The sequence below is a fragment of the Cryptomeria japonica genome, chromosome 9, assembly GCF_030272615.1.
Source record: "Cryptomeria japonica chromosome 9, Sugi_1.0, whole genome shotgun sequence".
Taxonomy (NCBI): domain Eukaryota; kingdom Viridiplantae; phylum Streptophyta; class Pinopsida; order Cupressales; family Cupressaceae; genus Cryptomeria; species Cryptomeria japonica.
In genome coordinates this window covers 552,174,388-552,246,476 of record NC_081413.1, presented here as the reverse complement: position 1 = coordinate 552,246,476, position 72,089 = coordinate 552,174,388, and the positions used below count along the sequence as shown (strand labels likewise).

At 32.3% G+C, this 72,089-nt stretch overlaps 3 protein-coding genes across 3 annotated transcripts; 2 read left to right on the top strand and 1 right to left on the bottom strand.

The window, feature by feature from the left end:
- Window positions 1–17,326: 17,326 nt before the first annotated feature.
- On the bottom strand, window positions 17,327–23,698 carry LOC131070358 (disease resistance protein TAO1). Its single transcript, XM_058005864.2, has 7 exons — window positions 22,923–23,698; window positions 22,656–22,766; window positions 22,178–22,491; window positions 19,641–19,822; window positions 18,554–19,551; window positions 18,182–18,460; window positions 17,327–18,075 (listed from the first exon to the last, which is right to left on the bottom strand). The coding sequence occupies exons 1-7, from the start codon at window positions 23,220–23,222 to the stop codon at window positions 17,452–17,454; spliced, it is 2,808 nt and encodes a 935-aa protein (XP_057861847.2). The 5' UTR covers window positions 23,223–23,698; the 3' UTR covers window positions 17,327–17,451.
- A 7,471-nt stretch (window positions 23,699–31,169) lies between these two features.
- On the top strand, window positions 31,170–32,048 carry LOC131858499 (uncharacterized). Its single transcript, XM_059211749.1, has one exon. The coding sequence runs from the start codon at window positions 31,170–31,172 to the stop codon at window positions 32,046–32,048; it is 879 nt and encodes a 292-aa protein (XP_059067732.1).
- A 78-nt stretch (window positions 32,049–32,126) lies between these two features.
- On the top strand, window positions 32,127–34,232 carry LOC131070920 (uncharacterized). Its single transcript, XM_058006610.2, has 6 exons — window positions 32,127–32,192; window positions 32,421–32,627; window positions 32,829–32,904; window positions 33,064–33,620; window positions 33,705–33,812; window positions 34,149–34,232. Exons 1-6 carry the CDS (start codon window positions 32,127–32,129, stop codon window positions 34,230–34,232), a joined length of 1,098 nt encoding a protein of 365 aa, XP_057862593.2.
- The last annotated feature ends 37,857 nt before the right edge of the window (window positions 34,233–72,089 follow it).

Sequence of the window (72,089 nt, the reverse complement as noted above, 5' to 3'; positions counted from 1 at the left end):
ATGCCGGTAGGGTATGACCACGAGCGTTTGACCAAGTGGGGGGGGGGGAATAGGAGAATTAATAGGGTAATAATGCCTAATTGGACATGTTGGAGCCGACAGTTCGTTATCACGATGAGCAGAACGAAAAATTGGCCACGCAACAACATTCGATTGAATGAGACTGACGATTTTTTTGCCAATCGAAAAAATGTTGCCTTAATAAAACCGTAGGGAAACTTGAAAAACCAAAATAGGATTTTGCATGTATCCCTCTCATGGCCCCATAGGTTCAAATAGATCGTTTGCAAGCACCATGGATTCTGAGTCAGGGCCCGTCAAAATATGATAATTTTTAGCACTTAGGGTGCTCAAGGGATGACATCGGTAGGGTATGACCCCGAGCGTTCGACCAAGTGGGGGAGAAATAAGAGCATGCATAGGGTAATAATTCCCAACTAGACATTTTGGATCTAACAGTTTGTTATCATGATGAGCAGAATGAGAAATTGGCCATGCGACAACATTCGATTGAATGAGATTGACGAATTTTTCGCCAACCAAAAAAATGCTGCCCTAATAAGACTATAGGGAAACTTGAAAAACCGAGATAGGATTTTGTAGGGACCCCTCTCATGGACCCATAGGTTCAAATGAATCATTCACAGAGACTTGGGCCTTATCTCCTGAGAAATGGGTGGGGAGGTGCCACGGAATTCGAGTTAGGGCTCGTCAAAGTTTGACAATTTTTAGCACTTAGGGTGCTAAAGGGACGACACTGGTAGGGTATGATCAGGAGCGTTCTACCGAGTGGGGAGGGAAAATAAGAGTATGCATAGGGTAATAATGCCTAGTTGGACATGTCAGAGCTGATGGTTTGTTATCACGACGAGAAGAATGAGAAATTGGCCACGCGACAACATTCAATTGAATGAGACTGACAATTTTTTGCCAACTGAAAAAATGTTGCCCTAATAAAACTATAGGGAAACTTAAAAACCCGAGATAGGCTTTTGTAGGGACACCTCTCATGGCTCCATAGGTTCAAACGGATCATTCGTAGGTGCCACAGATTCTAAGTTAGGGCCCGTCAAAGTTTGACAATGTTTAGCACTTAGGGTGCTCAAGGGATGACGTCGGTAGGGTATGACCCCGAGCGTTCAACCGAGTGGGGGTGAAAATAGGAGCATACATAGGGTAATAATGTGTAACTGCACATGTCAGAGCCAATGGTTTGTTATCATGATGAGCAGAACAAGAAATTGGCCACGCAATAACATTCTATTGAATGAGACTGATGATTTTTTTGCCAACCGAAAAAATGCTTCCCTAATAAAACCGTAGGGAAACATGAAAAATTGAGATAGGCTTTTGTAGGGACCCCTCTCGTGACCCCATAGGTTCAAATGGATAATTCATAGGTGCCACAGATTCTGAGTTAGGGCCCGTCAAAGTTTAACAATTTTTAGCACTTAGGGTGCTCAAGGAACAACACCGTTAGGGTATGACCCCGAGCATTCGACTGAGTGGCGGGGAAAAATAGGAGCATGCATAGGGTAATAATGCCTAATTGAACATGTCGAAGCTGACAGTTCGTTATCACGATGAGAAGAACAAGAAATTGGCCACGCGACAACATTCGATTGAATGAGTGATGATTTTTTTGTTAATTTAACCTATTAGGTTTTCTTGCATCTCGAAATGATGTAAAGGAATTCATGGAGGATTTTGTTGAGGGTTTGGTTATCCATATTATTCACTAGGGTTTCCATGAATTGGTGAAGGATTTTTAGTTTCTAAAAATTAAAGAATTTTGAATCAAAATAGTTATTATTATTTTTAATTCTTACATTAGAAAACTATACAAATCTACCACCTCAACCTTGTAGATATCATGGACAACTTTCTATGGTGGCTTAATCAATCTAAGAATGGGGTGCCTACAAGAAGTTGTGTCCACTTTTTGGCCAAAAAGTGGAAGTTTTTTCCCTTTTTTTTTGATTTCGTCCGGTTTGACCTAAATATTTGAGGCACTTAAAGAATGATTCTTGAAAAAATTCAGGAATAGAAAATGTAGTGCTCGAAGTCTATTTTCCAAATGTGTAATTTATTTTAATACCCGGATCTTCAAAATGAAGTTTGAATAGGCATTTGTAAAACCTATAGTTTAAAAGTCACTTTTTAGGACCATACCATGCCCGTGTACGACAAGCATAATTTGACCTAAATGAAAGTATTTTTCTTTATCCTTTTGGGAAAAGATCTATAACCCACTCACCTTTATATTTTTTTGTAATTTTTTTCCTTATATATATATATTTTGTTATTTTTTAATTGGGCATAATCACTATTTTGAAAAATGCACATGTACGGCAAGCATAATTTGACCTAAACTTAACATTTTTTAAACTGTATAGATTTGTCTATAGTTTGATGCCATATAAAAAAAATTTCAAAAAACTTAAAGACAAAAAAGTTATTAAAATTTTAAAAAACCATGTTATTTCAAGTGTATGGATCTCTTTCATTAGAAATTATTTTAAAATTAAAAATATTGATCCATTCTCTTAAAAAAATATATATTTAGAATCTAGACAGTGTGTACTATAATGGGTTTTTGTTGTTTAAAAAAATTCTGAAAATTAGGTTTTCAGATATATTTTTAAGTCTTTTTTTTGTATGAAGCTTGATTTGGGCTTGAAGTTGCAAGTCAAACCAATTCCAAGCCTTAGGTTCAGCTTTCCGAACCATTTTCCAAGCCTAATTCCGAACCTACAAGCGGGACCCAAAAACTCTTTTTTACAAACGAGATCCTATATCTAAAACGGGATCCCGTTCTAAATTGCAAATTATTTAAAAATAAAAAAACAACACGGGATCTTGTTTTGAATTAAAATAGGATCCCATTTTGTTTTTTCATTAATTCTTCTTTTTCAAAATTGTATAAATAAGTGATCATTTAACATAATAAAATATGTCTTCAAATGTGCAAGTTTTTACATGATATATTATGATTTAGTTGTCCTTTGGATGTTCTTTTGTTGCAATTTTAGATCCATTTTTTGAAGGTGGCATTTATTGCATGGTTTTAGTCATGGGGTCTAAACAATGTCAGAAGAAGAAACAAAGGAGGGAATTGACCGTTGAGGAAATTCAAGAAGAAAGAGAGAAGGAGGCCAAACGTCAAAGGGATAGAAGAACGAGGATTCAACAAATGAATAATCCTGATGCTTCTGGATCCACAACAATGGAAGAGACAAACATTCAATAAGATGCCTTGGGGGATTAGATGGACATAGATGATGCAATTATGGATGATGTTGATGTGAATTAAAAAATTATGAAGAATATTCCAAGTACAACATCCTCAAATCCAGGTCCATCTTCAAATTATTGAGGTACATCTTCAAATCCTTCTCTGGAAGACATGGATAATGTGATTATAGGTGATATTCATATTGATGATTTAGTAGAAGTTGGATATACCAATGTTGAGATTGATAGAATTGTCCATGAAAATGAAAACCTTCATGTTGGTAAAGATGAAATTATTTTGAATGTTGAAAGTGAAAATCCTTTTGAACATGGTGAAAATGAAAATCCTCCAATTGTTGAAGATTAGGGAAACTTTTTTATAAAAATTGAAAAAAAGGTTCTAGATAATCTTCCTGGTAATATTTCTTGGAGACAGATAAGAACATATGCCAATACAATATACAAAGAATTTTTTTATCAAAAAAAACTTGCAATTCAATGTCAACTTGTGATGCAATTGATGAGAATGTGGAAAATGAGAAAAGTGATGAAAAAAATAGGCATCTATGTGAAACCATAAAAAAAAGATGAATCCGTTAAGCATGCTATGTGTACTGTTCCAAGTTCTATTGAATCTATTGGTACAATGAGTCTATCTAAAGATAAGAATGTGGCGCAACGAGATATATAACAACTATCATAGTCAATAAAGCAAACTTGAATAAAAGGATGGTAAGCAACATTAGTGGAATTTTAAAGATGCATCCTAAAACACTGGTTAGAGCAGCTAAAACAAGAGAAAGTATTGAAAGTGATCCAATCAACCAAAGTTAGAGTTTTAGTGGTAGACTTCACAGGTCAGATATGAAATTGAATATTGAAGTGAAATATTTGGTTGAAATTTTTTGGCATGATAATACAAGGGTATCATCTAATACTAGAGATGTTCTAAAGTTGAGAGTGGGGTGTAAAATTCATGACCCTCATCCAAAACACCTATTAGACACAACTCAAACTTAATTTTATAGAAAATTTCTGGATGAAGTTTTGTTACCTGGAAATATTACTATAAGTCAAAGATCATTTGAAAAATCCAAGCCCTGTTATGTGAAAATTAATAAGAAAAGAGTCTCTTGTTGTTGTAAAATGCACGTGCAATTTCATTACTATTATGATGTTTTTCGATACATATGTTGTGTTTTGCATAGTAATATGCTTATCCAGGAATGTGATATTGATATGCCACCTAAATCAATCAAGGAATTTGTAGCAAGTTTATTTTGTCAAAGAACTGATGGGCAATTCTTTTATTTACATTCATGTATCTTTGGACAATGTTCTAGTTGTGGCAATTTTTCATCACTAGTAGAATGTATGCATGAGAGTAGTGAAACTGATTTTGGACAACAACTAGTGGATGTTAGAAGATTTAAGAATGTTGAGTATCCCTTAAAGGATGGGAAAACTAGAAAGCGTGTCGATTTAATCACAAAGAAGGTTAGTGTATGTCAGAATTTAAAAGTAAGATTGTACCAAAATATGTGACACACTCTCAACATGCTAGATGACTTGATTCTCAATTTCGTAAATGTAGAAATACATTTCCAATTGGAAGTATACTATTAGTGGTGGAATTTGCAGAAAACTATACTCTTAAGCCACAAGAAGAAATTCAATCTCAATATTACAATTCCACTCAAGTTGCTATTTTTGTTCATATTGTTTATAGACACGCAGATGATAGCACAAAGGATGATAGAAAAATCCTAAGGGAGTATCATTTCTATGTGAGTGATAATAGGATGCACTCGTCAGAGTTTGTTCAATATTGTTTCAAAATATTTTATAGAAATATAAGAGAAAGAGGAATCCAGATGACAAAACATCTTATATGGTCAGATAATTGTATTGGACAATTCAAGAATGCTCGAATGTTTTATTGGTTAAGCAGGCCTCACAAGGAATACAATATCCAACATATATGGAGTTTTTTTGAAGCTAGACATGGTAAAGGAGAACATGATGGAGCTGGTGCATGTGTTAAAATAATTCTTGCTAGAGAGCAATTAAAATTTTAAGATAATGTAAAATTTAAAGATGCACGTGCAATTGTAGATTGGTGCAACACAACCTTATCTACTGAATCAAATGTGAACCCTACAATTCAATGATTCTTTTGGTTAGTTGAAGAGGAATACATTGTGCCGAAACTTGATTGTGAGACAATTCGAAAATCGACAAAATGGCATTCATTTAAGAGTTCAAATGCAAGCACATGGACTATATGGATAAGGGAACTTGCATGTTTTTGTCAGTTTTGTATTTCAGGTGATTCTGATGTATGTGAGAATACTGAATGGGTTGAAGATTGGAAGCAAAGATCGTTGACTCCTACTCAAGCACAAGATCAGATTAACACAATTGAAGATAATGATGAACTATTTGCATCAGATGATTATGATCGTGTTTCAGACCTTGTATAGAAAGGTAGTCATTTTTTATTATTTTGTTGGCCATTTAATAAAATTAGTTTCAAACTTTTTTATATTTAGTGTAAATTAAAAATGGTATTTCTTTAATTCTAAATTTTGATAATTTATTAATTTTTTGTTTGTCTAGGACATGTGTATGCCGTTGTTGCATCTGAAGACAATGAAGAGGAAACATAATATTCGTTGGCTCGATGTGTTGAGACTAAACACAAACTAGTTAATCCTCGAGAAGATGATGATGGTTTTCATTATCCGACTAGTTCAATGGTAGTTGTTGGAACTTGGCTAAGGAAATATTTGACAAGAATGGTTTACCTGCTTTTGAAGATTATGAAACACATAAGAAGATAATACACTACTCACATTTGATTGTTGCAACAAATATACAACTAGTGAGATATCATAGCAGACCTAGTAATAAAATGTTGTGGACAATTTCTATGGAAGATCACGAGACAATTATAGATGCTTTGGAAAAAAGAGAGGATGCAGATGGTACAATGGAATAAGTATTTAAATAAAGAGGTATGTATACATTAAATGTATATATATAATTTCTTTTTATTACATACCATTTGATCATGTAGATGGTTTAAATATTATTGTTTGATATATATAGGTCTATCCCCTTATTGAGAGATCTTACACAATTGTGGTACATGTAATGGAATAAGTATTTAATATATAGAGGTACGTATACTTGTTTTTAAAATTACATGTCTTTTGAAATGATTTAAATTGATATAAATTGCTTTTAAAATATATATAGGTTTTCATAATTCATTTAAAATGTGAACTTGACTATTTTGCACTTCCATCTAGATTCTAATTTTTTTTTCCCCCTTAAGCCATGTCCTTATTATTTTGAACCCCTTAAGCCACATGTCCCAATTGTACACCCATCCCCTTATGCCGAATCATGCCCTAATCAATTAATTTCCCCTTAAGCCATGTCCTATAATTTAGTTCAAATGATCCTCTTTTAAGCCACGTGTCCTATTTCTGTTTTGATCCCCTTAAGCCACATGTCCCAATTGTACACCCATCTCCTTAAGCCGAGTCATGTCCTAATTAATTAATTTCCCCTTAAGTCATGTCCTATAATTTAGTTCAAATGATCCTCTTTTAAGCCACATGTCCTATTTCTAGTTTGATCCCCTTAAGCCACATGTCCCAATTGTACACCCATCCCCTTAAGCCGAGTCATGTACTAATCAATTAATTTCCCCTTAAGCCATGTCCTATAATTTAGTTCAAATGATCCTCTTTTAAGCCACATGTCCTATTTCTAGTTTGATCCCCTTAAGCCACATGCCCCAATTATACACCCATCCCCTTAAGCTGAGTCATGTCCTAATCAATTAATTTCCCCTTAAGCCATGTCCTATAATTCAGTTCAAATGACCCTCTTTTAAACCACGTGTCCTATTTATAGTTTGATCCCCTTAAGCCACATGTACCAATTGTACACCCATCCCCTTAAGCCAAGTCATGTCCTAATCAATTAATTTCCCCTTAAGCCATGTCCTATAATTTAGTTCAAATGATCCTCTTTTAAGCCACATGTCCTATTTCTACTTTGATCCCCTTAAGCCGCATCCCAACTATGCCCATCAACTTTAGTTTACCTCATGCACATCCTAATTAGTTAATTTCCCCTTAAGCCACATGTCCTAGTTTTAACTTAAATCCCACCCCCCTAGATTTAAATCCTATATATAATATATATCTAACTATTTTTTGTTGTTGTAGGTTTATCTTAAAGTAGTTATTTTGTTGTTGGTGGCATGTGAAACGAGTTCATGAATCTTTAGAATTAAATCAAGATTTCCAATGAATTGGTAAGCATCATTTTTTTGTTAAATGTTTAGTTTTAATTTCTATATTTGATGTTTTTCAATGATAAATTGTTCAATTGCTTAAATAATTTCCCCTTTTAAGCCATGTCCTAATTGGTATGTATGCATCATTTTTTTGGTTAAATTTGACTTAGTTAATTGATTTTTGTATTTTTAATTAAATTTGACTTAGTTTTTTTTTGTTTTTTTTGGTTGGTAATAGGCCAAAGCCGTAGTATTTTGAATTATTATTATTATTATTATTATGTTTGATTAGATTGATCCTAGACCTTCCCCATTTTTAGATGTCCCTATTGGGAATTGAACTTGGGTCTCCACAATGAGAACCCAGTGTTTTAACTAGTTAATCTCAACCCCTTGGACAATTAAATTTGACTTAGTTAATATACATGCATTTAATAATTAAGTTCTGATTAATTTTTTTTTGTGTGTCCATGTAGGTACATCTTGTAACCAGACTTTTAATTGTGGAGATCTAATTTAAAATCTCTAGATCGCTTTTGAAATTATGGAGATCTAATTTATCTAGATCGCTTTTGAAACTACTTTTAATGTCTTAGATTGGATCAAACTTATATAATACTTTAGATTTCAGAATATTGAGTTAGACTTTAATATATAGATTTAAGACTTGTGGATCTTGAAACTTTTAAATTCAAGAGATGTGGATGAAGCTAAATTATTATATATTCAAGAGATGCACCTGGATTAAACTTCTCTATATAAGCTTTTAGTATGTACATATGTGTGCATGTACATGGTTTTTTAGAAATTATCAATTGCTTTGAATTCAATTTTTAATGTATATAATGTGTGTGTACACATGTGTTATTTTGAAAAATATCAAAATTGCAAGTGTTTTATTTTTAATGTATATATGTACATGTGTACAAGTGTGTTATTTTATAAATATCAATTGCTCATGTGTATATGTGTTCAATTGCATTTGCTTCATTTATTTTTAATGTTTTTATTTATTTTATCTCTACTTAAACAATAGCAAGCTTCATTTATTTTTAATGTATTTATTTATTTTTAGTATCATGTACATACAAATACACATGTATATAGATTTAGATTAAAAATAAATGAAATTTACATAGCTCCAAATGATTATAAATAAATAAATATATGTATAAATATAATGTCCATGAAACACATGTATGTATGTGTACTAGAAGTGAACACTCGAACGTAAAACATATATATATATATATATATATATATATATATATATATATATATATATATATATATATATATATATATATATATATATATATATATATATATATATATATATATATATATCACATGTACACATGCATATATGTATATCAAGTGTAGTTGTGTGATGTTCAACAAGTCCACATGTGGTCAACATGAAATATAATCATTGAAGTGTACACGCAAAATAAACAAGTCCATGCATATGCACAAAATAAACAAGTCCATGTATACGCGCAAAATAAACAAGTCCTTGTGTATTCACAAAATAAACAAGTCCATGTGTATGCATGTACACATGTACATCAAGTCCATGCTCAAAATGAAATATATAATCAAAGTGCACAAAATAAATAAGTCCCATGGGATGGAATGATCAAATGTCAGTAAATTGCATGAAACATGTAACAAATCTATCCCCTAAAATGAAGACGACTGTAAGCCCTAAATCATTCTAGATTCCTCTTCAAGCCATGCGGATGAAGAGGAGAAGATCCACTCTTCAAGAAAAAAATGTTCAAGTTTGTGAGAGTTCTACCCTCTTCATGTTCATATATATATATATATATAATTTTTAATTTTTAATTATAAGTTCAGTAGCACATACGTGTACATGAGTAGGCTCATCTCCTCTAGACTCCACTGAGGGCTCTGCATCTCTAGGTGCTATAGGGGCAGTCGATAACACTGGTATCTCATGCTATATAGTACATGTACACACACACACACATATATAGATCAAGATCAATGATTTAAAATAGAAATTTAAATTAAATTTATATTTAAAATGTTCATTTTGAAGTAGAGATAATTTAATGTTCATACGCATGTACTTGACTCAGATCATCTCCTGTATGCATTGTATCCGGGGCGACATCAACAAAAACTCCACTATCAACAAGATCCTAGAAGGTATTTAAAAAAGAGTTGCACTTATCAATTATATGCACGCATGCACATATATTATATATACAAATTAATTTAATTTTTAAATAAAAACTCTGAAACTTGTATCAATTTTTTTAAATTTAAATCAACATTAAATACATGAAATGCAGACAATGTCTGCAGAAAACTAACAAGAGGATTAGGATGATCATATGGCCCATCTTAATGTAAACTCATCTTGATGGTCATGTCCACTTGTACAACAAAATTAATTAAATCTAGATATTAAATCAACTGTATGATGTTTATTTATTTACTTAAAATATCATGTAAGTTTGATGAACAAAATTAATTAAATACCTAGATATATATATAAATTAAGATAGAGTGTCAACGTACTGAATCTCTCTGCTCATCCGCAACAACCGATGTTGGAGGAGCTACACTCACCATAGTGGTAGGTGGATAATCTGATGTGGAAGTCAGTGTCATAGTGGCCCCAAACATGGGCTGGAGACATGTACATGTGTAAATAGTGAAGACGTATAGATAGAGATATATAAATTATGTAAATTTATATATATATATATATATATATATATATATAGTGCAAACTATATGTAAGTATTGGATCTCCCCATACCTATTTACCATGTAAATCATGATCTATGGGATGATCATCAGCACAAAGAAAATCGACATATGAACCAATATTATCATGATTAGTGGATGCTCCCTATGCAGCTGAAGAGGATGGACCATGATGTGAACTCAAAGCAAGGTCTGGACCATCACAAGGCCCATAGCATAGTGGATGGCAACTCATACAAAAATGAGGTGTCGATGTATGTGGAGTGGTTGTACTCATGTCAACATCATCCTCAACAGTGTTAATGTTGCCATGGTCCAACAAATCGGCTATATGCTGACTAAGGCTACCAGTGAGTGTGGTCAATGAGTCTAATGTGGAGATAACAGAACGTTGATGAACAATCATAGGTATAACAGGTAGAGGAGCCACAATGGCCTAGCGACAGGCAGGTCTATTGGGGTCAATACATGTCCCCAACCTATCCTGTGGCATGCCACCACCAACACCTTGGAATGCTCTAATATCAAAATAATTGGGCTTTTAACCCAAAACAAACTCTGCATATAATTTTCTCAAGAAGTATAAAGGGCACTCTAAGTTGGCATATGGTGGGGTGTCAAATACCATCTACCATCGATCCCAAAATTTATTGGCCATGCCCCGATGTGTACACCACCCCATGGATATACGAGATTTGTTTGGTGGAATGGGTTCACCTGTGATGGGGTTTGAAAAATATGGAACAAGGTGAGATTTGTCTATTCTTAGGTTCAAAATATCCCTATAGGAGAGGCCATCAAAATAAAACCAGTGTCTCTCCTCTCTCCATTCTCAATGTGAATCGAGCTCTACATCTATAGACCTAACTACATCAATAACGTTTTGCATCTTCGATGCAAAATGATGCATGTGTGGGGATATATGTGGTGCTCTAAGGATCTCATTAACTTTTCCCTGTATGAAAACAACATTCTCATCAATAATGGCTTGAAATCAAGCCTCAGCAGAATCAAGAGGTGGAGGATGATGATCGGGTGGGGGTGGAGGTGGAGGTGGAGGAGGGGGTGGGGGTGGAGGTGGTGCACCATGGGCAGGGTCATCTGGGGGGGTGTTCAGGCCCTGTTGTATTAAGCAAATCTTCTATATCAAACACATCCATGTGATGATGTGTATGTAATCTAAGCTTTGCATATATATATATATATGTACACATACATTTAATTAAAAATAAAATAAAAATTTAAAATCTAACTTTTGAAACTAAAACATGAATTTAAATTACAAATAATTTTAAAACATGTACAATCTACATATATATATATATATATATATATATATATATATATATATATATATATGAAATTAAGAACATGCACGTTTTTACATATAATATGATCATGTATAAGAATTTAAAATTTAACATCTATGAATTTTTTTCTAATTAATCATCAAGTGACACACATGACTTAAGGGCATTGGCCTAAAGTTAGGACACGTGGCTTAAGGGTATCAAACTAGAAATAGGATAATTTTGGCTTAAGGGGATAGGCCTAAATAGGTCATAATCAATTTTAGCATCTACAAATTTTGTAATTAATCATTTAAGACACGCGACTTAAAGGGATTGGCCTAACTAGGACAAATGGCTTAAGGGGATAGGCCTAATTAGGATGTATGTGGCTTAAGGGGAAGAAACTTTAAATAGGAGACACATGTGGCTTAAGAGGTATGGTCGTAATAATATACATGTTAAAAGGGGTGTACATGACCTCGTAATTTCATGTATGTGCATTTCCTAATTACATGTGTCTTAAGGGGACATGGTTGAAATTAAATTAAATTTGATCATAATTAAGTTTAATAAATTGAATATATAGTTAATAGGACCTATTACATACTATTTAATATATGGCATTTAATAATATATATATAGTTAATAGGTCCTAGTATGTTAAAAGGGGAATTGTCGTAATAGTATGTTAAGAGGCCCGTATGGTTGTAATTAGTTAATTTAATGTACTTAGAATAGGAATTTCGAATTTAGCATCTACAAATTATAGGATGTATGTGGCTCAAGGGGACATGCCTAAATTATAGGATGTGTGTGCATTTTCTAATTACATGTGGCTTAAAGGGACATGGTCGAAATTAAGTTTAATTTGATCATAATTAAGTTTAATAAATTGAATATATAGTTAATATGACCTATTACATGCTATTTAATATATGGCATTTAATAATATATATAGTTAATAGGTCCTAGTATGTTAAAAGGGGAATTGTCGTAATAGTATGTTAAGAGGCCATTATGGTTGTAATTAGTTAATTTAATGTACTTATAATGGGAATTTCAAATTTAGGATCTAAAAATTATAGGATGTATGTGGCTTAAGGGGATAGGCCTAAATTATATGATGTATGTGGCTCAAGGGGACAAGCCTAAATTATAGGATGTACGTGCATTTCCTAATTACATGTGTCTTAAGGGGACATGGTCGAAATTAAATTAAATTTGATCATAATTAACTTTAATAAATTGAATATATAGTTAATAGGACCTATTACATATTATTTAATATATGGCATTTAATAATATATATAGTTAATAGGTCCTAGTATGTTAAAAGGGGCATTGTCGTAATAGTATGTTAAGAGGCCCGTATGGTTGTAATTAGTTAATTTCATGTACTTAGAATAGGAATTTCAAATTTAGAATCTACAAATTTTGTAATTAATCATTTAAGACACATGACTTAAAGGGATTGGCCTAATTAGGATAGATGTGGCTTAAGGGGATAGGCCTAAATTATAGGATGTATGTGGCTTAAGATGATCTATAGGCCTAATTAGGATGTATGTGGCTTAAGGGGATAGGCCTAAATTATAGGATGTATGTGGCTTAAGATGATCTATAGGCCTAATTAGGATGTATGTGGCTTAAGGGGATAGGCCTAAATTGTAGGATGTTAAAAAGGTGGCATGTGTGTGATGGGCCTTTAGGACCACATTGTGTTCTAAGGGGTCACACATGTGTTCTAACACATGCATGACCCCTTAGGACCACATATGAGCCCTTTTAACATCCTATACTTAGTGTATACAATATACCCCAACTACTAGGATAGTAAAAGGGGTCATATGTGGTCCTAAGGGGTCACACATGTGTTTTAACACATGCGTGACCCCTTAGGACCAAATTATGACCCATTAGAACACAATGCGGTCCTAGTAAAGGCTCATCACACACATGCATGCATTCTAACTCATGGTATAATATAGAGATGGCTCAAACTAAATTATAAGACAAATGTGGCTTAAAAGGGGAATGAATTTGAAAATAGGAGATGGCTTAAGGGGATACATGCATGTGTTCTACAATGTACATGTGAGACCCCTTAGGACCACATATGATCCCTTAGGGTGAACAGTGTGATCCTATGAGGTCATATTACACATACACATGGTCATAGAAGGGGTTGAAAGCATAAGTTAGTTCACATGTGCATGTGTGACAAGCCTTTCTAGGACCACATTGTGTTCTAAGGGATCGTCATATATGTGATCCTAAGGGATTAAGCACACATGTGTTAGAACACATGTGTGACCCATTAGGACCACATATAAGCGGGCTAAATTAACATCCTAGTAGTTGGGGTATTATTGTATACCCCAACTAAGTTAGGATATTAATATGGCTCATATGTGGTCCTAAGGGGTCATGCATGTGTTCTAACACATGTGTGATCCCTTAGGATCACATGTGTGATCCCTTAGAACACAATGTGGTCCTAAAGACCTGTCACACATGCGTTTAACCCCATAGGACCATGTACATGTATGACCCCATAGGATCGTGCATAGTGTCCTAAGGGGTCATGTATGTGGTCGTAAGGGGTCACACATGTACATTAGAATGTGCATGTGTGACCCCTTAGGACCACATACATGACCCCTTTGGACACTATGACTGATCCTATGGGGTCATATGTGGTCGTAAGGGGTTGGACATGATGCGATCCTATGTGGTCATAGGGGGTATGTTGTATACAATTTAGATGTTTTAAATAGTTTCATTTTTGTTGTAATTTTTTGGTTTTGGTTTTTATTTTTGTTTTTGTTTTTGTTTTGATCTCGTAAATTAAATGTTTTCGTTTTGATTTTTTTGGGGGTTTTGGTTTCATTTCAGGCTTTTCAACATTTTTATTAAATTTATTCGTTTAAAAAAAATCCTAATCTAATCAATTCACAAAAAAAATTCAAACTAAATTTAACTAATTTTTAAACTAAAAAACATACTTTTCTAATGAAAAAAATAATTATTAAGCTAAAAAACATTTTTTTCTGACAAAAAAAATAAATTTAAAACTAAAAATCATTAACAAAAAAAAAATTTAAACTAAAAATCTAATTTTTTAACTAAAAAATTAATCTAAATATGAATTATTGAATAAAAATTGGTGTTGGGCGTACCTGGAAGACTTGTAGGCGGGTTGCTGGCAATTTCTGGGAGGGCTCCAGTCCTTCAATCGGGATCCCGTATGGCAAAAATGAACCCCATTTTCTATAAAAAAAATAAAATTATATATTCGAAACGGGAACCCATGTTGAAATGAAATGGGATCCCGTTTCATTTCAACACGGGGTCCCATTTCATTTTTAACACGGGATCTCATTTTATGTTCTAGGCTCGGGATCCCGGGGCCCACGAGATCCCATTTATTTTTAGGCTCTAGATCCCGAGAGTAAATGAGATCCTGATTCGTCTCCTATTCTTTCTGCCCAATTTCCACTTTTTAACTAAGTCCAAAACTTCCACATTAAGTGGACACAACTTCATGCACTTACCCAATGCATGCATTCTTTTTATCTCTCATGGTTGAGGGTTGTAGAGGTAAGAGTCTAGTTCAAATGAGCTTATTATCTTTAAAAATTTGACTTTATGATTAAAAAAAATGAAAGCTCGTTGTAGCTTGATGTTTCTTCGGATAAGATGAAATTAACCTTGAAAATCCTATGTCATTCATATGTCTCCATGTTCCCTAAGACATGAGAGAAAAATATTAAATATTTGTACTTTATGAAAAATTATAATTACATTTTCAAGAGGTGAACATGTTACAGTGATAACAATAAGTCAAAATGGATAAAATTTAGTCTCTTAAGAATACACATTAGTATATGAAGTCTTGTGCTTTGGGTACCCAAGATTTAAAGGTGAAAGGTAATTGTTGGGTGATCCAAAGAATCATCAGGGAGATATGGAGCATTAAAGAAGCTTAAGATTTGAGTGGCTATGGTTTAGGCACCCATGTTGGAGTCATTTGAGGGAAATTAATATTTAATTTTGTCTCATGGTTGTCTATTTTTTTAAGAATGGGCTTTTGCAAGTGGTTTCTTGCTTTTTATTTTGAGAAACAACTATGGTTTTTCCTTTCCTAGTTTTCTATAAATTGGAGCCATCTCATAGTAGTTTCATATGAGTTATTTGCAAGTATCGAAATGCTACTAGGTTTGGTTGGAGAAGTGAAGTGAAGTGTATTATTATCATTACCTATCTTTTGAAGATTAATAATAGACTTCCCTCTTTTTTGGAAAGGGATTCTCCATGTAAATTTGATGTCTTACTGGTTTGTTGATTTTCATTTATGTTGAATAGTGCAATCACATTTATGTTTCAAATTTGGTAAAATTAACTTTATATTTGAAGTTGAACATGCATCTTATTTTGTGTTGCAATATTTCTTTGCCTCATTCTCAACAATAATGATCATCCTAGGCTCATCTCTATGAAGCCATAATTTGAGCATGTTATGATGCACTAAAATTATCACCTGAATGGATCAAAAATGGTTGTGGCTACTTTTTGGTCCTTTATCTTTTGACATATATGAATCAAAGGCATCTTAGACCAAGGTGAGTTTTGGGATTTAGTCCACTCAATTTGGATGCCATAACTCCTTTGGGATTTTAAATGGTTAATCAAAACCATCCCATGTTTTTCTTTGTTGTTTGTATAAATTAGAGCTTTGAGTAGGAGGTTCATAGGTTATTTTGTTGGTTGTAATAGAGACAAAAGTGTTCCAATAATTTAGAAAGATATATGTTTTGATATAACTCATTGTTGATAGATTAAAACAACTTAGATCGAGCTTTGGGTGTGGAGTTTTTTCTTGCAAGGATTTCTCCACATATATTTCATGTTATGGTTGCATCTCTTTTCTGGTTATTTCCATTTGATTTATCATGGTTAAGAAACTTGGATGCATTAAGTTTTCCACACACTTTTATTGTTTAGTTATATCTTATTTTTGAAGGTTGGTATTAGATCCATGGTTGGCAAGAGAATAGAGAAAGGGACACCCTTCTTGAAAGTTTTTGATTGAATTTTAAACTAGAGTGAGAATTTGTTATAGTTTCTTATAGTTTAATGTTCTAGTGATTGAGATCATAGCTAGCTAATCTCAGTTGGAGATCAAAAAGCTTGATGAAACCTTTTTAATTTTTGAAAGTTAAAAATGTGAGATCTCTTTTATATATCTCTTATAAGTTAGATATGAAAATAAATTATATCATATTAAGTATAATGTCAATTAAATCAATATACTTATATAAATTAATATACACATCTTAAATACATCTATTTAAAAAACATTGAGAGATATCATTCATAAATTATTTAATCTATTGAAAAATTATTATTTTTTATTTACATTATTTATTGAAATGTCATTTTTATTGATACTTATTTTATTTTACTTTGAAAATATTTAAAAACTAATTTAATTTTATTTGTTTAAAGAATTATTTTATTTACTTAATTATAATATAAATCAAAATTATTAAAGATATTATAAGAATTAATAAAATGTCTCTCTTATATATTAAAAAATCAATAAAAACTAATATATTTATTTGTTATTTAAAATTTGATTACCGTTATAAAAATTAATAAAGATCGATATATTAAATTTATAAAAAAATAAAATAAATTAAATATAATAGAAAACTTAAATAAAATGGAAAACCATTTAGAATCACAAACCTTATATAAAAAAATATTATAAATAATGGAAAGCCCCCTCAAAGTAATAATTGAGAGGTGAATTATTTAATTACATTCTTTGAACTCCGTTCTTAATTTTGTTTTAAAAAATCTTCTTCATAATCCCAAAACTGTACAATTATTTCCTTTAAAATTATCGGGCAATGAATCTTTTAATTTAAAGAAACAGAGTGTCAAATTTATCTCCTTCACCTCTGGTAGATCCCCAAAGCTTACTGGCCATTTTTCTAACCGAGAGCAACCTGCCAAATCTAACTTTTTCAAATTTTTGAGCTGACCAAAGTCTGCAGGCAACTCTTTTAACCCATCACACTTGTACAAGTCTAACTCTTCTAAATTTTTGAGCTGGCCAAAGTTTGAAGTTAATGCACTTAATGCAGAACAAGACCGTATTCGCAAAGTTTTCAAATTGCTAAGTTGCCCAAAGTTTGAAGGCAACTCTTTCAATTCAAAGCAGTAAATTAGTATCAACTCTTTTAGATTGCTGAGATCTCCCAATTTGGAAGGAAGTTCCTTTAGCTGATGGCAATTCGATAAAATTAATCTCTCTAACTTTGTTAGCTTTTCCACTCCATCTGGCAACCTTTGCATATTTTTGAAACCATATAAGCCTAATGTTACAAGCGAAGAAGCTGGAGTGACTTTGGGAGGAATTTTAGAATATGCAACTCTGTTCTCGGAATAATCCTCAATGTGCGCAATGCGCAGGCTTCGAGGAAACTACATATTTGCACAATAATCGTGAAAAAGGTTGTCAAATGTTATTATATAAAATAACGAAATCTAATTGAAATGATAAATATGCTCTGGAGAAGGCAGATCTTACCTCATACAAACTCATGCCTTGCGTCAATGGGCCATCGTAGTAGGTGAGACGCTCAAGTTTCTCGAACTCCATTGGTAAATCAGGAACATCACCATTAATTGCAAGGCATCTGACTTGTTGAAATGGATTATGACATTTGTCCCTGAATATTATTTGCGATCGATCATAATATAACACTCTTAACGAATTGCTCATACGATTAAGATGATGGCAATTAATTTCGATTGAATGCTGTTCACATTCTTCATCAAAATAAATGCCTTTTAATTTTTTGAGTTTCTGCACAAAAATAAACCATAAACATCATTATGATTGTGAATAACCAGTGCATTTTCATAATATTAATGACAAGCAATTGTAAGTATGCCATACCTCTTCATTTTTTAAACACTCCAATAAAGTCTCAGGGTCTGTGATTCTGTTTCCCTCTTGCTCTGACAGCTTTTTTCCTCTTGCTCGAACTATGTCATGAACAATCACATTACCGTATTCATCTGTCTTGACAAATGACGCAGCTTCTAGACCTCTGAATTCCTCCTCTCCAACTATGCTGGCCACAGTTTCACTTGCCCAATCCTTATAAAAGAAGGATGTGATATCTAAAAAGGCCTCTTGAACTGGTTCCAAGAGTCTATCATACACAAAACCAACCATGCGGTCACTTATATCTCTCTCCTTGACCTTTTCTTCTTGTTTAAGCATCTCTAACACTATATTCTTTGTATTTCCGCTGTTTATAGCCAATTGTGAAGCAGCTAATTCTAGTAGAAGCGGAACACCACCACACAGCTTAAGGAGATTGGCTATATTATTTTCATCATTATAATCTGAGACTTTCTTCAACAATAGTTTTCTAACCTCTATCTCTGGAAGAGGATTCACATCATATTGTCGGCGTTGAATATCTCTATCGACAAATATATCTGTCTCTCGGAGATTTCTAGTAGTGATAAATATTCTACTATTTGGTGGGAGGCAACTACCCAAGCCTTGAGGTAGAAGTTGCTCAAGATCTGTACTTTTGAGACCATTGTCAATGTATAGAAATAAAGGCTGATTAGCATTGTCTATGAAAAATGATTGTAAAACTCCCCGTCCTTCATCACAGTTTTTCAATTGCAAGTTTTGGCCGAACAATCCATACAAAATCTGTTGCTGGAGGCCCTTCAGATCATTGTAGGTACAATCTTGATCCATATGAATTCTGCAATGCTTATAAGATTGGAGGTTGAGGTGGGCATAAACGGCATCAGCGAGTGTGGTCTTACCAATCCCACCGAAACCATAGACAACCACAACAATTGGTATTGCGTCTTGTGCATTCAAATCAAGGAGCTCAATTACACTTTCCTGTGCCCTCTCAATTCCAACTGTAAAGTTTATGGAGAAACTCAGTCAAAGTTTGTGACAAACACTAAACATGATAAGAAAATATCATTCTAGTTGAAAAATATCCTACCTCTGGGTTGGTATGCATAGATTTTCCGAGATTGTGAAGCAATCTTGGGCACTCTGTCCCCAATGTCAGTTACTCTTTTCCCTATTGCAATTGTAGTCGATAATTGGATGTCATCATAGAAGCGGTCTACTTTGAGTTGAAAAGCCTTTAAAGTATCGGCATTCACTGTAGCGGTAAGAAACCTTCACACAATCCAGACATTGGATTTACATTAAATGTGTTGATTGAATAGATCCTCAACACAGAGACATATAATGATTCCAGAGAGAAAAACAAGACTTACTATTATTTAGGCCACTTATAACTAAAATCCAAATTGATTATTTAGTTACCGAGGGAGAGAGGATAGATTAGAGACATAATTAAAAATATATATTTTTAAAATATTTTTTATATATGTTATAGTCTATTATGACTTCGTTTTATTTTATTTTCTTTTGAAGGATTATTATAAATGTTATATATTTTTATTTTTTTTGTAATAATATATTATTCTACATAGAATCATTATAAGTTATAGATTATAGAGTACACAATAAAATTAATGTTTGCATAAGTAGTTATTCATTCTTTTTCATTTGTAGGTTGTATTTTAATTCATTAACAATTAGATTATAGTCTACTTGTATCAGTAAACATTGTTTGTATCAATTTGATATTAGGTATAGGGGTAGATAGTTCATAATAAGAATTCTGAATAGTTTAGAGGGCAATAGTGGTTATGGTTCTTGATACAAAAGAGTTGTATTAGGATGTGAAAAAGAGAATAATCAAGTTGAAATAACAAAAAAGACAAAGGCAAGGGTACAAGAAAATAGAAGGCTAGAAAAGGAAGCTATAAAAATTAGAATTTTAGTTGAAGGAGTTATGGTGGATATTGATGTACTATGAGTCAAGCAATAATAAGAAAGCAAGAAAAAAAAATGTAAGAGGCAATGAAGGAGTGAGAAATTGAAAAAATGGTCACAATAAATACTCCCTTGTCAGCAAGAGTAGTTTTCAAAGAGGAAAACCATAAAATCTAAGATTAGTCAAGGAATAGAACTACTAGAATAGGGAAAAACTAACTCTCATGATGAATTAATAGAATTATCAATGCTTAAATGTGATTGGAAAAGCATTTCAGCGAGAGGAGATGGATGAATGGGATGAAGATGTTGAGGAATGTTACTTTGAAGAAGAGTAAAATATTGATAATAATAGTGGGATAATAGAAAAGTTCAAAGATTGCAATGAAAAGGAATGTAAACCGTCATTAGAGGTGGTCCAAGATGATGTTGCATTTGTACGGAATAAAGCTACAACAGAAATTGAGATCTTTGGGAGGGCTTGTATTTGATGAATTCATATTAGCTTTAAAAAACAGAGTAGAGAAGATGCAATTAAAAGAACACATTAAAATTCCCATAAATCATCAAAGAAGAGAAGATAACCATCTCTGCTTTGAAAAAGAAAATGATAGAAAAATATTTGTTCTGTTTTTTTTTCCCTATAAAATTATTAGTTCCTGCCAAGGAACTATAGGGGAGAGATCTGCATTAAAACAATTTTAGACAGCCAATCACAATTTACTTTTATTTCAAGATTTTTTCGTTTTGCTGTGTAAACCAATTAACATTTTTTACCCACTATATTTATGCATAGTTTTTTTGGCGCTCGATGATTGGGACTGTAGGTGGTTGCAGAGGCAATTCCCAAATATCAATACCAGAGAATGCACGACTCTCGAGAGGGCAAGGCTAGCAAAACAGAGAACACACGATTTTCTAGAGGACAGAGCCGGCAAAACAAGGTGTACTTTTTCTTTTCATAGAAAAAAGTAACCCCAAATCTTGTGTTCCCTGAATTTATAAGCATTACAAACAATAACAAAACGTTTAAGGGGTTCTGCATAGATGAATTTGAAAGAGTTGTAGAAAAGCTCCATTACCCTTTTGACTATGAATTTCAGATTTGTGAGGAGAGATCAAAATCCAAATTATGATGTCCTTGTTATTACAAGGGTAAAGGGGTGTGCAACAAAGGAGGATTCTACATGGAAAACTAGGAATAGAAGAAATCCTAAAGAAAATGATGGCAGCAGCTAAATTTTTTCTGTTAAAAGAAAAAACAAGCAATAAGGAATGGAGGGGAACAGGTAGAAGTGGGAGGAACACATTGGCAAGAAATAATGATCTACAAATGATCTATAAATCAGTAAGTACTTGAATGTAACAAATAGCAATGATATTTAATTTCAACTCAAAATGGATAGTTCTATCATCTAGCTCAAATTTGTGAGAACTATATTCACAAACTCTTATGTAGTATGGTTCTAGGAACTACACTCACAAACTCTTAACATTATGAGGAAAAATCAATCCAACATCATTCAGAAAAAAAAAAAAGGAAAAGGAAAAAGGAAAAAAAATTAACAATCAGATTTTTGAAGATTTTTGAAGCTTTAATTTGCTTAAAAGTATTTTTTTTCTTAAAAGGTCGTTTAAAATATTACTTGTAGCAACAAAAGTTGTCTACATCAAATTAGTTGAACTGACCTGAAAATGTTGGCTCTTGCAAGTTGGGAGATGCACATGATGCTTCCTTCAATAATGCACCGAATTCCCTCATTTAGTTTCTTCTTCTGCTCTGGAATTTGCTCATTTAACTGCAGAATTTGCTTCCCAAGATTAAGCGTCCTTTTCAAAACTACAAGGTATTCACTCTTGTTGTCAGACATCTTACTAAATCTCTCCAATACAGATCCCAACATACAAAGTGCCATTCCTACTTTAGGAATTTTCTCCGAGCCTTTGAGTACTTCTATACAAACTTTTTCAATCTCTTCAATTACGCTATCCGTAAGATTTTTCTGTACAGAAATTATCCAAGAATATATTAGATATGACAAGCGAAAGAATTTATCTTTCAAATGTTTAGAGTTACAGCCATCCAACCATTTATAACTGGCTAGGAGCAAATCAGAGAGGAGTATTATCACCAGCTAACTATATAGTTCTGAAATTGAAATTTTACCGTTACAGGACGCTTGCCAATGCGTGTATCTAGCATCTCCAGGATTCTTTGGGCATCATGGATATAAGAAGCTGCCGCTGTATTAGATCCTCCATCACTCCTCTCTCCCGACTGTATAAGACAAAACCATATTTATTCCTATAGTACAATTAAAATTCTAAAACTGTTGTTAGGGAAAAGATAATTAAAAAAGTAGAATTGCATCTAAATTCCTATAGTACAAGATTTTATTTCTAACAATATAAAACGTATGTGTAGATAATTTACCGCGATCTTCAATAGCTCCTCTAAAACCGGAATTAAACCCTCAATCTGGCTTATATCATTGAACTTCTGCAGAAAATTCTTAAAATCGGTCATAGTGGCAGTGCCCTCATGTTCAGAAGGTTGTGAAGGCGAGGAGGAGGTGGAATGCCCTGTAATGCTTTGCTGGTGAGGAGGTGAAGAGATAGAGATGGGTGGTGGTTGTACAAGAGATTGTTGAGATTGTTGTTGAATAGGTTGCTGAGAAGGGGACTGTAAACTGTAGCAAGAGCAGCAGCATAAAGAACATAAATCTTTGGCCATCTTAATAGTGACGAAATAAGACAGAGAATAAATAAAATCTAAGTGGTGCTGTTATCTTCGTTGTTAGAGAAGATGAATCCAGCTGAATAAGAAGGGCTTTTCTCTTTGGCATTCCCCTCTTTCAGATCTGGTATTTATAGGAGGCCATGACTCATTTTCCATGAATTGTTAATGTGGGGCAAAGATAAAATTGCATCCCGCTCAACTTTATTATTACTACCATTCACATTAACATAATCCCAAGTTCATTTTCATCGGTTGTGAATATGGGACAAAGAGAGAATTGCAGTCCAGCTCAAATTTTTATAACAACCCATGGCTCATTTTCCATGAATTGTCAAAGATAGAAGTGCACCCCAGCTGGTTCCACCATGGTGGAAAGAGCACGGAAGTTTGGCAAGTGAAAAACGCAAGCGCAATGTATCTAGGTGATAATTTTCTCCTATCCTTTCAATTGTACGACTGTGTTCTGTGCTGTATATGACTCAGAGATAAGAAAGAAAATGTGTATGTGGTAGACATGAAAATAGGCTATCTATAAGTGGTTCATTTTCCATCGATTGTAATGTGGGCCAAAGGTGGAAAGAGCACGGAAGTTTGGCAAGTCAAAAAAGCAAGCGCAATTTATGTAGCTTTCCTCAACATGTGGGAAAGGCAAACTTTATGTCAAATTCATTGGCCTGCCTTCTGTCAATCAATGTATACAGGCTATTGTCAAACAGTTTCCCTGTCCTAAAAATGCTTGAATTATCTATAAAGTGGCTCATTCTTCATCAATTATCAATGTGGGCAAAAGATAGAATTGCACTCCGAACCAGCTGTGTTCCATCATGATCGAAAGAGCACAGAACTCTGACAAATCAAGAATAGCCAGCCTACTGAAAGGACAATAATGGAAGTTGATTTATGTCAACTTCATAGGCCCACCTTCCGTGCCACAGTGTTCATACCAATTGCCGGAGTGAATTAAAGATAATTCTTTCCGGATTGATTTAATTGCTGGGCACAAGTAATAAGTGTGTTGCTAAACTAAATCCTGGTCAAATCTGAAATAACCTGGTCATCAGCTTTCCTTGTGTATAAGGAATAGAAAGAGTTAATTTATTCTGAAGTTTTGGTCAGAGGTATAACTGCAATCAATGTATACAGTCAACTATAAATTTTTTTTTTCTACATTTCAATGAGATGCAATGGTTATGTTGATAGTGAGATATGAGTTTGGGTAATATGTTGGAGAATAGATAAAAGTTGGAAGAAATCAATATTGTTTTGGTTATGTGAGAAAAAAATGAATATAACTATGAAAACTTATAATTTAATGTTTTTATGATGTTGTGCATGTTATGTTATTTTCATTGTGTTCTTCATCAAAAGTCAGTTTTGTTATTTGGTATGACTATGTCTACTGACTCTAATCTTAACTAGCATATATATATTATTATGTATATAAAGTAAGCCGAGAGATATCTGAAAGCTTTAATTTTTAAAGTTTAAAATATATTATTATATTACATTTAATTTGATTCTAAATAAATTATTCTTCAATTATAAAATTATTAGATCATTATTATTTATTTTATCAAATCATTACACTGAAGGCGTCTCCTACTATGAAATGGATGAGCTCCTTTTTGTCCATCAATGGTTCAAAATTCACGACAACTGATGCAAGACGATTGTAGCTATTTAGTTCGTCGATTTTTCCTCATTGGCTTTACGGTTTTCGAGACGAATGAACCATTTTTTCCTCCCTAACGGGTAGGCGTGCAACTTTCCCTCACCCTGACAGTACCATGCACAACGAACTTTATTTTTACGTGGCATTTCACCTCATCGTTTCCACTTGTCAAAGGAAAGAGGTGCAACTTTCCCTCACCCTGACAGTACCATGCACAACGGACTTTATTTTTACCTGGCATTTCACCTCGTCGTTTCCACCTGTCAAAGGAAAGAGATTAACCGTCATATACATCCGCTTCCAGCCTACGTCAATCATCACCTCTATTCCCTACGATACGTGCTATCACATGTCACATCTATTCTTTGTGATTGCCAAAATTTATTTTTCAGTACGATTCTGTCTACTCTGATGTACGTGTCCTTTGAATCAAATTAGCCATCGGGAAATTGCCCAAGAATGAACAATTTTTTTTACGATATTATTGGTTTTGAGGGACTTGAGTACCTAGTGCCATGACTTGGATTTGTCCACAATAAATGCGAATTAGAGATGATATGATTTGTCCTCCATAAATGCGAATGAGTTATTTTATTTTTAAAAAATTTGAAACTTCTCCAAATTATGTGTATAGGTATTCGTTTTAAACATCTTTGAAAAGATTATCATCTACTTTTTAAAAATGTATCAATTTTTTTTTCTAAAAAAAGTCTTTTTATCATGTAATGTTTATTTATATTTATTTTTAATGATATTTTGTTTTATAATTTTTATTTTTATTTTTATTATAAATTATTATAATCAAAGTTAAAAAATATAATTATTATTTTGAATTATTTTTAAAAAACATTCAAAAAGTTATTTCTGTATTTTTTTATAAGATATAGTTAATTAAAATTTTAATTTGAACACATATTTTTATTAATGGAGGATGAAATTTTATGATAAATTTATTTTTGAAAACATGTATATAAAATTGTTTTATATGCAACCTCTAAATATTATATTTCTTATCATGTTGTCATTGTCATTGTGGTTTTTGTTTCTAGTAACATACTTACTTACCAATAGGCACTAGAATTAGAGGTGTTGAAATGGCCCAACTGCAATGTTTTACCTTAAGATTTTTGCTATATTATTATGTGTTGACTATCTAGGAGATGTCAGGGGATTTATTATTTTGCATTCATTTTGGATAGAACATGATTTATTTGATATGATACCATTTCCTTTGTGTGTTTCTTCTTTATTCAAAGATTTTGTTTCGATCATGTTTTGATATATAAATATTCAATATCTGATACATTTATTATAATTGTATGATTTCACCATGACAAGCCTATCTTAAGGATTAGTGATGAGAAATTTAAGAAATGAGAAAGGGGTTAAGATTCAAAATTTAGATTTAGAAGCTAAATCAATAATAATGTTAGATCAATGACTCAAAGTAGCCAATAAAGTATGCAATACAATGTAATTCATCTTGACCATTTGAATCACAAAGTACACCTTAAAGTGTCAATTCAAAAATTTCTCATGCTACTTAGATGATTAATTTTTGTGATCATGAAATTTAATCTACCACATTTATTGATTGACACATGATGTCATCGTTGGGTCCTGAATCTTATCTCCAATCACTCTCATTCCTCATCCTTGAGAAACATGCCACCTTTGTCAAAACTATTACATGAGATCATCTTTCTCATAACATTAGGTATCTCCTCACACTTCTTCATGGCTTTCATGTGCTTCCCCAACTTCTTCTTTACCACTTTAAATGCATGTTTATCCTTCCCTACCTTCAACCGCTCTATGATTTAGAGTAACATACATACAACATATTATAACCTTGACAATAGGGATTTCATGCTATTTTTGGCCCTTTTATGAGCACATCATTGGAGGAACCATTTAAAGAAGCACGTCAAAGCAACTCTTCACCATTTCATCATATGTAGGATATTCACCATCACATTCTTCATTCTCTGAGCTACCCTCATAGGCTCAAGAACCAGAGGACCCTCCTCCATCATTAGTGGCTAGGGTTTTTGTTGCCCTCGCTCTAGCTCTCATTTCCATAAGACTTATTATTGATTACATGTTGATTATATCTCTTTTTCAATTTTATAGGTTCAACTTTAATAAGAAAAAAAACTCTAATACAACATACTAATATATTATTCTTTACTTCTAATTTTATATAGTTTTGAAATTTGACTTATGCACAAAAAGCCACATAACACGTTTTAATTTTTATTCTCTAATTGTAGTTCACTTTAGAGCAACTTTCTTCCTTATTTCCAAATTTCAAAAAATGAACCATTAATATATAGAATATTGTGTCTATTAGGTACATTGTTATATTTCCAAAATTTATGGATGTGAGTAGTATTTATACTACTTTACCATTAATTCTACCATCACCGGTTTTCCTACAAAAGAATTCGCATAAATATTCATATTACGTAGCACTTCTCACGTGAATCGATGAACACGCAATAAACTTCTCTCATCTCCCTGCCGGTATCGAATTTTCATTTTACTTTCCATTCATTGTATTAAAAAGTAGATAACTTACTTTTTTACCTAGTACCACATATTGGGGAGTTTACCAAAGGGAGTTCTTCACTAACCAATTATCTATTTAATTTTCTCATACCTTTTTATGCACATCTTATTTTGATTTTCCCATACAAAATATTAAGCCACTCGATTAGTTTCTTTATTGGGTGTTTTATTTAATTTTTTATCTGGTATTTTATGAATGTTATTTTGAGATTTTTAAAAATTATTATTGAATTTATATTATTATTAAATGGTGAATACATATGTAATATTATTATAATATTTAATTTAATTTATTCATATAATGTCATTATTAAATTGTGTTAAAAGTAAATCTTTATAAATTTTTATTCTTGATGTAGAAATTATATCTCTCCCTCTGTCCACCCTCCTCTTCTTCTTCTCCTCTGTCCCTATCTTCTTGTATTTCCTCATATCTTTGTCTCTCTATCACTCTATCTCATCATCTATATCTATATCTATATCTATATTTATCTCTCCCTCTTCATCTCCCTCTCTATCCCCCTACATCAATCTACCTTACCTCTCCCTCTATCTCTCTCTCCACCCCTCTATTTCTAGATATGTCTCCCTCTCTCCCTCTTCCTAGACCTCTATACCTACATGTTTTTGCTTCTCTATATCTATCTCTCCATATCCCTCTACCCCTATACTATTCCTCTCTTTACTCCTCTCCTTATATCACTTCCTACAATGATCCATCTCTTTCCATCTCTTCCTCTCTCTCTCTCTCCCCCCCTCTCTCTCCCTCTCATTATACTTATCTCTTCTAGCTCTATGTCTCTTTGTCTTATCTCTCTCTTTATCTCTCCCTCTCATTCTCTCTATATCCCTCTTTACCCCTCTATCTCTCCCATCATCCTCTCTCCTTGTTGCAAATATAACATGACCTTGTTGGTAATTGAACCTGATTATCTTCCTAATTCAAAGATTTTTCAATCATCTTTAAATCCTTGTAAGTGGAAGCATAATTAATTTGACGCTATCACTTCTCCATTCATACCTATGTTGGACAAACAATATTATTTGATAAATGGTCAACCAATTGACCTCATATAGTACACAAATGTAGGCAAAAAAATAATCAAAATTTACTCCAATTGTCCTTCTATGCTTATTTGGCATATCCATTGCACACCAAGGTGCAATTGCTAGCTATTATTATTTCACCAAAGGTGACTCTTTATTTGAAAGGAAAGAGCTAATATTCTAATCTAATGGTTTATAACACTCTAGAGCACATGCAAGAGGATTAGAACATTTTTTACCATTAGATTTCACTTTTTAACTTCACTTTTTGCTAAGTTTTCTGTTCCTCCTGTCTTGTCACCGGGTTTCATTCGGGCCAAGTGTAATTAAAGTCTTCGCACTAGTATCTTGACATTATCTTGACATTATCTTGTAATTAAAGTCTTTGCACAAGTATCTTGACATTATCTTTGCAAATAGAAACGTATGCCACTTAGGGAATGCAGGTATTGTGAAGGGCTGTTCTGGTAATGAAATGATAGGGCATTATTGGGGATTTTTGTTAATTATTTATGATTGAAAAGGAAGGTGCCTTTAACACTGGGCAGAAGCCTGGAATGTGGTGGGCCCATATCCAAGGCATGTGAGGTCCCACTGCCCGCTCAATCGGTCGGTGGTCAATGATTTTATGCTTCATGCTTCCCATACCTCGTCTTGAAATTAATATTTTTTTGGATAGGTTATGGATGTATGAACAGTTATATTTTAATGATGGGACAAATACCGATAGGGTGAAAATTGCATGCTCATGGTTTAATTTCTTAATTTATTTTTGAGATATGCGAAAATTAGTTTGTATAATTTATTGGTATTGAAAGTGTGAAGTAAAGATGTAAAAAATTTCTCTCTAGATTAAGAAAAAGAATGGAGGAGCGTAGGAGGAAGCTAGGGTTTCCAGGCGGAGGTGCTGCTCGGTTGCGAGGATGGGAACATGATCATGGACATAGGGTGAACCAGCGGCCATGGTGTCCCCCGCGATCAAATCAGTGGCATTGGCAGGAGATGGGAAGGAGACGAAGGGAGGTTTTCAGTTTGGGGAAAAACCAATTCCCTTTTGAGCAAGATAAATCCAAATGGGGCCATGCAAGGTATATGAACTTTCCGAAATGGAGCAAGTAGCAGTCGGAGGAAAGGCTGAGGAAGAAATTCCAGGCACCCCCAAAAGACCTTTCCTTAGGTGGGATATTGACAACGTCTGAGAAGTGGATGGTCAGTATTTGCATTGACTCAGAGGCTTGGAAGGAATCGGTACAAATCTTGCATGACAGGGATTTCTTCATGAAATGGGGAGGTGATTGGCCAGCTTTCCCCAAAGTGAGAAATTGGGTCAATGAAGAATGGGGGAACCACTTCGAGATAAAATCTCTAACTAATGGGTTTTTTCTTATCATTGCCGGGTCTGCTGAGGAGAAGAATGCCTTGATGGACTCAGGGCCATTTTTGATGTCGGGAGTTGGTTTTTGTATTAAGGATTGGACCCCTAATTTTGACCCAAGACAAGCCACCATTGAGGAAATTCCTGTTTGGATAAGATTGTACAATCTCTTGCATGAATACTGGAAGGAGGAAATTTTCAAGAGTATAGGTGAGAAAATAGGGAGATTAATCAAGTTGGATGAAGTGGTTGATAAACTTAGTTCATGCATGTATGCCCGAATCTATGTTATGTGGAAGCCTCATCCAGGGCTCCCGAAGGTTGTTGAGATTAGATCTCCAGAGGGTGTATGGAGACAAGATATAGAGATAGAAGAAATCATGGTCAAATGTAAGTCCTGTAAAGAATGGGGTCATGAGAAACAGGATTGTTTGTCTCGGTTTAAGGGGAAAGGAAGGGTAGATCGTGCTCTAGAGGAGCAGCTGTTAGCAAGTTTGGAAGTTGACCAGAGCTTGGGCACTCAGAAGACCAATCTGAGTTTTTCTCCAGAGGTTGTAAGGGATGGGGTTCTTTGTCACAGCCCAGACATGCAAGAAGGGATGGGAGTACCCCATGACTCTTGTCCAGGTCAGTATATGATGCAGAAGGCCGCTGGTTTGGCTGGAGAAAATTCTGATGAGATGGTGTCGAGCGGAGTGGGTGAGCTAGCTGTGAAGCTTTCTTAGGTTCAAGGAGATTGTCTGGTTGAGGAGAAAGTGGGTCAAGTTTGTATGGGAAATGGTGGGGGTGGTTGTTCCCATTTAGAAGGGAAGCTAATGGAGGTTGGGATTGGGCCCGTTTTAGAGGATTGTGTAGTCGGTGAGGGTTTTCCAACCCAGCATAGGTTCTACAACACCTCGGCGGATGGGGTGAAGGGACAGGGGATGGGTTTAAGTGCAAAGTCCCTAGTAGTTTCAGAAGATGTGGCTCAGTGTGTGGTTGGTAAAGCAATCAGTTTTAAGGACATCCACATGTCCCTAGGTAAGGTGAATGGATTATCAGCAGAGCTAGAGTCTGAGGAGGAGGAAGGATTCAATGATGATTCTTTCGAACTGTTGGTAGAAATAGGGGAGATAGAGGTTAGGACTATTTAACAAACTAAGATAAATCCCTCTAAGTCTAAAGGCAACTTGAGAGGAAGGAAGTATAGGCAGAAGTTGCTCAAGGAAGCAGGCAACATGAAGGGACAGACAAGACTTCTAAGATCCGAGAGAGACTTATTCTCTCCTGGGCAGCAATGAAGTTCCCAACTTGGAATGTCAGGGGCTACAATGCTCCTGACAACAGACGTTTGATCAAAAGAGGTTTTGATCAGGCCAAGCCAAAAGTTATTTGTATTCAGGAGACTAAGTTGGATCGTGAAGCAGTTGCTTGTATTTCTGGGGTAAGGCAGAGGTGGTCTGGGCACTTTGTGGATTCAGATGGGGCGTCAGGTGGGCTTGGCATTCTGTGGAATCCATTGGTTGTTCAAGTGGAAGTTGTGTCAAGTTCTAAGCATTGGCAGGTGGTTAAGGTAATTTCAAAGACCATGGATTTCTCTTGTTTTCTTTTTAATATCTATGGGTCGACTTTGGTTGTAGATAAGTGCAGATTATGGGAGGATATCTCTAAGCATTTAGAGGAAGTGAGGCCGCATTTAGCAATTATCGCTGGAGATTTCAATGCCACCCTTTCTTTCTTAGAGAAGCGTGGAGGGGCGAGGAGATTGAACCGGTCACAATTGGACTTCCAATCTTTTGTTAATGGGAATGCTTTGTTTGAAGTGGCAGCTAAAGGTGGAAATTTCACATGGATGAATAGGCATAGAGGCTTTTCCAATATTGCTGAAAAAATTGATAGATTCTTCCTTGCAGGGGATTGGAATTTAGCCCCTTTGGTTTTTGAGGCTGAGGTTTTAGCCATCTCAGGATCGGATCATTTTCCGGTTTCCTTGGTTGTGCAGAAAGATGAAGTTCCAATTCGTTGTCCCTTCAAGGTGGAAAAGATGTGGTTTAGGGAACCGAGTTTTAGAGATCGTGTAGTTGGGTGGTGGAAGGAGGCCCCAGTGGAGGAAGGGTTCTTGGCCTTTCAGTTTTTCAAAAAACTTAGCTTTGTGAAACAGAAATTAAAATCTTAGAATAGGGAAGTGTTTGGTAATATCTTTGATGAAAAGAGAAGGCTTGAAGGAGACTTGGGGGATTTGAACGCGAAAGTCATGGCGGAAGGAATGGATGAAGTGGACTTCCTCACGGAGAAAGATCTTCTTAGAAAATATGGAGAAGTTTTGTAGAGGGAGGAGATTTACTGAAAACAGAAGTCGTGAGAAAACTGATTGAAAGCGGGTGACAGAAACACAAAATTCTTCAATAGTTCGGTGAAAGCTAGGCGAAGTCTTAATAAAATTCTTTCCCTACGGCTTATGGATGGAATGATCACTGAAGACCCTGACTGCATAGGTAAAGAGGTTGTTGACTTCTTCAAAAATTTGTGGAGAAGTGGGATTGCTTAGGCAGGTTTGCAGACTGAGCTGCTGGAGCTAATCCCTCCCTTAGTTTCGAGGGAGGACAACTTCATGCTTGAGGAGCCTGTTTCACTGAAGGAAGTTAAGTCTACTATTTTTGGGTTAGGTGGGGAGAAGGCACCAGGACCAGATGGGTTTCAGGTGTTCTTTTTTCAGTTCTTTTGGGACGAGCTTGGTGAGGAATTGCTAGCTATGGTTGAAGAGTGAAGGTCCAGAGGCTTTGTTCTAAAGGAGTTCAATTGTACTCTAGTGGTGCTTATCCCTAAGAAGGTCAAGCCGGATGGGATGGAGGATTTTCATCCTATTTCACTGTGTAACACCATCTACAAAATCATCACAAAAGTTGCTGCTAACAGGCTCAAGTTAATTCTAGATAAGTTGATCTCTTGCAAACAGAGTGGTTTTACTCCTGGAAGGAATATTGTGGATGGGGTGATTGTGGCCCATGAGGCTATTCACAAGGCTATGAAGGGTAGATAGAGGAGAATGATCCTGAAGCTTGACATTCGAAAAGCCTATGATAGGGTGGATAGGTCTTTCCTTATGGCTATACTGGAAAGGTTTGGGTTTGGTAAGTCTTGGATTAAATGGATTTCTAGTATGATTATGCAGTTCTCAACCTCGGTTTTAGTCAATGGCAGCCCTCAAGGCTTCTTTTCGACGTCTAGGGGTATTCAGCAAGGGGATCCAATATCCCCCTTTCTCTTTATTTTGTTGGCTGAAGTTCTTGGACGGTCGATTGCTCACAAGAGAGCTCAACGGTTGTGGAAGGGTATTGAGATTGCTCAAGGGGTGGACTCCACAACTCATTCTCAGTTTGCTGATGACACCTGTCTTTTTGGTGTGGCTTCTATGCACAAGGCTTCGGTTATAAAGAAAGTTCTGGACAAATTTTCTTGGGCCACTGGTCAGGAAATAAACTGGCTCAAATCGAAGATCTTTTTCTTCCATATGAAATGTTGGTCTCAGAGAGCTATTACTAGATTGTTTGGGATTAAGATTAGACAACTGCCTAGTAAGTTCCTTGGAATGCCGCTCTTTGCTGGAGTAGGTAAGATGGACATTTGGCAAGGGTTGCCAGATGGCTATAAAGCTAAGATGGAGGGATGGAAGAGTAAGTGGCTTTCTTTGGCTAGTCGCATTCTAATGCTGAAGTCAGTTGTATTGGCCATGCCAATCTTCCCAATGGTATGCTTCAAACTCCCAGGCTCGATCATCAAGAGTATATAGCAGAAGATGAGAAAGTTTTTGTGGAATGGAAATCAGGAATAGGATAAAGTACCGCTCATGGCATGGGACAGAGTTTGTATACCCAAAGGAGGGGGAGGGGTGGGGCTCCGTGATTGGAGGCTTATTAATGAGGCCATGGGGGCTAATTTGGTATGGAAAATGTATAGTAAACCAAAGCAGAGATGGGTCAGAATCCTACAAGCTAAATAATTGGATAGTAGGGAAAATGAAAGGATTCTAACAGTGAGAGATCCCCCAAGACCGTCAGCTTTGTGGAACTTTTTGGTGAGTTGTAGGAGCCTGATCACAAATCACCTTTCCTGGCATATTGGTGATGGGTGTAAGGCGAACTTTTGGCAGGACTCCTAGGATGGCCATCCACCACTAGAGTCTCAGGCCCCCCAGCAAATAGTTTTAAAGACTAGTCAGGTTTGGGGCTCAAAGGTGAGTGATTTTTTGTCGCAAGATATGCCCTTGTTGGGGCAGAGATGGAGTTGGAAGGATCCTCGGGTTCTAAATTTGGGGGCAGACGAGGAAAGATATCTGAGCAAGATCTTGGATAACCGTTAAATTTCTTTATCAAGGGAGGAGGATGAAATTGTCTGGTGTGGGTCCAAGAGTGGCTGCTACTCTATGAAAGTGGGGGTCTCTCTTTTGGAGAATGAGGCCAGGACGAAGGAATGGGAAACTAAGGTGTGTTGGAACAATGTGTGTCTTCTGAAAGTTGGAGCCTTTTCCTGGCTAGCTGGCAATAAACAGATTCTCTCTAGAGATCGTCTGAGGAAAATGGGGTTTGCAGGTCCATTCCGCTATGTGCTCTATGAAAAGGCAGAGGAGGATGTGGACCATCTTCTGTTAAATTGTGAGTTCGCTCAGAAAGCGCGGCTTTTTGGGCTGCAGAGACTGAATTGGAAGGGCCCCATGGCTGGGAACTTGTGTGAATGGTTGGAATCTTGGCCGGTTTTGGGTAAGACTTCTATCTTTGCCGCCATATGGAAGATTTTACCCTCTACTATTTTATGGGAACTTTGGAAGGAAAGAAATCGAAGAGTGTTTGAAGGAAAAGCGGAAAATTGTAAGCGTTTTTTGATGAGACTGGAGAGGGCCATTTTAGAACTAGTTTCTAATGCTGCCTCTCATGTGAATTTAGCCAAGACTCCTTTTTCTCAGTTTGATGCTAGTGTGTTGTCAAGCTGGCCTTTGGTTAAGTTCAGGCCTGTTAATGGGCTGCTGAGGGGTAATCTTCAGAGCAAGGGCCTTCCAATCCTTGAGTGGACTCCGCCTGAAAAGGGGTGGATTAAGATTAATTTTGATGGTGCTTCGAGGGGCAACCTAGGGGCTTTGGGTGTTAGGATGATTGCTCACGATGATCGGGGCAACACTCTAGCCATTGGTGCTAATAGATTGGTGGATGGAACGAACAACACTGGTGAGTGTCATGCAGCGTTAGAAGTAATCCTAATGGCTAGGAAATTGGGGGTCAAAAAACTTCATCTGGAATGAGACTCTCAGGTTGTGGTGAATGGGATAGCTCGAGGGTGAATGGAAGCGTGGCTTTTAGACAAGCAGGTGCGTAGAATGCAACTTTTGCTGAACGACTTTGAAGATTTTAAAGTGACTCATGTCCTCCAGCAAGCAAACTTGGAAGTTGACAAACTATCCAATGTTGGAGCAAATGGCTCTTTGGAAAATATGTTTAGTTTTTTTGAGGACTTTAGAATTTGTAGTCCTCTTGATTCTAATTTAGAGTAGAAAGGATTATTTTAGAAAAGTGAACCCGAGCTCGATTTGAAGTGACCATTTGTAGTCATGGTTCTGTGGGAATTTATTTTCCTCGTGGTGTGTGTTCTACAAATTATAGCAAGTGGCCTTGTGGTGATGGATGATGATGGAGGCGAGCGGTGTGAGTATTTGGTGATGATGTTTAGATTCCTGCGAAGCATGTGAAGTACTCATGACATGTGATGGAGGCAGCCTTAAAGGCCTTTGTGCTTTAATTCTTGGCATTTTGTGGTGACTACTTGGTGGTAGACGGAGTGTACAGGGTTTCCTTTTTGCAGCTGTGAGAAAGGATGGAAGCTAATTTTTTGTTGGAGTCAGATGGGCAATTGCCTGCGTTTTGTGGCTTGGTCTCAAGGATTAGGCTATTGAATGTCTTCAGAGTGGATGGAGATGATTTCTGGAGGGCAGTTAGGTTGTTGTTTGGTGAGGAATTCCTGACTCAGGATTGGCGACTGAGAACAAATCTTGACATTTCGTCACTTTTTACTACTTTGGCCTTGCAGGTGGGGAAGATGGTGGAAGAAGTGCAACATATTACTTCTCTGGTGTTAAGACCCAAATGGGCAGGAGGTTTGTAGGAAGTGATGGCCCGCACTGTCATTGGTGAGGGGATGAAGTTGGCGGAAGGCTCGAGTAGGAGGATTGGTGTGGCCGTTGGGGAGCTGCAGCCTTTTGTTATTTGGTCGGCTTCGCGACCAGTTGCTCTGTAGGAGGAGGATGCAAGGAAAGGCTGGGCTGAGATTGTGAAGTTTGTTCGTTAATTGGGGTCGACTAAACATGTTAAGATCCACGAGAAGGTGACTTCCATTCGGTCCAAGGCCCCTCTGGACGAGGATGGGAGGCCTTTGGTTCGACATCAGCTTCCAAAGAAATCGACAAAGGTGGTGGAGCATGGGTTGCTGTGTGGAAGCAAGCCAGGAACGGTGCCAGGTGGAGGATGCGTGATGCAGGTGGCTGGACCCAGCAGGGGTATCCCCAATTTCTCAAGAGAAGAGGCATTGGGGTGGTTTCGTAGTTAGGGTTGGGGTCGGTCGGGGTCTAGTGTGTGGTTTTTGGTGTATGTATGTGACCCTTTTTGTGGCTGTGGGTCATGTTGGGATGGTGTTTTCTGGGGTTCCTTTTTGTAGTAGGGGCATGACCCCTTTGTGGTGCAACTAGTTTATCTGCTCCTTGGATGTAATACTTTTCTATTCTAAGCAATAAATTACATAATGTTATCGATAAAAAAAAAGAAATGTATGCCACTTGGCCCACTGCTTATGGATGCACAGTCACATCACCTACCGCCTCCCATTAGATCTTTATAACTTGTTCAAATATTCTTGTAAGGGGATCCAATTAGGTATATATGCAAATTTACACTTTGTCCAATCTAAGAATTTGAAATCTAAAAAACTTTTTTACATATTTAAGACCCAATATTAAATCAATTAAACACACATACGGCAGATTCAAAAATATTATTTTTTTTATACATAAAATAAATAAATACAATCTAAATAACTCATGGCTTAGGAATCTCTTTTTTCAAATCCATAACACTACTAAATTTATCAACATTTGTTTGGTAAGTAGTAATAATATTATATTATAATAAATTCTAAGAGCAAAACAAAGATACCACATGATCTTTGAGGCTTACACATGCAAGTAACTCTTACTTCTTTTTTAATAAAATATAAGTGTAAAGGTGAAATAAGAATATTATTTTGTAAATTTTTATTTAATTTTGTATATATTCTTTGAAGATGTCTTGATGTGATAATACATTGATAAATGATATGTTTATGTATTAAATTTAATTTACCTTTTGATTTTGATTTATATTTATTTATCTTTATTTGAATCCATTTTTTATAGATTTGTTTTTCTATTTCAAAATTACTACTTTATTTGCATAAATCATTTTCAAATAATTCAAGTTTGATAAGAATCATTCCTAAAAAAAGATATGAATGGTATCTAAATCTTAAAACTCCAAATTTATATTCAAATTTAAACTTCTTCAATCCTTTATATTAATCATTATGAAGTAGTCTAACACATTTTTCATACACTATGTTGCGATGTCATGATATATAATAAAATTTAATGTGTATTTAATTTTATATGGGCCAATAATTATCATGCTCAATAGGGTAATAATTATAGAACAATTAAATTCTAAAGGCTATTAAAAGAATTAAAAATGCATAATCATCACATAGGACATCTACATGGTTGCAAATGTTGTCTTTAATATAATTGATTTTAAAATTATATTTAATTATTTATAATACATAAAATATATAATAAATATAATTATAATTTAATATTATAAATAAATAAAAATAAACAATAAATATATTTAAATATATATTTGTATTGTCTTTCACCTAACTCATAACTATCTATCTTTCTTTTTTCTATCCCTATCTCTCCCTCTCTCACTCTCACTCCTCATTTCTACATCTTTCATCTCTCTTCCTCCCTCTCTATCTCTCTATTTACATATCTTTATCTCTTCATTTTTCTCTCTCACTAATATACACACAATCTCTATTTCTCATTCTCTATCTATATTTGTATCTTGATCTCTCTAACTTTCTATCTCTCTCCCTCTCTTTATGCCTCTCTATTACTTGTCTATGTCGCCTTCTCTCACACTCATGCCCCCACATCTCTATCTCGCCATCTCAACCTCCCCCTTTATATCTATATCTTATTATATCTGCCACTCTTATGAACACCATCTATCTTGTTCTATATCTCTTACTCCCTCTCACTACTCTCTTTAAATGTTTATATCCATATCTCTCTAGCTCTATCTACCTCTCTCTATCCCTATGTATCTTTATATATCTCCCTCTATCAATATCACTCCCTCCCTTTCTCTCTCATTAACTTCACCTCTCCCTCCATATCTCGTAGTCTATATCTATATATTAATCTCTCTCTTTATCCCCCCTTACTCTATATCATTATTATTTATATATGTATCTATTATTCACTCCATCGATCATGTTCTCTCTCTCTCTCTCTCTCTCTCTCTCTCTCTATATATATATATATATATATATATATATATATATATATATATATATATCCCTCTCTCCCTCTCCCTCTCCCTCTCCTTCTACCTCTCTATATATTGATTTATCTCCCCTTCTCTCCCCCTCTACCTATCTTTCTCTTATCTCACCATATGTATCTCTCTATCTCTCCCTCTCTCACTTCCTTTATATCTATTGCTTCTTCTACATCTCTCTATCTCCCTATCACTCTATATCTTTATCTTTCATATGTATCTCTCTATATCTCCATCTATTTTTATCTCTCCCTCCCCCTCTGTCCCTATATATTTATCTTTTTCATCTTTATCTCTCCCTCTCTCCTCCATCTCTATCTGTACAGTTCTTACCCACCCTCCCTTTCACTCTTCCCAACTCTATTTCTCCTTCTCTCTCCCTCTCTATCTTTGTTGCAAACATAGCATGAGTCTATTGGTAATGGAGTCCGATTATACTTACAACCATGTTTGGATCCCTATAAGCAGATGCATATTTGATTTGAAGCTAGCACTTCTAGATTAATACCTTTGTTGCAAAACATCATTTGCTATAGGACCTATTAATTGACCTTATGTACTACACACATGTAGGCAACAAATAGACCAATTTTTTTCCTAAGTAACCTTCAAAGCCTCTTCGGCGTACCCATTGCACACCAAGAGTGCAATAGCTAGTTTATTTTTATTATGCCGAAGGCGTCTCCTAACTGAGATGGACGATCTCAAATTTTCCATCTATGGTTGATATCATCTGTTACCCAATGCAAGACGATTGCGGACATCCTAGCCCTCCATTATGGTCAAACAAAAAATCAGTTCAGAATAATTGATACGGCAAAGACTCTTGTGTTCAGAGAAATCAAATCAAGCATTGTCATATTTCTACTTGGTACGGCAAATACTATTATGTTCGGATTTGCGTGTTTGATCACTGTTTTTCTAAGCCAAACAAAATTCATTCGCATTGTTCCAATTTGCATGTTTGATCACCATTTTTCTAAGCTAAACGGATTCATTCGCATTGCAAACGGATCGTTGGCCGGAAGAAACGTATGGGTGCGATTAGATGGATAGTTAACAATAATAATGTATGGTTACTGTATCTTTGCTGGCGAGGGACAAACCCACTTGAGAATAGACTTAAAAATGCACGATTACAATACTGACTACAAACTTTATTGTTCTTTCTTAAATCCAATCTGCAAGATTTAAAATCATGTCGTTCTTTTGATTTTCTGCATCGATGTCTTGTTTTATTGGTATTTGTTTTATGGACACGAAAAAAACCAGTAGCTAAGATTAGTGATGCTAGTGGAATGTTACTCTCTGCGGAAGACTAACAATATTACTCCGGAAGACTAACAATATTAGTAATATAAAGGAATGGATTAGAGTAAAGCTTCCCTCTAGAATAGTAGAGCTTAAAAATTGGAAGTTGCCTAGGGATATGATTGGGGATTGAGACTGGAGGTCTATTAATAAAACGGAACCTACCTGCTCCGGTAATCAAGTGTGACACCAGTCGTAGCACATTAAGAAACCCGTAAAATCTTAACTTGCAAACGCTTCCTGTGCAGTATGGTGGTGGTTCATAAAAGCTTTTGTCAAACTAAAGTAACCAGCCAAGTCGGTAACATTTTGTGTCCTCTCAATTAAATTGCTTGCCATTTGTTTACACTTCTAAAAAAGTAAAGTTCTTGGGGGTATTTTCACCATTTCAAACGGAATTGACTAAAATATTAAGTACTCCTCCTCACCTCTGTACGCGGAAGAAAAAATAATCTACAAATGCTTGTCTTTCTCTCAATACTCCTCCTCACCTCTGTACGCGGAAGAAAAAATAATCTACAAATGCTTGTCTTTCTCTCAATACTCCTCCTCACCTCTGTACGCGGAAGAAAAAATAATCTACAAATGCTTGTCTTTCTCTCAAACAATTCAATTTTGCTTTCTCTCCGTATAGTCTCCAGTTTAGTAAGGCGGTGGTATACTTTGTCATCAATCTGTTACATATTCAAAGTGGTATGTTCATTGAATTGGGTTTAAAAAACATGCCTGAATTATTTTGCTCGAAAATAATTCTGACAAATGCTGATCATCTTTGCTTAATTTTTATTCGCATTTCTTTGTAGTTTCTGCCTTAGCAAGGTGCCTCTACACTTTGTCATCGACCTGTTTCACACTTTGGAAATAAGTATTTCCTGGTTCAATTTCCTTTTCAAACTTTTCTGTTAGTTGAACATATGCAATTCTCTTTAAATCTTCAAGAGCTGCAATTTTCTTTTCACTTTCTTCCCTAATAAGCATAATGTAGCCTTCAAACTTATTTTTCTTACCTACAGTTTTTAGGAAACCTGGCAAACATGCAACTCCAAATATCGAATGCATGCATATCAAATAAATCTTGCCACGTCTTATGACACAAAGTTTATTCAAACTTGAAAAAATATTTATTCCATAAAAATAAAAATGAAATTTACACCTTAAATTTCCTGTGCAACCTTAATTGATCCAGGTGGAAATATTGACGGCCATCAAATATTTTGAATGCGTGTAAATATTGACGGCCACCAAATATTGGAATTTGAATAGCCTTGTAAACCTTACATGTTTTCCTAGGTCTACAGATTGTAGCGCTGCATTAGAAGAACATATTATCTAGGGTTAGGCTGTTATTGACAAATTTCACCGTCACTGACAATGGATTTAAGACGATTTATATTTTGTCAGTAAGCTAAGTTACTTCCAGCCATTAGCACATTATTTATATTTTGTTAGTAAGCTAAGTTACTTCCAGCCATTACCACAATTTTTATGGTGGGAATGTAATTTGGATTTGATAGGTTATAAAATATATGATTACAGTCATTAGTGTTAACATTTATGGTGAAAATGTAATTTAAACTTGAGATTTTATAAAATATATTTATCTCACAAGATATTATAAAAGAAATATTATAAAAGAAAGATCTCTTTTTTTAATTTCAATTATTGAAGATTATATATATATATGCCCAGTTTTCACTTAGATGTTTCTAATTTTATAATTTATATGTTTAAACTTTTCCTCTCATTGCATCTTCCTAAGATTTTTTAATTGAATCTATTTTTTTTAACTTAAATCTTTCTAACTTCACACTCTTCATTCCTTATACATGTATTGAGGATGTTTCTAAATTGAAAATTTAAGAATCTAAAATTGATATCTTATTTACAAATGTAGAAAATATATAGAAATGATATTTTCTAATTATTATTTGAAAATAAGTATGTATAATATTTGGATATTTTTCTTGCAAATAAATAAACTTAATTATTCATTTAAAAGAAAACAATATAACATAAAATAAAATGATAATAATTATAGACTATGTAACTATAGAATAGTAAAAAAAAATTCTATGTACTAGCTACTGATTTTCCTATTGGCTTTAAATTATGCCCTCCCTTTGCATTATTTGAAACCCTAATTGTTTTGAAGTAAAATACATATCAACTATTATAGGAATTGAGTGCCTATATAATTTAAATATGATTAATAAATAATTAGTTATATATTTAAAATTTAAAATTTCTTATATTTGTTTATTATTTCATATTATATTACATTTAACACAATATAACTTGTTTGGTAAATACAATTTTAGGAAATTTTAAAATAGTTTAATAAGTAGATTTTATATTTTGTGTGTATTGATGTGATTTTTATGTGTCCTTTCTCTGTATTTTAATTTTAGTTTTTTTTTTAAAACTAATTGTCAATTTTAGTCTTTTTCCCCAATAATTGAGTGGACAATTTTGTTTTGACATTTCATAGTGCTTGAGTTAACAAAAGAGACTGTTGCACCTACTGATACTTTTTCCTTGATTTAATACCTATACTTTCTTCTACTTCATTCTTCTCAAGAAATGGCTAAGCGTACAAATAGTCATGAAATCGTTCAACTCTCCAATGGAGATACAACCAAAAGTATCCAAAACCCCTTAATACCAGTGGATGCCACAACTATATAAGTTGAATCATGTTTTTATGTGAATCAATCATAATGTGTTGGAATTGATGTCCAAAATCTTGCTTCTATTGTGTTAGATAGTTGCCATGATATTGTACAAAAATTCAAAATTTCTTGCCAAACAACACCTCTTATAGAAGAATTGGATATCAAAAAACTTCAAGAGATAGTTTCAACATTCCAAGCCATTTGCATCAAATTAGAGGGACTATGCGATTTTTTTAAGGAGTTATATTGTGATGAAATCTACTCAATTAAGGATACCTCCAAAATCATCCATACTTATGAGATGTACTTGAAAAACATGTGATTAGTTATTTCAACTACTTACAATGTAAAAAGCCTAAAATTGTCTTCTAACTACTTATAATGTAAATAGCCTACACTTATATTTTTCTACAATGGAATCTACCTATATCTATCAATGTAAATTCTCGACACATTATATAATGACTCCTTTTTTTAGAAGAGATGTTAATTAAAGGAATTTTTCCCTGTATTCAATGATTTATCATGCATATAAAAGTAGTCTACATTCAACATTCATGCTTTGATTATGTTATTATGTATTCTAAACTTGTAGATTATTACTTCCTTAGACATATATTTATAATGTGATTCTTTGAGGTTCAACCATTATTAAATTTTACAAAGTAGATAATTTAATTTTTATTTTTTTGAAAGTTTGTTTCCTTTTACCAATTCATATTGGTTTATTTTAGATTTTTTTTTCAACCACTCTAAAATGTTGCAACTTATGTATTTTATAATGCAATATTCTTTAAAGGGGACATATTATAAAAATATTATTCCCACTCGAATTCAAAATTGTGGCAACCACATTTATTTTAGCACTATCTAATTCTCATATTTCAACTTATCACATGCCAGATTCCTCCGACCAAGTTTAAATTATATTATGGCAATGTTAAATGCAGATGCCATTCCAAACATTGTTGCAGGCATGTCTCTTGTTGCCCCTTCTTTGCAATACCCAAAGTGTTCTACTTATCTATATGGCAACTTCTAATGCCTCACTCAAGTTCCTCACTCACCTCTATAGAGAAAACCATTTTCTTATCATCAACACATCTATCTACAAAAAATGAAATGACATCATTTCATAATAAATGCATGTTGTTGTCTTTAGCAATGTCTACTACCCTATCTACTGTAGAACAACTCAGAGGATTCACATGCTCTAATCTAGATGAAGAACAAATTCAATCAAAGATCTTCTTATGTACCAACCAACAAGTTATGTTATGTACAAATCTATGGGTAGAAACAAGACTTGCCAATGGTGCACTTAGATAAGTCAAAATAATTATATACAATGATGTTGAAAAACCACCTCAACTTCCCTTTATCATTGTTGTTCAATTCAAACAGTACATAGGCCCAGCTTGGGGTCAAAACAACCCACAAAATGTACCTGTAACTCTAATAAGTTGTAGTCTTTGACATCAAATACAACTAAAAATGGCATGGAGCCTAACAATACACAAATCACAAGGGCTCACCCTTCAAAGAGAAGCAATCGACATTGGCAGCATTGATCGACAAGGCTTGACATTTGCAACTATTTCAAGGGTCCATGAACTTGCAATTCTTCGTATTCACCCTCCATTCACATTCCAAAGATATGCACGCATACAAAAAAACCCATATGTTGCTAAAAAGAAATAAGAAGAGGCGCGACTAACAACATTATCAAATGTAAACTCTTCAGCCAGCCAACCATAGCTACAAAACTCCATGTTTATTCCATCTTCTTTTTCTACAATACTTATACCTATCTTCTAAATCTTACTAAACATGCATTATCAAACATTAATGATCTTACCATGTTCTCATGCTTCTATACATAATGAATGCCAAAATTTTATGAAATTTTAAAATCTTAAATAATTGATAAAACAAATTCTTATATTTCAATCAAAATTAGTGTAACATGTTTTCAATTCCCTAGAGTTTGTAACTATATGGAAAATGTTTTATAGAACTCTATTTGACAAATTTGTGGTGTTTGTAATAGTGTGTGTGGTGTTCAAAAGAATGATATGAATGAGGAAGATGTGCAACATATGCAAAAAAATTTAGGACCTACTCTTTATATGTTACTTATGCATTTGCTTGAGACATTCCAAAGAAATTTCAAATGTAAAACTTATGTTCAATTCCATAATGTTTACGATTATATCATATATTTTTGACATATTTGTTTTTATAAATACTATTAGTCATTGATCATATTTCCATATTTATATATACTACAAATCTTGAAATTTCAATCTTCGTACCCTTCATTCCAATCACCTTCTTTTGCTGATAGATGAAAACTTGCTTAACTTGTTTCACTTCTTCAAAAACTGAACTATAATATATTAATTCAACAAAACTGACTTTTCCACTATTCTTCTATTTTCCCTATTTAGTGTTTTGTCCAATATTATTGCTTTCGGCGTAACCATTGCACACCAAGGTGTAATTGCTAGTATTTATTATGTGTTGAAGCTGTAGATGAAATGGATGGGTTGATTTTTTTAATCGATGGTTAGCAACATTCTAAAACAATGCAAGACGATTGAAGGACTTACAACCATTGATTTTTCTCCATACTTTTCCTTGTTTTCATCAGGTTATGACATGAACGCTTTATTCACCACATCGGGATAAGGCCTCATGCACTGTTTTCCATAGAGTACTACTATGCAGCCTCCAACGAATGGTGTTATCATTGTGTGTGATAAATTTGAAGAGGTAGTTGAAAATTATGAATTAAAAATACTTTTAGTACAAAATGTCTACGATAGTTTAAAAAATGAATGTGATTAATTAAATATCTCCATCTCACTTTATTTCCAACCGAAACATGATTCCCTTATAAAATGATTAAAGAGGTGTAATTTTAAATTTTTTAAATTTAAATGTTTATGTTATTTGATGTAGTTAATATGAAGTTGGAGGCTTTTTTTAATATACATTATTTAAAATAATGTTTATAGTTCATAAATATTGTTTAATTTTGTTTGTTTTAGAAATAATTAATTTTAATTTGTATTACTTTAACTTCTTATCTATTAAATTTTAGAGATTTTACAGGTATACATTGTTAAAATAATAAATATGATATATTGATAATTAATTTTGCATTTGAAATTTTCAACAATAAATTTATTATTCAATACTTTTTACAATTTTATTTTTATTTATATTTTAATAATTATTATTTATATATTATAATATATAAATAAGTGATATTAAGATTATATAATTTTTTAATAATATTTTTAGTTAACTTTTTTAATTATATAAAAAAAATACCAATACTCTTTTAATAAATACATTTTTTTCTAAATAATAATATTAATTATTATAATTATTCACATATATAAATTGAGTTAACTAAATAATTTTGAATGACATTTTATTTTTTTATAAGTGTCATTTTACTTTCAATTTTTCAACTTTGGTTTTTTACTTGTAAATTTTTTAAGTTAAAATTTAGCTGAAAAAATGTCAATGTAATTTATTTTTTGTTTTATTTTTGATCAGTAGGTTATTTTTATTTTTAATTTTTTATTTCAAATACAATTTAAAAAATTTAATTTAATTAATATTTTAACTTTCTAACACTTAATTTAATAATATTTTTTATTTTTAAGATTAAGTTTATTTTCATATAAATAATATTGTTTGTAATATATTAAGTAGATTTCTTAGTACAATTTTATTAATATTTCAATATTAATAAATTAAAAAAATAGTTTTACTATTTTATTTAGTTAATACATTTAATTTTTGAAATTATTCTTTTTAATAATATTTAGATTTTGATATATTTTGACTTTGCATTTAGTTTATTCTATTTTAATATTTAATTCAGATTTAAGTTTGAAGTTATTTTAATTATTTATAAGATGACAAATAATAATTAAAATATTTGTCTTTTTAAAAGTTTAATAATTATAGAATAATCATATATTTTATTTTAATTTATCTCTCTACTTTGCCTCTATCTCCTCTATATTTATATCACTCTTTATCTATTTATGTATCTCTCTCTATGTATCCTTCTCTCAATCATACACACATTGTTTCCTCTTCCTTGCCTCTATCTCTCTATCTTTCCCTCTCTACATCTCTCTCTTCTTCTCTATTTGTTACTCATCTCTATCACCTTCTTTATATCTCACTCAAACCCCCTCTACCTCTATCTTTGCAACTCCCTCTCACTCTCTAGGTATATCTCATTATCACTATCTCTTATTTAATCCATCTCTCCATTCATCTCTATCTCTCTCTACTTATCTCTCTTTCCCCCTTTTCTTCCTCCCTTTATCTCTTCCCTCCCCATCTTTTCTCATCTCATTCCCTCCCTATTCTCCTATCTATCACTCATCTCTACATCTACCTCCCTTTATCTTCCTTTATATCTCTATCTACCATGCTCTGTCTTCTTATTTATGTATCTTTCCCTCTCTATATCCCAACTATTTCTCTCACTTTCTTCATATCTATTTTTCTATCTCTACATCTCTCTCCCTTTATCTTGCTAATATATCTCTATCTACCTCACTCTCTCTTCTTATTTATCTACTCTCCCTCTCTTTATCCCAACTATTTCTCTCTCACTCTCTCCTTATCTCTTTATATATCCCTCTCTATCACTCTATCTCACCATCTATATGTTGGCATTTGCATGAAGATTGCATTAATGATATGTTATGTTGTCATTGATGTCAAATGAACCGGTAATATTGATATTGTTGTTATTGTTGATATTGTCTTATAACTAGTAAGAAGAGCTTGATAGGAAGAACTTTGTAAAGGTTATTGTAAACTGGTATGTGAGTTTGTGAGTTGAATAGGTAAACTGAAGTATAAGGTTAAACCCTATCTATGTTATGTAACTGGTAAACCCTAAAGTTGTTTTTGCTAAACCCTAACCGATTAAGGTTGTTGAATTGGTTATGTTGGTTTATGATTTGAGCAGTAATGATGGTGAGACGTAAGGCCATTGTATGAAGACAAGTTCAAAATGTTTTGGCGTGTTTATTTGTCTAGGGAAGGAGCAAAGTGTATTGCATCTAATGAAAAGCACGTGATGATTTATAGAGCTCGATGAAGCGGTAATCAAGGAGCGATTGAGGTTTTCTTGATTGATGTGATGAGATTGCTATGGAATCCAATGGTCATGCTTGTACCGACTTGTTTGTAATCTCGGTGATGAGAAGATTAGATCTTTGTTATGTTACTAACCTAGTTGATTTGTATTTAAGGTCGATGAAGTTGTTTTGTTTGAGTATTGGCAAGAGTTGGCAGAAATCAGTTGAGTGTGTGGTTGCCTAACCAAAGAATGAGTCTGCAGTTTGAGTAAAGGAAGATAGAAGCTTAAATGGATTTGATCAAGCAAACGTAGTGCTATTCAGACATATCAAGAAACTCCTATTGTTTTCTAACAATTACAATAGAATTGAATCCCCTAACTGGGTAAGCTTTAACGAGCTTGGTTACTTATTAAATCGTCTAACAAGGTGGTCCATTAGATTGGATTCTCAAATCCTCTACTGAGGTTACTCCTTACAGGGTATTTGCTTCTAACAAGGAATTTGTAGTCAATCCCTTAATCGGGTGATTCCTAACAAGATTAGTTCTTAACAAGACTTTTTGTAAAGCTTTAACAGGTTAGGCTCCTAACTAAGAAAACTTCAGAAGAGTTCAAATATTTTCTTGTGAGTCCCATCTTATCATGGTTTTTACCTATTTGGGTTTTCCACATATAAATACTTGTGTCATGTGGAGAATGTTTTTGCGGTTATGAGCTTATTGTTGATTTGATTAACTACTTAACTATTCTGATAAGTATGATAACCAGAAGTGTTGAGAAATGAAACATTTGGATGTTTACAAGTTTGATGTTGTTTACTATTAAGTTGATATAACAGTCAACCGGTAATCTTATGAGAATTGATCTTGATAGTGGTATTTCACTGATAAGTTTTCTTTGTGTGATTAAGTTTGAGAAGTTTGTATCAGTTTTTCTATTTACTGATTCACCCCCCCTCTTAGTAATCTACCAGATACTTATTCTTTCATCATACCATCACTATATCTATATGTATCTCTCTCAACCCTATATCTTCCCCTCCCTCTACCTCTCTCTATGTGTTACTTCCTATTTCTATCTTTATATTTTGATATCTCCCTCTCTTCACCATATTTCCCTCCATCTCCATCTCCTTACTATCCCTCCCCCTCTCTCTCTTCTCCCCTCTATTTATCCCTCTCTCTCTTCCCCCTCTATTTATCTCTCTCTCTCTCTCTCTCTCCATCTCTCCCTATTGTAAACATAACACGAGACTATTGGTAATGGAGCTTGATTGTTTTCCCAATTCAAAGGTTTTATTTTATTTTGTTTGGATCCTTGTAAGTGGACACATTGTTTGTTTGAAACCATCAGTTCTCCATTAAAATTTTTGTTACACCAACATTATTTTCTAAATTTCCTACAAATTAATCCCATGTACTACATAATAGTATGTAAAAGACCATAATTTTTCTATTTATCTTCCACACCTCTTTGGCGTACCTATTGCACACGAAGGTGTTATTGCTAGGTTTAAACTTAAACAATTTAAATTTAATACTTCAACATTTAAAAAAATTAAGTTGACCCTCATTAAAGGCAAACCCATATTAAAACCTAACCATTATAAAACTATAATCTTGATTGAACCCTAAAACCAACCCTATTTCAATGGTTAATATGTTTAATTAGGCTTAGTGTGAGGGTTAAATATGATTTAATATTATAGTTCACTTTGATTTAGTTTTAGGGTCAGTGTTCAATGTGGTTTAGGACGTACCACTAAATTTAGGTTCACTGTTAATGGTTGGGTTAGGAATTTATTTAAGGGTTAAGGTTAAATTTGATTTATGCTTAAGATTGGGTTTTAATTTGGTTTGGGGCTAGGGATGAATTTTGCTTAGTTTTAGAGTCAAAATCAGATACATAATCAAAATTAGCCTTGAGATTATAACATTAACCCTAATTTAATAAGGGTTATAGTTGAATTTGGTTTAGTGTTGAGTTAAGTTTACGGTTAGGGTTTGATTTGGTTTAGTGTTCAATTATTTTTAAGGTTATGGTTTAATTTGGTCTAGTGTTCAATTATGTTTAAGGTTAGGGTTCAATTTGGTTTAGTGTTAAGGTTATAATACAATTTGGTTTAGGTTTAGGGTTATGATTCAATTTGGTTTAGGATTAGAATCATGGTTGAATTGGGTTTAGCAATAGGATTAATTTTATTTAGTGTTAATTTTCAATTTGATTTAGGATTTAGATGTGATTTGGTTTAGTGGAAAGGTTAGTGTTAGGGTTAAATATGGTTTATGGTTACGGTTAGGGTTGAATAAGGTTTAGTGTTAGGGTTGGTTTATGGTACAATTTGATTAATGGCTTTGGTCTGACTTGGTTAAGTGTTTGGTTAGTTTTAGGGCTAGGGTTCAATTTAATTTAGTGTTAAGGTTCTAATACAATTTGGTTTATGATTAGAATTATGGTTCAATTTGGTTTAGCATTAGGGTTTAATTTTATTTAGTGTTGATTTTCAAATTGATTTATGATTTAGGTTTAATTTAGTTTATCCTTAGGGTTCAATTCAGTTGAGTGGAAGGGTTACAATTAGGGTTAAACTTGGTTTAGGGTTACAGTTAGGGTTCAATAAGGTTTATTGTTAGAGTTATTGTTGAATTATGTTTACAATTAGGGTTCAATATGATTTAATATTGGGGTTGGTTTATGGTAGAATTTGATTTATGGTTACAATTTAATTTGGTTTAGTGATCACATAGTTTTAGGGCTAGGGTTCAAGTTGGTTTAGTGGAAGGGTTAGGTTGCAGTTTGATTTGGTTTAGGGTTATGGTTGAATTGGGAATAGGGTTCAAATGTGGATAGTGTTTAATGAAAATTAGGATTGAGGTTATGTTTCAAATAATCTTAGAGGTAGGGTTAGGGTTTAATTATAGTTATAATTAGGGTTTAATTATAATTAGTGTTAACTTAGGATCATGGACAGTTTAATTAGGATTCAATGAGGGTCTAATTATTGTTAAATTATTTTAATATATTTAGAAAATTGAGCTTCACTCTTATTAAAGAAAAATTTAAATTGAAATGTAGCCATTTTTGAAGTATATTCCTAAGTTTTCTAAGGTTAGTGTTATGTTTCATTTAGGGTTAATAATAGAGTTTAAATATAGCTAGCATTGAATTAGGGTTTGGGTTAATGATGTGTTTTGATAAGGGATATTGAAAGAGTTAGGGTTATTGTTGGATTAGTGGTAATATTTAATTTACATTTAGAAAGATAATTAGAGTTCAAATAGGTTAATGCTACAATTAGGATTAGTGGTACCTAGATTAGAATTAAATTAGGGTTATTTTTCAATTAGAGTTATGGTTAGGGTTGATTTGAGTTACAGTTTAACAAGGGTTAGGGTTGAAATTGGATTAGGGTTTAAATAGGGCTATGATTTAGTTACATTTAGGATCAAGATTATGCTTCAAATAGACTTAGAGGTAGGGTTAGGGTTAAGGTTAGAATATAATTAGGGTTTGAGTTAATATTAAGGTTGAATTAAAGTTTAATTATGTTTCAATTTGGTTCTACTTAATTTGGTTTAGGCTTGTGATTCAATTTGGTTTACTTTTCAATTAGGTTTAGCATTAGGGTTTAATTTGGTTTAATCTTAGGGTTCAAATTGATTTAGTGAAGTATGGGTAGGATTCAATTTGGTATAGTGCTAGTGCTAGGATTAAATTATATTTCAATTTGGTTCAATGTCTATGCTTAATTTAGTTTAGGGTTGTGATTCAATTTGGTTTACTATTTAATTAGGTTTAGCATTTGGGTTTAATTTGGTTTAATCTTAGGGTTTAATTTGACTTAGTGAACTATGGTTAGGGTTGAATTTGACTTAGTGCTAATGTTAGGATTAATAATTTATTTAAGGGCTAGGATTGAATTTGGTTTAGTGTTCAATTTGGTTTAGGGTAATAGTTTAATTTGTATTTTGGTTTAATTTGTATTTTGGTTTAGGGATAGGATTGAAATACTAAGCCTAATTTAATAAGGGTTTGGGTTCAATTTGGTTTAGTGTTTAATCAAGTTTAGGGTTAGTGATCAATTATGTTTAGAGTTACAATTCAATTTTGTTTATGGTTATGCTTCAATTTTCTTTAGTGTTAGGGTTAGGGTTAAATCTCATTTATGGCTAGGTTTTAATTTGGTAGTGTTAAGGTTAGGGTACAATTAGGGTTAGGGTTAGAGTTTAGTTTGGTTTAATGTTAAATAAGGTTTAATGATACATGGTTAAAATTGGTTTATGGTTATGATTCAACTTTGTTTAGGGTTGGGATTAGGCTTAGTGATTAATATGGTTTAGTGTTCATTCAAGTTAAGGGTTATTGTTTAATTTTCTTTAGTGTTCAATTAGGTTTAGGATTAGGGTTTAATTTGGTTTCTCTTGAGGATTATAGTTCAATTTAGTTTAATTTTATTTAGTGTTAGTTTTCAATTTGATTTAGGATTTAGATTTAATTTGGTTCAGTGGAAAGGTTAGTTTTAGGGTTCAACTTGGTTTAGGGTTAGGGTTAGGGTTAGGGTTCAATAAGGTTTAGTGTTAGGGTTGGATTATAGCACAAATTCATTAATGGTTATGGTTTGATTTGGTTTGTTGTTCAATTAGTTTTAGGGCTAGGGGTCAATTCAATTTACTATTAAGGTTATGATACAATTTGGTTTAGGTTTAGGGTTATGATACAATTTGGTTTATGATTAGAATTATGGTTCAATTTGGTTTACCATTAGGGTTTAATTTTATTTAGTGTTGGTTTTCAATTTGATTTAGGATTTAGGTTTAATTTGGTTCAACCTTAGGGTTCAATTCGGTTTTGTGGAAGGGTTAGCATTAGGGTTAAACCTACTTTAGGGTTACAGTTAAGGTTCAATAAGGTTTAGTGTTAGAGTTATTATTTAATTTTCACAATCAGGGTTCAATATGGTTTAATATTGGGGTTGGTTTAATTTAAGGTTAGTGTTATTATTTAATTTGGTTTATGATCAGGGTTAGTTTTGATTTACAATTAGGTTTTAATTAGCTTTATGCTTAAGGTTCATTTTGATTTACAATAGGGTTTCATTTAACACTAAACCAAATCAAACCCTTACCCTAACCCTTATATAATAATGTTCTATTAGGGCTCATTTTGGTTTACAATTAGGGTTAATTACATTGAGTGTTTGTTGATTTTGGTTTATTAGAGTTATGATTTGATTTGGTTTAGTGTTATGGTTAAATTTGGTTTGGTGCTCTATTTGTAATGATTTGATATAAAATTAGAGTTAGGGTTTTCATTAAAAATATTAGACCTTATTTAATAATGGTTAGTGTTTAATTTGATTTAGGGTTCAATTAGGAATAAAGATCATGGTTGAATTAAGTTTAGGGTTAGGGTTCAATTTGGTTTAGTGTTAATTAGGTTTAAGGCTAGAGTTCAATTTGGTTTAGGGCTAGAGTTTAATTTGGTATATTATTAACATTGGGGTACACTTTTGTTTAGGGTGAAAGTTTAATTTGGTTTAATATTCATTTAGGTTTAGGTTTAGGGTTCAATATGATCTTTAAGGTTATAGTTCACTTTGATTTAGTTTTAGGGTCAGTGTTCAATGTGGTTTAGGAATGCCACTGAATTTAGGTTCACTATTAATGGTTGGGTGAGCAATTTATTTAAGGGTTAAGATTAAATTTTATTTATGCTTAAGATTGGGTTTTAATTTGGTTTGGTGATAGGGTTGAATTTCACTTAGTTTTAGAGTCAAAATCAAATATAGAATTAGAATTGGGGTTGAGATTATAACACTTACCCTAATTTAATAAGAATTATTGTTGAATTTGCTTTACTATTGAGTTAAGTTTAGGGTTAATTAGGGTTTGATTTGGTTTAGTGATCAATTATGTTTAAGGTTATGGTTTAATTTGGTTTATTGTTCAATTATGTTTAAGGTGAGGGTTCAATTTGGTTTAATGTTAAGGTTATAATATAATTTGGTTTAGGTTTAGGGTTATGATTCAATTTGGTTTAGGATTAGAATCATGGTTGAATTTGGTTTAGCAATAGGTTTAATTTTATTTAGTGTTATTTTTCAATTTAATTTAGGATTTAGATTTAATTTGGTTTAGTGGAAAGGTTAGTGTTAGGGTTCAACTTGGTTTAGGGTTGGGGTTAGGGTTGTTTTATAGTACAAATTGATTAATGGTTATGGTTTGATTTGGTTTAGTGTTCAATTAGTTTTAGGGATAGGGGTCAATTCAATTTAGTGTTAAGATTATGATAGAATTTGGTTTAGGTTTAGGGTTATGGTACAATTTTGTTTATGATTGGAATTATGGTTCAATTTGGTTTAGCATTAGGGTTTAATTTTATTTTTAGTGTTGGTTTTCAATTTGATTTAGGATTTAGGTTTAATTTGGTTTAGCCTTAGGGTTCAATTTGATTTTGTGGAAGGGTTATCTTTAGGGTTAAACCTGGTTGAGGGTTATAGTTAAGGTTCAATAAGGTTTACTATTAGAGTTATTGTTTAATTTTCAGAATCAAGGTTCAATATGGTTTATTATTGGGGTTGGTTTATGGTACAATTTGATTTATGGTTACAATTTAATTTGGTTTAGTGATCAAATAGTTTTAGGGCTAGGGTTCAATTTGGTTTAGTGGAAGGGTTAGGTTGCAGTTCGATTTGGTTTAGGATTATAGTTGAATCGGGAATAAGGTTCAAATGTGGATAGGGTTTAATTACAATTAGGATCAAGGTTATGTTTCAAATAATCTTAGAGGTAGGGTTGGGGTTAAGGTTTAATTACATTTATGGTTAGGGTATAATTATAATTAGTGTTAACTTAGGACCATGGACAATTTAATTAGAATTCAATCATGGTGTAATTATGGTTAAATTACTTTAATATATTTAGAAAATTGAACTTCACTCTTATTAAAGGAAAACTCAAATTGAAATGTAGCCTTTATTGAATTATATTCCTAATTTTTCTAAGGTTAGTGGTAGGTTTCATTTAGGGTTAATAATAGTTTAAATATAGTTAGCATTTAATTAGGGCTTGGGTTAATGATGTGTTTTGATAAGGGATATTGAGAGGGTTAGAGTTATTGTTGGATTAGTGGTAATATTTAATTTACATTCAAAAAGATAGTTAGAGTTAAAATACGTTTATGCTACAATTAGGATTAGTGGTACCTAGATTAGAATTAAATTAAGGTTTTTTTTTAATTAGAGTTATGGTCACGGTTGATTTGAGTTAGAGTTTAACACCTTGGGTTAGGGTTGAAATTGGATGAGGGTTTAAATAAGGCTATGATTTAGTTACATTTAGGATCAAGATTATGCTTCAAATAGACTTAGTGGTAGGGTTAGGTTTAAGGTTACAATATAATTCGAGTTTGAGTTAATATTAAGGTTGATTTAAGGTTTAATTATGTTTCAATTTGGTTCAATGTTTATAATTAATTTGGTTTAGGCTTTAAATTCAATTTGGTTTACTTTTCAATTAGGTTTAGCATTAGGGTTTAATTTGGTTTAAGCTTAGGGTTCAAATTGATTTAGTGAAGTATGGGTAGGATTCAATTTGGTATAGTGCTAGTGCTAGGATTAAATTATGTTTATATTTGGTTCAATGTTCATGCTTAATTTGGTTTAGGGTTGTGATTCAATTTCGTTTACCATTAAATTAGGTTTAGCATTAGGGTTTAATTTGGTTTAATATTCATTTAGGTTTAGGGTTAGGGTTCAAATTGCTCTAGGGTAAAGGTTGTCATTTAATTACATTTAGGGTTAGAGTTTACTTTTTCTTATTAAATTAAATTAGGTGGGTTCAATTTTGTTTAGTGTTCAATCAAGTTTAGGGTTAGGTTCAATTTGATTTAATTCAAATGTAGTGGTTGACAGTTTTTGAACCAACAATTTCTTATTTTTATATTTTTTTCTATAGATGAAATGTTGTTTTGTCGCTGTTGTTAGGTAACTGTAAAACCATTCAATATACAAGATCATCTGCTTTGATTTAGGAAGAAAATAATTCAATCTCCATTGTTGATTATTTTAAATATTAAAATGAACTACATGAATATCTAATTGAAATTGCCACAATTGATAGGGGAGGAGCACCAATAGATAAAATAGTTCCAATAACGGTCACCTTATTGTCATGTTGACCCCCCAATAGTCGTCATAGTGAAAACATCATTAATAAATTTGTTTTGTACCAATAGCCGATCATTTTTTGTAATTAATTAGCCCATTTGTGCACCACTATTGGAACATTTGTCCCATTTGTACACCACTATTGGAACATTTGTGCACCATTATTGGGACATTTGTCAACAAGTACTAGCGATTTTGAGTTGATGGTTAATGGAACATCTTTAGTTGGGTATTAGATGACACTTTGAAATGTGTACTTTTTAACCTTTGCATGCATAAATGATTCCACAATGTGCATCGTTACTACCCAGAAGCCAGATCAATAGCTATAAGCAGTTAAGTCGCATACGAAGACAACTAAAAAAAAGGCCAAAATCTGATGTACCATTTAGGATCTCTGGGTGCGCGAAGTTAGCTATGACAGCTATTGGTGGTCTTCCCCTATATAAGATTATGGGCATTAAAATTGGTTCACTTAAATGGAAATCGTTGGCTTGAAAACCGGTCACTACTTCGGTCTGAATTTTGTGCAAATTATTTTGGTACTGAACTTTATGTTGTCATATTCTGAGCATTACCTTTAATTCATTAGGTTTAAATAATAAGTCTAACATTACTTTTTTTTTGGTATTCTAAATGTTTTCAGTAATAAATCTACTATTTTCCAATTGAATGGCCTCGATTTGAATTTAAGAGAAGAAATCAAGCAGATGTTTTTGTTGACATGGATGCCTGACATGCATTATGTGACTGTAGGAAGCCTCTTGGCTTAATTAAAATTAAATACTAACCCTAACCCAAATTTTATCTTAGAAGGGTAACCCTAATTATAACTTAACATTAATCTTTTTTGAACTTTAATTCTAATAGCTATGCTAATTCTAACCCTAATGAAACCCTAACCATAATGTTAATTGAACCCTAATTCAAAAATTTTCCTCTAATTGAACCTCAACCTAATCTTAATATTAATTTAACTTGAATGTTAACTCTAATAAACCCCAACCCAAACCTTATTTGAACCCTTACCTAACCCTATTTAAATTGCAATCATAATTTAACTCTAACCCATCAATTTTTCTATAACCCTTATTCAACCTTAACTTAAGTAGTAAAACTTTTAGACATTATATTATAGAATTCATCTAATAGATTTTGAATGGATTATAAATGTCTTAACTAAAATTTATTTATTTATTATTTATTTTATTATTGAATATTTAAATTATTTTATTATTTTTTAAAACATTTTAATAATTATATAATATTATTTACTTAATTAATATAATATATAACTTATGTACATAAAATTATAATAATGTTATTCATTTAAACAATATAATTTACAATCAATTATTTAACAGTCATATTTACACCGAAGGCATTTCATTATATGAAACACCCCGGCTGATTTTCAACTTGAATGGCTCAGATTGTCTGAAAGGGTAAGCAAGACGATTCAAAAAATCATAACCCTCCAATTTTTGTTGTTTTCATTCATTCTCTCTTTTTTCATGTGTGCTTTCTTGAAAAGCTCGTTACCGAGAAAAGCCAACCCATAAACGTCGCTTCACATGCCACCTATAAAGGTATGCCTACTTCTTCTCAAACGATAGATGTAAGTCAAAAAGGAAATACTAGGTATACTAGCACTTGCACTAATTGGAGTTGCAATGGTTAAGACGATAGTATTATATACTCTGAATAATATTTTGTAGGCTATAGAATCGCACAATGTATAAATTCTCTCTATTAATGTAGAAAATATTACATACCTAATGTATATGCACATAATATATTACTAACAAAAAAAACATAAAAAGAAATGCTATTTTCTTTCTAATTCCAAGGGCTATACCAAGGGTATCTATGTTTGATCACATTGCATTCTACTTGAACACAACCTATATTGTCTTTGATACTAAATTGGAAGTTTTATTTAGAAGCATTCAAAAACATGGTAGATCAAAATATGCATTATGATATATGTAAAGTTGTAAACTCTGTAAAAGAAATTTTGAAACAAAATTAAAACGTACATTAAATTACACTTAGAGATTTAAAATTTGCAATCAAAATGGTTATATCTTACTCGAAGTTCTAAATTTTGCCAAGGGAATCTATATTCAAATAGAATTTAATTACTAAGAAAGGTTGAAATTTGTGTAACCAAAGCAAATGTTATCCTAATTATTGCATTCAACATAATTTGTTGCAAAAGTATCTGATACAATATCCTTGTTATCTCGCTATTGGATTGTTTCCATGTCTTTTTAAAGTTTTCTCTTCCACTCCCTAAGTTGAGTATTAAATTTAAGGGCTTTATGTCAATGTTGTATGGGAAAAATAGTGACATCCTTCCATTGTTTTAAATCTTCTCCATAACTTTGTTTATCTAAATTCAAACTTCTTAGTCTAGAACTACTTTATCATTTCTATACATGAGTATCTCTATTTCCTGCAAAAACAAAATCTTAAGATTTTTTCTAAGATATCATGCCTATTGATGTATTTTATTTTCTCTTAGGATCATTGTGGTAATTTGACAAGAAGTTAATCCATGATGAGAGAGAGAAAACTTACAATTTAGAGAAGAATGGATAATAAAGTAGTCTTACACTATTGACAACTAAGAAAGAAGAGGTGATAAAATTAATTTCATAAATATAAAATCTCAATCCAAAATGATTAAAAATACATGTAGTTAATATTAAAACACCTTTTCACATTTATCATATTGCTTCATCATCAAAATCTACCTAAATATTGCTACAAATTAATTTAAGATTTATATTTACCTACATCTAATAATTACTTAACAAAATATATATTTTTTTATAATACATAAATATAATCAATGCAATTATCAAATGACATATGCAAAACATTACATAAAATGGTGAACGAGAATTCTAATTATGTGTATGGAGAATGTAATAATGGTTTTGACTTTGAACCATATTTAATATTCATCATTGTTTTATCTTCAAATTTGTGGGCATGGAGCTGAAAATTATTCCATAATATATTGGATTGATTATGTATTTTTATTTATAATTCAATTTATTAATGATGGGGTGCCTAAAAATGTAATGTAAGATGGAAAAGAGTAAACATAACTTTATTAATTGGAAAGAGATTAAAATAAAAATATATTTTGATTCTCAATGTATTCTTTTTGTGTGTTGTTTGCAACTGATTATTCTTTTAAAGTAATATAATTCTTATTAGCAGTAAAATATATAGCTTGAAAAATGGTTGCTTTTGTGTAGTTTATAATGATTTAAAAAAAAAATATGTTTAATTTTTTTCTAAAAAATTGCTACATAACCACTTTGTGTATAAATCTTTATTGATTTTTTACCTTAAATTATTAGTTGTTATTATCCTCGGTATTCCCAAAGAAAAGGTCTAAGCCATTCCTTAAGTATAATACTAGAAGGAAACAAATTCAATTTCTAAAATCTTTTCTTTTGTTCTCTAACAACCCTTTTGGATAGCTTCCTTAAATGTTTGAATGTTTAATTAGAAGAAAATAGAGTTTTAACAATTTGTAGATAAAACTACTGCAAAGACCAAGCACATAGTATAAAACTTGTGGTGCCAACACGTTTCAATAACAAAAGTTGTAAGAATTTTTTATACTATCTTCCACAACGAGACAAAAGAGGAGAATGGTTGAACCTCGCCTTTGCATTCTATTCACGGCTAGAAGACATCTTACTAATAATCCTCCTCATCTTTTTACATATAAAAATGAATTTTGATAAACTTAATTTTAAACAAATATATGACAATATTGTATAATTAGTAATTGTCACACAACACAAGAACCTTAGTTCAGACGCACCTTGAGTTTCACCAAACAAAATTCTTAAAATTAAATGTACGATTAAACATCTATGAACACCCTCATAGGAGTCAATGATTAAGTCACAGTTAATTTCTTCACTTATTTTTGTAGGCAAGAAACTTGCAAAAGATTGCAGAACATAGTACCCTAATAAGGTAAACTTAAAGTGGGTGTAATTACATGCAACATTAAGTTTGACATTACAAATTAATATTTTATCTATTTTGATAGTCAATAATAATAGAATAATATTGGCATGTGTAAAGACAAATTTTACAACCTTTGCTAGCATTATCCACTATAGACATGCATCCAAATAATGGAAGCATCGACAAGACACATGGGACCAGGCTCTTCCTTTGGTAGGCTCATGAAATTAAGCTCATTAGTAGTAGCCACATGGAAGTAGACTATGAGAATAATTTCCTACTTTTAAGATACAAAATAAAAATAGATTACTATGATTTCCAAAACAAAATAATATAATATTAAAAATTTTTAAAGACGCGCTAGCAAAATTGGGTTTTTTATAAGTTGAACGATTATAAAATTCAAAACTATGTCTCTAAATACATTCAACTATCAAGTTTGAAATTTATTTTAAAATTCATGAAAATAGAAAATGTGATAATTAAAATGATAATTTTAGTATATTTTTAAGTGATGGCCGAAAATTTTAGAGGGCCTTTTCTAAAAAAAATGAAGATATTTATGTTTTTTAGCTTGGCTTAACACACATCTGAATATGCATATTTCTTTTTGGTGTATTAGGTGTTTGTATTTTATATTTCATTTGGCTTCCTTTTAAACTAGGTTCATTTCCTCATGCATTTAGACCAATAACACTTGAGGACTCGAGGGTAAGAAAATGGAAATAGAAGTGGGTCCCTTTATAGTCACATATATTGTATAATATATTCTTAGTCTATTGATGAATTATAGTAATATGGGACTACCCCATACTCCATGTATGAATATAGATACAAGAAGCTACTTGAAATACATGTACATGATTAAATGAATAAGGTTCTAAATAGTGCTAAAACTTATAGCATTTGTTGCTATGTCTAATAGGAGTTTTTATGTTTATTCATAGAGGAACCACATTTTTCTCATTTATATAAGTGTGGAATAGATATGCTACCTCATTTGTGACAGGATTCTTTTAGATTCACATCTTTGCAATTATCAATTATGTTCTCTTACTTAGCTACCTTGATTCTATAATGATTATCCATGTTTCCTGTGAGTGGGTACTAGGAAATTGAGAGGATTCAATAAAGGATATCAAAGAACAATTACAACCCGTGAACCATGAGGTACAGTTTCAACTAGTTTGCTTTATACTTTAGTTGAATATGTGTTCTTGTTACTTTATGGATAACGCCTACATTTCACATTGGTATGGAGTGCTTACATAAAGTTTGATTCAACTGATACTTAAACATAAATGACATGAACATCTTTTCATCTTAAAAATCTTATTCAAAAGTCTAGGCCCACTTTTAGGCTGAATGTAAACTTAAAAGAGTTGTATGGTAGAAATCTATTTATATGAGGTGAAGTCTAATCAATTGAGTATCCAATTTATCAGCCAAAGGAATCATGTAATAGTTTTTATTTATTTTTTATCTATTTTGACATGTTCCTATGTATTATTTACAACCTACAACCTAATGCAATAGACTATATGAAATTTTCTCATATATTCTCTTTAAATAAGAGCTTTAGAATAGGGTGTAGATATCCACCAAAGCATCATTTGAAGCAAATATTTGTCAGATGTTGCAGTTGCAAGTGCCGTAGTAGACATGTATGCAAAATGTGGAAGCATACACTTGAAATGTGAACTATTTGACAAAATTACCTAACCATGTAAGCTTTACTTGTGTTTTATAGCTTGCGGAAATGCAAGATTAGTGTAGATTGATTTAGTACTCTTCATTTTGAAAAATTTTAACTACTGTATGGTTTTCTATTTTTTTGGTTCTATGGCCATATTTTTTTCTTGTGTGTTTTATTACATTCTAAAACAATTTTGTTGTTATCTTTCAAATCCCTTAGTTTAGTATGTGTTCTTTTTACTTTGTGGATAACACCTACATTTCACGTTGGTATGAGAGGCATGAGTTTAATGCATATGTGGTGATACCTTACCATATCTTATATTCAATTTTTGTTGGATTCTAGGAATTGGCTCCAATAACCTTTGACAAAGCATTACCCATACAAAGGGATGGCTTTATTTCTGCCTAACAAAAGTTATTACATCCAATATGAAAATTTTTGGTTCAACCTTTTCTCTTAATCCAATGTAAAAAATTTAGAAGTTGAGACCCCACATAGAAAGATGGCTTTAGCAACCAATTTAAAGCTGCCTAGCAAAAGTTATACATCCAATATGAAAAATTTTCGTTTCAACCTTTTCCTTTTAAGCCAATGCCTAGAGGTTGAGGCTTATTTTTTTTAAATCTCTTAGTTGCCTCTTAAAGTTCTGAGGCTCTCAAATTCAGCATTTTTAGAGAAAAGGCACAAAAGCAATATCCTGTCTAAGCAGGCTTCTTCTCTCCCCTTCACAACAATAGCTAGATAAATAATTTTCCTGAGATAAGAGTCTTTTTTCCATAATTGATGATGAGAAGGAAAAGGCTTCCTAATATAGATGGTAACCTAAAAGCTTCCCCCTTAATACTTTTACGACTTTACTTGCCAATTGCATTTGTTTGAAATTTTCTAAACCCTTTTGAAGGCATCCATTTCTTGTAAATCTTGTGCTCATTTCATTCCATGAAACAACATCTCTTTCAGGCGTTCTATCAAACAGTTCACATGCCTTGTTTGTGCTTCCACATTTTACATACATTTCTACCAAAGCATCTCCAATGATAATATTAAACAAAAATCACCTTTGCTTCCACATTTTACATACACATCTACCAAATCATATCCAATGATAATACTTAACAAAAATCCACCTTCATCATGCTTTGATGTATGTCCATACCCTATTCCAGGGCTCCCATTTTATCACAGGTAGAGAGGGTGCTAGCAAAGGTTATTGAATCTAGCTTTACACTTGCCGATTGCATTTTTTGGTAAACCCATTTTGAGCATATCTCGCACTTATAGGAGTCCAGGAAACCTCATCTCTATTAGGCATTCCTTCTAAGATCTTTAAAGCCTCATCAGGAACACCATTTTGCAAATATCCTCCAATCACAGTACTCCATGAAATACCCATTTTGCATGGCATTTTGTCAAACAATTCAGGTGCAGTGTGTATGCTTCCACACTTTGCATACATATCTACAAGGGCACTTGCAATTGCAGTAGTTGATAAAAATATGGTTTCGATTATGGTTTGATGTATGTCTATACCCTCTTTCGTATCATCCATTCTCAACATATGTATTTTGTGCGTATCCTGCAATCATTGAATTCCACATCTCTTTTAGGCATAAATTTGCAAATTTTTAAAGCCTTGTCAAGAAAACCATTTTTGTGCATATCCAACAACCATAGAATTCCAAGAGATCACATTCCTCTGAGGTATATTGTCGAATATTTCACGTGTCACGTATATGCTTCCACATTTCACATAAATGTCTCTAAGAGCACTTGCAACTACAACATCTGACAAATATCCCCTTCCCATTATATAGTCTAATGTATTTTCACGCTCGATTCCAAAGCTCTTAATTTGGCACAGGCTGGAACTTCTATTGTGGAATGTACAATGCCTGTTGAGCCCGAATGAAAGAGTGGAATTTTTTACCCAAATAAAAGTCTCTTCCTGAGAACATGCGGTGAAAGAGCAGTGCAGGATGGCAGTGGGCGATGACAGTGGAGGATGTTGAGTTGTGTGCCAATTTTTTCCCCACAATCTTGTTTGGGATTTAAGATCTGTTGTTGTGACCCGATTTGGAGGATGTTGAGTTGTGTGCCAATTTTTTCCCCACAATCTTTCCGACAGGAGACAACATTTTTAACCCACCATTACAGAAAGAGATTTGCAGGAGCCCAAAATAGGGGAACCGGTTCCTGATGCCACAACGCAAGACATATTTGTTGTTCAACTATTAGTGATACATTAGCAGTCTTGTCTGCTGTCCTCACATGTTTGTGACAAAAAACCGGCGAACGACAAAATTTCCTGACCTGTGAAACACTCCAGTGTGAGACAATTCCGGTAGGGAGTTCCCACATAGAAAAGCCTATCGGCTCATAATTATAAACTAAACAAAGACTGTTCAAATAAAAAAATAAATTTAATTTAAATATTTATGCTACGTTGCTTTACTTTTTTATATATTATGCTCCAGTTTATTATTAGTACTTGTCATTTAGGTTAGTACTATCTTATTATCGGATTTTGATCAATTAAATATTTTTTATTTGATATATGTTATAAGGTAGCTACCATGACAAATAAATTTTGCCTAGGTGAAAATATTTTGATGCTAATTAGTTGATTATTAATTAATTGTGAAAATCTTGGTAGTTACCATTACAAAGTAACAAATCTTTTACTTTTTCAAGTAATCTATAAATAGATCTTGGTTGGTTAGGTTAGCATTATGCTCAACCAATTTAATACTATTAAATTTTGATAACATAACAAGATTAAAACAATAATAGAATAATAACATAATATAATATAAAACATTATTAATATAATCATAAAAATTATAAAACAGTAATATAAGTTTTAAAATTAAAATATTCTATTAATTAAAGTATTAATATTGATAATAATATAATAAGTCAATAATATAATATATTAGTAATTAGAATAATAAAAAATAATAATCTAATAATTGTAATAATATAAAATTAACATTTTTATAATAAAAATAAAATATAGATTAGAGTATGGTTAAGTTTGAAGATCATTTCTTTGATTAAATATTAATGTAATATATTGCAAAATAATAATGTTTAAAAAATAATACAATGAATACCAATGAAAAAATAATATAATGAATATTAATACAATGTAATATAAAAAAAAATTGTTCTCACTTTCCTCTCTTTTGCTACAAGTAAATATTTAAATTTTAGACGAGTTATAGTATTCTTAATTGAAGAAAATTAAATATTGTTTACATAAATTTATAAAATTAATATTTTTACTAAGCCTCTCATTTATTTATTACATTTATATGTTCTAGTTTGATTGAGATTACCTATTCATTCATTATAATTAATAGAGTATAAATTATTAATGTCTCTATTTGCTAATTGTTTGAAAAAAACATATTCAATTGCTATTACAAATAGGGTTAGATTATAGTTCAATTAGTGTTAGAGTTTAATTAAATTTATACTTAGTGTTAGAGTTTAATTAGGAGTAGGGTTCAATTAGGATTAGGACTATGATTCAATTAATGTTTAATTAAAGTTATAAAATAAATTTTTGAGTTTGGATTAAATTATGGTTATAATTCAAACATGGTTAGGGTAAAGATTTAATTAGGATAAGGGTTAGATATAAAGTTAAATTGAAGTTAGGGCTATGGATCAATTAGCCTTATAGGTAAAACTTTTGATTTGGGGTTAGGGTTAAATTATGGTTAGAATTCAAAAAGATTAGGAATACAATTGAAGTTAGATTAGAGTTATAATTGGAATTAGAGAAAGGACTTTTCTTAGAGTTAAAATAAGGTTGGGGTAAGGGTTAAGATTAGTGCTCAATTTAGGTTAGACATTATAGTTAGGGTTCAAATAAGATTACAACTTAATTAGGTTTATAATTCAATTAAAGTTATGGTTACAAAATTATTAATCTCTTTTATTTAATAATTGTTTGCAAAAAAGCATACTCAATTTCTAATTTAATTTGTATGCATTTTGGTTTAAATTTAAATAGTTTAAAAAAATAAATTCTAGACTTTTCTTCTTTTATAAATTTTTTTTTTTTGAATTTTATAAATAATTTATTTTAATTTCTTTCTTTTAGATTTTTTATTTATTATTTATTATTATTTTTAATTTTATATTATCAAAATAATAAATACAATACCTTAATAATAGTTATTGATATATTTTCAAAAATACTAATAATAGATTATATCTTTAATAAGACTTTTTAAAATTTTTATTTTTATTTATTTTAGTAATTATGGTATTATAATATATATTATATTATAAAGTGATTTTAAGATATATATTATATGACAATTTTAATATTATTATTTAACTTTTAAAAATGCATTTAAATAGATAAATAACTAATGATAACTTATTAAAAATATTTTATTTTACTTTAAGTTTTAAAGTTTAGTTTTAATTAAAAAAATTTGAATTTGATAATTTTAATATATATTATTTTTAATTTTTAATATTTAATAATTTATTTTTTAAATTTTTTAATAATTTATTTGATTTGAAGTACAATTATAATTTTTAAATTTATTACAGCAAAGGCGTCTCTTATTTGAAAGGGACGACCTCAAAATGAAGATCAACGGTTTACAGTATCCAATAGACGTGCAATATGATTGAGATATTTTTTACCATTGGATTTGATTTTGTTTTCCGACCATCGTTTTCTTTCGTGCTCTATTTTTACCGTGTCTTTTCTTCTTTCCCCCTTCTCGCTACTATGGATTTTATGCTTTAATAGGTCTTCGTACATTCTGCAAAACACTCCTACCATCGGAAAAAACACTGTGGTAATGTCAAAAATTACAGTCCCCAGTACTATCGTCAGCTATGTTTCATTAATAAAATTTGGAAAATCTGCACCCTTCCATAGCTCAAATTTGTCTTATCAAAAAATATCAAGTAGGGGAAGGGTACCAGTAGTGGACATAGTTCCAATAGTGGACAACTTTTTGTCAACCCAACCCCCCAGTACTAGATTACAAACGAGCCCAACAAATTGATAATGGAAAGTTCATTAATGTGTACCACATGTACCAATAGTGGATAATTTTACATCATCACTACCCAAAAGCTGGAACAACCAAAAAAAATTTGAAATCCAACGTACGATTTGAGAGTTCAATACTGGTACCCTTCCCCTACCCTTCCTAATTTTTTTAAAATTAAAATGTAAGACAGTTCTGCAATATTCCAAGCTTACCTTGCATTACCTTGCATTATAGTGCAAAATGAAAAAGACCAAGATAATGGGTATTGTTGTAGTTTTATTTTTATTTCTTAAATATCAAAATTTATTTTTAGTATAATTGCATTCATTTAAATCTTAAGTTTAGGTGAATTTAGTTTTATTTTTGTTTCTTAAATATCAAATTTTAATTTTAGTATTATTGCATTCATTTCAATCTTAAGTTTAGGTGAATTTAATAAACTGTGTGTATAGCTATTTAGTAATTTAGATTGGATTTAAGAGTTGAAATTAGATATTTATTTTATAAATAAATATCTATTAATTTATATTAAATATTAAGAATTGAATTTAGATATTTATTTTTACTATAGTTGGATTTATATTTATGTAAAAGAAATTAAATAACTTTAATATAGTGAGATATCACATTTATTATTTTGGAGAGGAAATTAGAAAGATAAGGTATTTAGTTTTATGATTGAATAGTCATGATTGGGGCTAAGGGTGGTGAAATGTCCGTAGTTTTAAATGTCTATTATGCAAGTTTTTACAATTGCAGATTTTGAGTTTAGAGTTTATAAATTTATGGTTGTTATTACAAATATGAGATTTGAAAATGGTTTGATTGAAATTTTTTTTTGGTGGATGTTCACCATTAGAATTGTATGGCAGTAGTCGTAGAAAGAAACACTTGAATAAAACAAACTTGTTCGTTAAAAATAATAAATGAAAGATATTAGAATTAATTTAATTTATGATTGTTTGTAATTATTATATGTTGGTTGATAGCAAAAAGTAACTTGTTCATTCCAACGAAAGGAAGGTCAATGTAATAATTTCAACTTTTAAATTAAAATTAATTATTTATGTAGTTACTATAAAAATAATTAAATTATTTATTGAACATACAACACTTAATTATGAAGTTTTTATGGCCTCTCCATGGCCCACAAAATTATTTTGTCCATGTTTATTTATAGTCATAAGGTTGTACGTGAAACTAAAACAGAGCAAGTATGGGTATAAAGGAATAATGGCATAGTTTAATTTAAGACTGCCAAAGGTGAGAAACAAGTACAAAAAAAATAGAAGAGAAATAAAATACAATAGATCAATTGTAACAAAGTCAAAACAACAAATATTTAAAAACTTCATCCATATCCAGTGAAGAATGACATGTCTCATGCAATTTCCATATAACATTCTTCCTTGGCACTTTCTCCTATACAAAACCCAACTTACCAATTAGTATAATTATGAATAACATGTCAAATATCATAGTTACAAATATTTTGTGTTTTGGATCCCCTCTCTATCTTTCTCATTCACTCTATCTCTCCCTCCATCTATCCTAGTATAGATCTATCTCTCTCTATCTCCCTCTCACTTGTCTCCCTATCTATTTATATCCATATCTCTCACTACCTCTATCTCCCTATCTCTCTATTTGTTTTCTTATCCCTACCTATCTCTTTATATCTCCCTTGTACCCCTCTTTTCTCTCTCCCTTCTATCTCTCTACCTTTTCTCTCTCATATATTTTCATCTCTCTCTATCTTTCTCTTCTCATATATCTATATCTATCCCCATTTCTTTCTCCCTCTCTCCATCTCTATTTCTCTATCTTTCCTTCTCTATGCTTATATGTCTCTTTATCTCTTTCCACCTTTCTAATCCCCTTACATCTCCATCTCTCTATAACTCTATCTCACCATCTGCATCTCTCTATCACTCCCCCTCTCTCTCTTCCTTTATATCTCTCTATATCTTCCTCTCTATCTCCTTATCTCTCTATCTTTATCTCTTCCTCTACCTCTCTATATTTATCTATATATTTGTACCTCTCTTCCACTCTTACTCTATCTTCATATCTCACCTTTATCTCTATATATTTATGCCTCCCTATCCATCCATCTCTCTTCCTCTCCCTCTTCCTAGACCTATATATCTAGATCTCTTTGCCTCTGTATCTTTATCTCTCCATATTTCATCTTCCATCTCTCCGGCAATATATATCTCATTATCTCTTCATCTCTCTATACTCCTATATCTCTCCCCCTCTCTACCTCTATGTCTATATCTCTTCTAGGGAATTTTTTTTAAATATTGACTTATAAGAATTTAAACATGATTAGAAATTATTAAATATAATATAATATAATATACAATGTATTTTTATGTAATACAAATTTAACAATATATAATAATGCTCATCATCATGTAGAGATAAACGAAATGCATTCAAAGTAAATGAATATGTGGAAATAGGATTATGATGACAGATACATGATTTGTCACTATGAAACATAGTCATGTCATAAAATGAATCACATGATAGATCCTTGCTTAAGGTGTGCTCATCATCTTTATAAATTATAAGAACATCATGGAAGGTATAGTCAAAATTCATATGTAGGAATATCTAACACATGAAGGTATACATTAATCATCTCAATGAAGGATGAGAAAGATAACAAATTATTTAAAGTAAAATCTCTAGAAAGAAGACAATCATATCCATCACATAAAATGTTTACATATATAAAAAATAGACATGTTAAGGAAAAATGAATGATAAAAGTATAACATAATCCAATATAAAAGTGCACAAAATAGTCAATGAATAAGCTCTGACATGTACTATGATTATGAGATATTTTAGGGTGGAAGGATAGAAAAGAGAGAGATTATATTGTAGTCCTACTCTAATTTGAAATGAATAAGTAAATATATATCAAATTTCTAAGAAACTTAAAGTTAAATGAAAAATAGAATTATGTTAAATTTGAGAAAATCTGGTGACGATTATTTGTATCTACTAAATATGTACTCCATAGCATATCTACTACATATATGAATTTTAAATAAATTATATTATTATTATATATCATCTTTAACTATATATTTTGCTTATATTTAATTAATATTATCAATGAAATATATAATTCATATTATATTTATATTTAGTAATGTATAATTTTATATAACATGTAATAATAAATATAGTTTAAATAATTCTACTTGTGTATATCATCTCTTACCTGTATCTTTATCTTTCTATCCATGACTCATTCTCTCTCTCTGCCTCTATATATTTATCTCTTCTATCTCTATCGATTCCTCTCTCCTCTCTCTTTATCTCTCCCTGTCATCTACATATCCCTATTCTTCTCCACATTCATATCCATCTTGGTCTCTATCTTCCTCTCTATCTTTATCTCCTAACTCTATCTCCTTACTCCTTTACATTTCTCTCACTCTTCCTCCTCTATCTCTCTTTTTATACCCATATATTTCCCTCTCTCCTTCTCTCCTTATTACACACAAAACATAAGCCTATTGGTAATTGAGCTTGATTATCTTCCCAGTTTAAAGGTTTTGTTTGATTATATTTGTCCATTTAAGTGAATAAATAGCTGATTTGAATCTATAACTTCCCCAAATGTTGAGACCTTTGTTGAATAAACAATATCATTTACTAAATAGTATGCTAGTTGATCTCATGTGTTGCACAAATGTATGAAAAAATAGATCAATTTTTTTTTATAATCATTCCACATCTATTCGGCGTACCTATTGCACACCAAGGTACAATTGCTAGTTTAACTATAATATTATCTTTATAACTTAAATAATGATTAGTTAAAAAATTTAAGGTCATTTTAAACTTTTTGTTGTCCTTATTATGTTGAAAGAATTTTTATTAGCAAATAGATTTAAATTATCTATTTATTTAATCTTTTGTATTATATCATATATCTTCTTATTGTATTTTTAAGGAATCAAAGTGTAGATGACTACAATTTTCGTAAGGCAAAAGATATTCTAAATTTAGAATTGCAGAAATTCTTGTAATAAAGATTATATTTCCAACAATATAAAACATATGTGTAGACAACTTACCGCAATCTTCAAAAGCTCTTCTAAAACTGGAATTAGACCATGAATCTGGCTTATATCATTGAATTTCTCTATAAAATTCTTAAAATTAGTGATAGTGGCTTCTTGTCTAGAGTAAGCTGCAACAAGAGCAAAATTTTTTGGCCATCTTAATAGTGAGGAAATAAAACAGAGAAGAAAGAAAATCTCTAAGTAGTGTTGTTTTCTTTGTTAGTAGACAAGATGGATCTAGCAGAATAGCTAGGAAGGGCTTTTCTCTTTGTGATTCCCCTCTTTCAAATCTGATTTTTATAATAGGCCATGGCTGAAAAGGTCAATTAATAAGCACAATAAATTATGAATTCAATAATTTCATGCCATCCTCTCATCTTTTTGTACTAGGATCAGCACAAGGAAGAACGACAAAGGGTGTCCCCTTCATTGACCTTAAAATATGTATAAATTGGCTCATTGTCCAAGATTGATGTATGGAATGTTGAAATAGCCAACACAATGTGTGTGGCTCGCAATTAACCGACGATAAAAGACAATAAAGGGTAGTTGTATGCCAAGTTCAAATGCGCTCTTGATCGTATTTTTTAATTATATAAGAATTTAAAAAATTGTATTATGCATTTTAAATTTATTATTAAATACCATCGAATCTTTGGATAGACAATTCATGTAGTACCCCTACCATGTTCAGACCCTTTTTGGCCTCGTTGACCAAGGTTGACTTTTTAGTGGTTTATGTGGATGGTTGATTTATTATGATTGTGATGTGTAATTTGGTATTATGCTTTGGAGTGTGTTTGGTGAATATGATTATGCATTATAGTTCATTAAGGAATAGATATTGAATATACATTATTACTTATTGATGAATAGTTGTTAACTCTACTTCTACATCGTATTTTATCAATGGGGAAATGTTAAGTTTATTTATGCATTACTAATGATGGACTAACACATTTAATTTACATGCGAGTTGCTTCATGTATATGTCATCATGTTGTGTGGAAGTGTATGGGGTGCGAGGAGATGATTTTCTGTCACTCATTTCGGTGTGACATGGAACGTCACGATTCTTCTTCACCAATGTGTTTACCATGTTTGTGTATATATATGTATGTGTGGTTCGGTGATGTAGGGAATTGCAGGTACAAGGTATCATCTCCACCTGGCTCCATAGGTATGAGCATACCTAATTAACCTAATGGAAGTGGAGGAGGTAGTTCTAAGGTCCTAATTTTAACCCTAGCCTTGCTCAATTGTGAGCATCGTCAGTCTTTTGTTTTCCTTGTCAGTTCGCAAAGTAGGCCACTTTTCCAACATTGGTATGTGTGTCATGTTCTATTGTGGTTTCAGTTGAGTGTTGCGTGTTATGCATTTTGTGTGTTTAATTATTCTCTTCTTGAGTAGTTAATGAAAATTCAATATGTGTCGTGTTGATTAAAGGGAATTGAGAATAAATTATATTAGAATCATTTTTGTGG

Coding starts and splice junctions, on each gene's coding strand:
- LOC131070358 (XM_058005864.2), bottom strand. CDS start 23,222: ATGGCCAAAGATTTATGTTCTTTATGCTGCTGCTCTTGCTACAGTTTA. Junction 22,492..22,655: donor TTGGCAAGCGTCCTGTAACG/GTAAAATTTCAA, acceptor ATTTCTGTACAG/AAAAATCTTACGGATAGCGT. Junction 19,823..22,177: donor GCAAGAGCCAACATTTTCAG/GTCAGTTCAACT, acceptor GATTGTGTGAAG/GTTTCTTACCGCTACAGTGA.
- LOC131858499 (XM_059211749.1), top strand. CDS start 31,170: ATGAAGTTCCCAACTTGGAATGTCAGGGGCTACAATGCTCCTGACAAC.
- LOC131070920 (XM_058006610.2), top strand. CDS start 32,127: ATGGCGGAAGGAATGGATGAAGTGGACTTCCTCACGGAGAAAGATCTT. Junction 32,193..32,420: donor TTCTTAGAAAATATGGAGAA/GTTTTGTAGAGG, acceptor GGGATTGCTTAG/GCAGGTTTGCAGACTGAGCT. Junction 32,628..32,828: donor GTGAGGAATTGCTAGCTATG/GTTGAAGAGTGA, acceptor TCTTGCAAACAG/AGTGGTTTTACTCCTGGAAG.